This window comes from Camellia sinensis, chromosome 13 (genome assembly GCF_055761805.1).
Source record: "Camellia sinensis isolate YWXY chromosome 13, ASM5576180v1, whole genome shotgun sequence".
NCBI lineage: Eukaryota > Viridiplantae > Streptophyta > Magnoliopsida > Ericales > Theaceae > Camellia > Camellia sinensis.
In genome coordinates, this window is record NC_138973.1 from 120,814,951 (window position 1) to 120,875,898 (window position 60,948).

General features: G+C 39.7%; 2 protein-coding genes and 1 pseudogene across 7 annotated transcripts; 2 read left to right on the forward strand and 1 right to left on the reverse strand.

Moving 5' to 3' along the window:
• Nucleotides 1-29,676: 29,676 nt before the first annotated feature.
• Nucleotides 29,677-36,971, reverse strand: LOC114292011 (26S proteasome non-ATPase regulatory subunit 8 homolog A-like). The gene is made up of 6 exons (XM_082900850.1): nt 36,959-36,971; nt 33,847-33,953; nt 32,586-32,682; nt 31,318-31,411; nt 30,958-31,069; nt 29,677-29,817 (listed from the first exon to the last, which is right to left on the reverse strand). The coding sequence occupies exons 1-6, from the start codon at nt 36,969-36,971 to the stop codon at nt 29,677-29,679; spliced, it is 564 nt and encodes a 187-aa protein (XP_082756976.1).
• LOC145789028 (uncharacterized) lies at nt 35,205-40,528 on the forward strand. 5 transcript variants are annotated; one of them, XR_014349503.1, is made up of 7 exons: nt 35,205-35,584; nt 35,697-35,755; nt 37,586-37,646; nt 38,591-38,917; nt 39,745-39,834; nt 39,910-40,150; nt 40,390-40,523. XR_014349503.1 is itself a non-coding variant. In XM_082903288.1 (7 exons), exons 3-7 carry the CDS (start codon nt 37,620-37,622, stop codon nt 40,401-40,403), a joined length of 537 nt encoding a protein of 178 aa, XP_082759414.1. In that variant the 5' UTR covers nt 35,205-35,584; nt 35,697-35,755; nt 37,586-37,619; the 3' UTR covers nt 40,404-40,528. The 5 variants fall into 5 exon arrangements, 3 of the variants coding, with proteins under 3 accessions (XP_082759414.1, XP_082759413.1, XP_082759412.1); XR_014349502.1 differs by having other exon boundaries at nt 40,330-40,468; XM_082903288.1 differs by having other exon boundaries at nt 39,910-39,988; nt 40,390-40,528.
• A 130-nt stretch (nt 40,529-40,658) lies between these two features.
• On the forward strand, nt 40,659-54,336 carry LOC114292002 (urea-proton symporter DUR3-like; annotated as a pseudogene). Its single transcript, XR_014349504.1, has 13 exons — nt 40,659-40,764; nt 40,836-40,883; nt 41,120-41,181; nt 46,554-46,948; nt 47,451-47,558; nt 47,646-47,741; nt 47,857-47,898; nt 50,508-50,555; nt 50,664-50,868; nt 50,954-51,215; nt 51,287-51,523; nt 52,137-52,787; nt 53,800-54,336. The product of XR_014349504.1 is annotated as an urea-proton symporter DUR3-like (transcript).
• The last annotated feature ends 6,612 nt before the right edge of the window (nt 54,337-60,948 follow it).

Here is a 60,948-nt window from a genome sequence, read left to right on the forward strand (position 1 = left end):
ATTCTCCCATAGTTGCCGTTTAGATAATCAGGCCGTTTTAACAAGCCAAAAATTAGTGCATGAAGTGGCTGTGGCACATATCAATCGGCATGGGGCCAAGATGCTCGGCCGGTTAGATTAATAAATCTGCCATTGCCCCAACCAGTGCATGGACTTCAAGGCATTCTCCCATAGTTGCCGCTTAGATAATCAGGCCGTTTTAACAAGCCAAAAATTAGTGCATGAAGTGGCTGTGGCACATATCAATCGGCATGGGGCCAAGATGCTCGGCTGGTTAGATTAATAAATCTGCCCTTGCCCCAGCCAGTGCATGGACTTCAGGGCATTCTCCCATAGTTACCGTTTAGATAATCAGGCCGTTTTAGCAAGCCAAAAATTAGTGCATGAAGTGGTTGTGGCACATATCAATCGACATAAGGCCAAGATACTCGGCCGGTTAGATTAATAAATCTGCCCTTGCCCCAGCCAGTGCATGGATTTCAGGGCATTCTCCCATAGCTGTCGTTTAGATAATCAAGCCGTTTTAGCAAGCCAAAAATTAGTGCATGAAGTGGCTGTGGCACATATTAATCGGCATCCATCGTTTGGAGAGTAGCGTTAATGAGATTGCCTCGGGGTCGCTGCAGGCATTAGAAATAAATGGGATGGGCTCTTCACGCCAGTAACTTCGCTTGCTGTGTTCAGACATAATTCAGGAGAACTTGTCGCGAATATCGAATAGAGTTTTCTTCAACAGTAGAGGCGAAGGTCGAACTTTGGCTGAGCTTGATACTGCAATGAATCGCGGCAGAGAAACTACCCGTGCGGGAAGTGGGGCGTCCAATGAACGGGCAAAACGTCAACCTCCAAGTTGTCGAAGTAGATCACCCCAAAAGGAGAAACAGCAACACGGAAGCTTCCCGCGACCGTTGAGTTTTGTTGTGTTCATGGGGAATAAACTGATGACGCAGGCAGACTCCATTATCAAGGACCCAGGGGTGGCGGTCGAGTTTGCTCGACAGATTTTTTCACCGGAGGTCCAGCAGTCGATGGTTGGACGACAGGATTTCGATGTATTTCGAGAGGGCATCCATGGGGCGGTGAAGGGGCTGTACACCACCTACGAAGTCGACATGCGCCTGCGCGCCGCGCGACGGGAGATAGAGAGGATAGACCAACGGATCTGCAGTTCGGAGGCTCGGGCGGAGAAGGCCGAACACGAGCTTAGGGAGCTTAGGACGGCTAAATCCACCGAGCTGCATGTGGCGGGTCAATCTAACCCGATCGTGGACGAGAGGGTGACCCAATGCTTATTGAGTCATGCCATCGCCGACCGAGATACGGCAAGCATGTTTGCCGTAGAAAATACGAGGTCGATGGGTTATGAGCATGGCTTTCATGCGAGCCGGAAGGTTGGGATCGACAAAACGAAAGAGAAACTTGCAGAGGAGGTTTGCCACTGCGAGAATCGGGGCTTTAAGCACGGTTGGATCACGGCACTTCAGGCCGCAGAGGTCCTTCGAGCAAAGGGTATCGATTCGGCGTTGCCGCGGTACCGACGTAATCATTTGCCCTTTTCTACCTTTGATGTTGAAAAGAGCGACGATGAGGGGGATGCCGCATAAAAATATTCATTTTAATGTTCGAGTGCGGATTGTGTCAAGAATTATGTAATTACTTGTCGAATGAATAAAATGCTCCATTTTTAATATTCCTGTTGCTTTATAATTTTTTTCCTTGGCGTACTTAAAATGTTCCGCATGCATGTTACACTGCTCGAAGACGTTGTGTTGATAAGGCTCCGAATTCGGAGACTTCGGCCAATCGTGATATCTACGATGGGCGCTCCGAATCCGAAGGCTGTATCGACCCAAAGACGTCATGCGCCGATTGGGCTCCGAATCCGGAGACTTATTGGCCAATCGTGATATCTACGAAGGGCGCTCCAAATCCGGAGACTTTATCGGCCCAACGACGTCATGCGCCGAAGGGGCTCCGAATCCAGAGACTTTTATTGGTCCAACGACGTCATGCGCCGAAGGGGCTCCGAATCCGAAGACTTATTGGCCAATCGTGACATCCATGAAGGGCACTCCGAATCCGAAAGCTTTATCGGCCTAATGACGTCATGCGCCGAAGGGGCTCCAAATCCAAAGACTTTTATTGGCCCAACGACGTCATGCGCCGAAGGGGCTCCGAATCCGGAGACTTATTGGCCAATCGAGACATCCACGAAAGGCGCTCTGAATTCGGAGGCTTTATCGACCCAGCGACGTCATACGCCGAAGGGGCTTTGAATCCGGAGACTTTTACTGGCCAATCGTGACATCCACGAAGGGCGCTCCGAATCCGGAGGCTTTATCAGAATGCTTTATCAGAACACTTTTCAACAAGAATCCTCGTATTTACAAAAGTGGAATTTGTACATGGCGAATCGTTTTAAAACTGAAATCATTCCCCACAGGTCGGGTTTAATGATAAAATTTTCGCAAGTGCGTCGAGTTCCAAGGCCGTGGAAGACTCCTTCCTGACATATCTTTCAGCCGATACGCCCCTACTCCTGCGATAGAATCTATTTGATAGGGGCCATCCCAGTTTGGACCAAGTTTTCCATCAGCCGACTTTCTCTTAGCTGGAAGCACCTTCTTCAGGACCAATTCTCCTAGTGTGTAGCGGCGGAACTAAACTCGTTGATTGTACGACTTTGCCAGCTGTTGCTTGTACCGTGCCATGGACGTAAGGGCACGGTCTCTTCGTTCCTCGATTAGAATCAAATCCAAAGCCAGCATCATGTCATTTCGGCCCGTATCAAAAACTTGTGACTTGAGAGTCGGGTGGCCGATCTCCAGGGGTAAGATCGCCTGGTTTCCAAAGCATAAAGCAAATGGCGTTTCTCCGGTTGATCTCCTCGACGTTGTCCGATGGGCCCACAATACACTCGGCAATTCCTCGACCTATTTGCCCTTGGCTTTCTCCAGTCTCTTCTTGATGCCGTCCAAGATGGATTTGTTAGAGGCTTTGGCTTGACCATTGCTTTGGGGATAAGCCAGCGTAGAAAAATACGGCCGGATACCATACTTGTCACACAGCTCTCGGTAAACACCACAATCAAACTGGGTGTCGTTGTCTGAGATAAGGGCTCTTGGAATGCCGAATCATGTTATGATGTTCCTCCATATGAAGCGCTTAACATCAACATCTCGAATGTGTGTTAATGCCTCTCTTTCGACCCATTTTGTGAAGTAATCTATTGTGACGATCAAGTATCGCTTGTTCCCTGGGGCCCTCGGCAGTGGTTCTACAATATCAAGCCCCCACTGGGCGAATGGCCAGGGACTGGTGATGGAGTTCAGCTCTTCTGCAGGAAAATGGGTTAATGGGGAGGACTTCTGGCACTGTTCACAATTTTTCGCATAACACTCGGCGTCCGCTCTCATTGTCGGCCAATAATACCCCTGCATTATAGCTCGACGGGCCAAAGAGCGCACGCCTGAGTGGGCACCACAACTACCTTCGTGCATCTCAGTCAGAAGCTCCTCGACTTTGTCTGGGGCACGCATTCTAAATATGGACCAGAGAGGGATTTTTTATAGAGCCTTCCTTGCGGATCCAAGTAGTATCGCATGGCTTTTGTTTCGCAGCTTGTGCGCTTCTTTCTTGTCCTCTGGGAGTTGCTCAGAAGACAGGAATGCAGCAATAGGATCCATCCAACTCGGGGCTGATTCTATAACGTTGATCTGGACTTCCTCCGAAGGGCCAATGCTTGGCTCCAGGATGAAACCTACTTCTATGGTCCGTTCAATCTTTGAGTTGATGGCGGAGGCTAAGCAAGCCAAGGCATCTGCATGGGTGTTTTGATCATGTGTTATCTGGTTCAAGTCATGATGGTCAAATTTTGCCAACAAGGAGTTGGTCATTTTTATGTAGGCCGCCATGCAGTCATTCCTTGCTGCGTACTTCCCCTTTAACTGATTGATCACCAGTTTCGAATCACAAAACACACACAAGCGCCGGGCGCTAAGAACGTGCGCGTTCCGCAAACGGACTAGTAGGGCTTCATATTTGGCTTCGTTATTTGATGCTTCGAAGCCGAGCTTGACGGCCTGTTCAATTATTGCGCCATCGGGAGACATGATTACAACTTTGGCTCCACTGCCTCGCTGATTGGATGATCTATCGCAATACAATTACCAAATATCCCCAACATAAATCCTCCAGTTCGGCTTCGGTCGAATTTCATCAGTCTTGAAGTCGGCCAGGCCTCCAGTAAATTTGGCGACAAAGTCGGCAAGCACCTGTCCCTTGATTGAGGTTTTGGGTAGAAACTGAATATCGTACTGGCCGAGTTCCAGAGCCCACTTTGATACAGATCCGGAAGCTTCCGCACTGCGCAGTACTGACTGGAGGGGATAGTCTGTTAGCACCCCAATGTTATGCCCCTGGAAATAATGCATCAGCTTCCTCACCGCCATGACTAAGGCTAGGATGAGCTTTTCCAGTGGAATGTAGCGTGTTTCAGCGTCAACCATTGCCTTGCTTACGTAGTACACTAGCCGTTGCTCTCCCAGCTCTTCCTTTACCAGTACGGCGCTGACGGCCCGGTCGGAAACTACCAGATACAAAATGAGCGGGTCACCAGGAGAGGGCGTTGCCAAGAGTGGTACTGAGCGGAGGTAAGTCTTAAGGCCGTTGAAAGCGGCTTCGCATTCGGCAGACCATTCAAAAGCCTTGCCCTGCCATAGTGTATGAAAGAATTGTCGGCAGCGATCTGTGGACCGGCTGATGAACCTGTTGAGCTCGGCGGCCATCCCCATTAACTTTTGAACCTCTTTTACTGATCAAGGGGAGCTGAGCTCCAGGATTGCTGTGATTTGCCTTGGGTTAGCTTTGATTCCACGGTGGTTGACAATATATCCCAAGAATTTTCCAGAGCCAATTCCAAAAGCACATTTGGAAGCGTTCAACTTCATTCTATATTCGCATAGGATGTCGAATGTTTCTTCAAGATCGGCTATATGATTCTGCTTTACCTTGGACTTGACCACCATATCGTCAATGTACACTTTCATTGTGCGGCCGAGTTGCTTTTTGAACATGGTGGTGACTAGTCTCTGGTAGGTTGCCCCTGCATTCTTCAGCCCAAACGGCATAACCTTGTAGCAATAGGTTCCTCTTGGGGTGAGGAATGCAGTTTTGTCCTGGTCCTCCGGATGCATGACAATTTGATGGTAGCCTCTGTAGGCATCAAGGAAACTCATGCACTGATGACATGCTGTTGCATCTACCAGTTGGTCTATCCTTAGGAGAGGAAAATAGTCTTTAGGGCAGGCTTTGTTTAGGTCCGTGAAATCAACGCAGACTCGCCAGGTCCCATTCTTCTTCTTCACAACCACAGTATTAGAGAGCCATGTAGGGTAGGTCACTTCCCTGATTGCCCCTGCATCAAGCAGCCGGTCAACCTCTTCAACAACGGCGGCTGTGTGCTCTGCGGCTGATCGCCGGCTTTTCTGAACGACCGGCTTGCACTTAGGGTCAACATTCAAACAGTGCTCTAAAACAGATGGGTCTACACCCGGCATTTCATATGGAGTCCACGCAAATACATCAAGATTGTCGAGCAGGAAGGATACTAGCTGCTGTCTGTCGACTTGACTTAGGGAGGCACCGACCATGAAGAACCTCTCTGGGTTGCCGTCAATCTCAACTTGGTCTAGATCTTCCGTGGCTCTCTCATTTGGGGGCCGCTCGACATCATCGAGGCTACCTCGATCTGACACCTCAATGGAATTAACGTGCAACTCATTTGGCATCTTTCCGGAGAGGAAATAACATGCTTGTGCAGATTGTTGGGAGCCACGGATCTACTCAATGCCGTGTTCTGTCGAGAAGCGTAGAAGCTAATGATAGGTGCTTGGGACGGCCCGCATAGTATGCAACCAAGTTCGCCCCATGATGAGATTGTACGGTGAAGGAAACTTGACGATTAAGAATTCCACATCCACTGTTTGGGAGCCCGCTCGGACGGGTAGTGTGAGTTTTCCCAATGGATATTCTGGATTTGCGTTGAAGCCGAATAATGGATAAGGAGCCGAAGACAGGTTTGATTCGTTGAAGCCAAGTTTGATGAAGGTCTAGTAATACATAACCTCTGAAGTACTTCCCTGGTCTATGAGAATGCGCTCGATGGTAAATCAGTTTACGCGTAGTTCAATGACCAGTGGATCAGTGTGGGGGACTGTTATGCCGATAAGATCAGAATCGTCGAAGGTGATACTCGGAGCTTCACGTGGCCGTTTCGCCGACGGGAGTTGCTTCTGGGATACTGGGTATGATTGAATTGTATGCACGGCTAGGGGCGTTGGCAGGCTGTATATCATATGAACGACACCAAGTGGAGGTGAATCCTGCCGAAGTACATTTGTTTTGGTTGCGTTTTTTTGGACATGTTGCTGGGGCTGACCATCTCGGACCGACTCCTCAAGGTGATCTTTCAAAGTATAGCTACTGTTAATGTCACAACCGTGATCTTTGCGATATGCACACCGCCTATCTCGTCTTCTCGTGTCGGGGGGTCCCACCATTTTTTACGGCCATTTGAAGAGTGAGGGGGCCCACCTTATATGCGGACTCTTTTCGAATGAACTAGAAACTTCAAATCGTCATTTCTTCTTGGTCGACCATCTTCTTTCATAAGTCGTTTCAGGGCTTGGCGTACAGCTCGTTTGGACTTTTCCACCTCCGAGGCCAAATCCTGACGGAGACGTTCGTTTTCAGCGATCATGTTCGCCAATCTCTGTTCGTTTTGCTTTGCTTTTTCCACAATCGCTTGTGTTGCCTTGTGCTCCAGAGTTGAAGGTGAGGCGCGGTGCAAAGCGCGTCTGGCAGGGATAATCTCCGGTCCATGCATGTTTGTTGGAATGAGGTCGTATCTCTGCGTGGTATCAGCAATGACCATTGGAGGGTCCTCTGTCATGCCCGCCATGGATATGCTTGAGTATTCCCATAGACGGCGCCAGTTGTGGAGAAATGGTTTTGGAAATACTCTTCTGATCCTGGGGGTTGCTCTTGATCCTCTTCTAGTCACCTGAAAAAGAATGAACGCTCCGGTCGGGGGTGCCGGAATTAGCACTCCAACGGGTAAGTCAGTTTTACACTCAAGATTGCTTGTATTCTAAGTTAAGCACCATAATTTTCACATACCTCTTTCTGGCTGATGACTTCTCTATTTATATCCTTTCCTCTTTGGGCCTCAGGATTAGATCCATTTCCAACCTCCTATTCGGCACACATTTTATAATTGACCGATCTTCACTCAGCCCTTGCTTAATCGGCTATTTGGCCGAGTAGGGTTGGATTTGAGTTTTCGAGCCGATCGCCGGGTGCTTCGAATCTTGACTCCCAAATTCGACTATCCGGAATCAGTACGACTCCCAATACCCGACCCCCACAATATATGTATATATGAATAATTCTGTACACTATTATATGAGACAAATATATAAATTTTGATTGATTGAGCTGAATTTCTATATTACGAATTGTATAACTTGGAAGATGAAGCTCAAAAACATATATCTACAATTGATTCTCTTGTTTTTTTATTTCTCCTTTCCAACTAAGTTTTCTGTTTTTGTATTAAGCAGACCATCTCCATGGCAGAGCAAACAACATCAATTTTTATTTTTTTTAAAGAAAAGAAATTAAATGATTAAACATGGGTCTGTGATGCTTTGATGGTCTCCAACATAATTAAATCTAGGATGCTAGTATGTATCAAGAACTTAAGCCTAACTCATTTGGGAAGAAAAGGAAAGATACCCTTTTCTCTATTACTTTGCCTCTCATTCAAAGAAGATGCAAGTAAGTTCTAAAATTAAGAAAGAAAATTGACTTTTGGATAATGCAAAACAAGTCTCAGGATATTGTCACTTTTTAAGATAGAATTCACTTGTCATAAAATTTCATGAATCTAAAATCTTCTGGTGGTGCTCTTTGTGACAACCAGATGGTTGAATGAAGATTTGAGGACTTTCTTGATCACTCTAAGTTACTTCTTCAGAAGAAATGGCTATTTGGTACACTTGATGACTTCATCACAAAGCAGCTCCCACATAATGTTACTTGGGCTTTGAGCTTATTATATGCTATGGAACACAAGGGGGATCGGGCCTTGACTTCCATTCAAGGTTACTTTAAGTAGATAATATTTTGTTGAACTGGAGCAATATTGTATTTCTTAACAAAATGAAGTTTGCCTGTTTTGTACTTCATTTTTTTTTTAGGTGAACTAGCTCATGCACTGCGTTTCTTAGCATCTGTTGTATCTCAAAGCTTTTTGGCTTTTGGTGACATTCTTGAACTGCATAGGAAGTACCTTGAGCTCTCTGGAGGTATTAATCAACTTTTTTAGCTGGAAGAGTTTCTAGATGTTGCTCAAAAAGGTGCATCTCTCATCTCTTCTATTTTTTAGCATGGATGTTTTCCATATTGTAACTTATTTTTCAAGTTTTGTATTGCAGTTAGATCTCTTTAAATTCTATTTTTATGTTTTATGGCATCTTTTTAGAGTTTCTGGTGAATTTATATTGGACCACAAGTAATATTTCTTCTTATGATCTGGGCAAGTTTGTAGAATTGATCTGCGTAAGGATATCATTGAAGATGCAAGAAATAACAAGGTAGCCTTGCTAGTTTTTCAATTTGTTTATTATGATCATAAGCTACTAATAGTGCAAGTTTACAGAAATTCTTCCTTATTTAACTTTTTGTTATTAGGAACCCTTCCTTATAATCTCAGGGCAGTGAAAATGAAACCACCTTGCTGTTAAACCTTTCTCAATACTCTATGTAAGAAATTTGTGTTAAAATTTCTCTGGTTTGGTTAATTTTCTCTGCATTGTTTAATTTTTTCTGTGGTGTTCAATTTTCTCTGGGTAGATAGAGGGATTTGAATGTTGATCCAAAGAAATTTGATGTTAGTCCGGAGAAATTTGAATATTAGTCCAGAGAAATTTGTGAAACGTTCAAGGGTTTTTTATGTTAGTCTAGAGATCCAGAGAAATTTGAAAAAGGTTTAAAGGTTTTTGATGTTAGTCCAGGGAAATTTGAATGTTCAAGGTCTTGAATCCAGAGAAATTCCAAGGATTTCTTTGTATGTTGAATTCATTATGAATATAGACATAAATATGGTTATTGGATCAAGTCTCTTTTTGTAGTATAAGAATAATGTTGGATCAAATCATTGAAGCCATCAAACTGCAGACAACACAAGTGAATTTCTCTGGTTAAAGGGGATTTTCTCTGGGGTTGAGTAAATTTCTCTGGAGTGGAGTGGGAAATTTCTCTGTGAATATGCATCCAAATCACTGAAGCCATCAAACTGCAGACAACACAAGTGAATTTCTCTGGTTGGAAGGGATTTTCTCTGGGGTTGAGTAAATTTCTCTGGAATGGAGAGGGAAATTTCTCTGGGTTGAATCCAGAGAAATTCTTTGGTGAGATTTTCTCTGTGATGTGTCCAAAGAAATTTGAAATTTTCTCTGTGATTTGTCCAGAGATATTCTCTAGATTGAATTTTCTCTGGATCGAATTTGAGGGACCTTAAACATCATGAAAATATTGAGTGTCATTTATGCTATAAAATCTTAATACAAGGGACCTTAAAAAAATTCCCCATATTTTTTTAAATAAATCATTTACTTTTGATAAACGAACATGATAAAATAAAGTAGTTACGATTATTGGATCGATCTCATTTTTTCTATAGATGATAAACACTGAAAGCCTTACAAAATGAACAATTAAGATTTTTAAAATGAAACACTTGATGAGGCCCCCAGGCCCCTTAAGTTCTCTCAAATTCAAACTAAACTTAAGAAAACTCAATCTTAAATAAAATATTTGGTGAGACCCTTAGTTTTTTTTTTTTTTTTAATGAGAGAGAGCCGTTGATTTTTGGTGGTGGGTGTAGAGTTCTATTTGAAAGTTCTTTAAATTTTTAATGAGATTAAACTATTTAAAATAAAATATTAACAAATAAATAAATAATTAATTAATAGCTTGATGGACATGGGACCCATGAGTCCCCACGGGCGGATTCTTAACGAAAAATACTAAAAGAAATATCAAAAAATATTTATGAATCTTTAAAAATAATTTAATGTGATAGGCAACAAAATAAGGAAAAAAAACTTATCTTATTATAAATATGTTTTAATTTTAAAATCTTAATTTGCAAATGGTCATTGTTAAATAACTCAAAACATTTAAGATTTACACAACCATTGTTGGGCTAGCATTAAATTGATCTAAGTTTATGTGAAGCTAATTTCAATTTATATGGTAATACATACACAAAACGTATGAGTTCTACAATCAAGCCCACTCATTGTTGGTTACACTCCTTGCAACCAAGCATTCTTGGAAAAAATCAATACACAGTTCAGTTCATTTCTAAGTTTTAAACACGAAAACTTAGAATCACGTAATAATCGGTACACAAGAAAGAAATCCCAAGTTGTAAAACATATAATATAAGCTTAATCAAGTGAAGTTGGTTATTACTAAAGCTCAATCACGCAAAAAATTGAAACTGAACTCACAAACATTGCATTACTAACACTACTTTGACAATGTGATATGATGATACTACTAGTCCCTTATGGATGGGCCGGGTTAATCCATGCCTTCCATACCGTTGTCCGATTGCTGGAACTGATGATACCTATACAAAAGTCCAATGGGGAACGGGAGTCCCCCAGCGAACCCTCTGACAAGTAAGTTAAAAGAGAGGGATTAGTGGAAAGTAGAGATAGGATGGTGGTAAAGAACTTAACCTTCTTTCTGTCTGAGAAACCTTCTTATATCCATTGTTCGTCATTTCCTTGTCCATTCCGACCTGTCATGTTGGCCGAAAGTCTATGTTCTAGCTTGCCTTGTTCATGGCGAGGTTGTTCTGTCCCAACATGAGGGGTTATCGCATTAAATGCTGCCGGGAACCTCATTAATGGTTGATGTGTGGTGTAATAACTTTACAAGATCTTTGTTTGCTTATGTGGCTGGTTCTCCTCTTGACAAGTGTTTAGATGACATTGGTTCTTGGTGCCATGTTGGGTTTCAGTAATGTTGGGCCTTAATGTTTAGATCGTGTATTGGGTTCTAAGTGGGAGGCCAGCAGTCCTTATAGGCCCACCTATGTCAGTAGTCCCCCATTCCCAAGTGCAACATCAGTCCAACGAAGGGAACAAGGAAGAAGAAAGGGGATGTGGGTGGTCAAGTGAGAGAGGACTGATTGGGAGGTGGACCGACCGCGAAGGGTGACCAAGTGAAAATGCTGACTGGGAGGTGGACCGACTGCGAAGGGTAACCGAGTGAAAAGGCCGACCGGGAGGAGGGCCGGTGACCGAGTGAAGAAGCCAACTGAGAGGAGGGTTGTGACAACCCTCACCTCTAATTAGTGCTAATCTCTGATTAAGCATGATAAGTAATTGATCAGACTGAAATTCTGAACTGAATGCATGAGTATGTTGTTTAATTGCATTTCTATCTGTTTTTCATTAAATGTTCTGTTCATGTTTTATCTTTGAACTACGAATTGAAGGTCTTATCGGCGACCGAATCAGAAATTGATTGGTATTTTATGCTAATTAGGATTTATGTGATTTTATGGTAGATTTAATTTAAATTTGATTAGGAATGATTAAATTAGATCAAATAATGCTAGTTTAGTTGAATATAGGTTATTACTTGTTTGCCACTTAGTGGGCCACTATTACAAACTTGTTTGGCACTTTCATATATCATTTAAGGCACCATTACTCAGCCATATTCTTAGACCAAACCGTGTGAGAGAGGGAGAGTAGGAGAACAAGGTTGAATTCAATAATTTTTGCTTGAAGTTAGAGGAATTGTAGGAAGATTGCAAAATTGAGCTTTATACCTTGAATTCAAGACCTAAGGTAGAGATTTCATCATCTCATTTGTACATTTAAGTTGTTCTTGCATGATTCATGGGAAAATTAGTGATCTAAGTCATGAATTGATTTAAAGTGTTGAATTGAGACTTAATTCATGCATGCATATACATATTCTTGAATTTTGAGGTTGTTCTTCATGAATTTCTACATGCATGTTCATGTTTTTGTTATAGCCCATGAATTCACCATAGTTTTGAGCTTAATCTTGCATTTGATCAAGTTTTAGAGCACTAGAGTTCATGAGAGTTCTTGCATGTTATGTTTTTACATAACTCATGAAAGTTCTTTGAAATTGTGTTCAATTGACTTACCCTTGGGCTTTGATTTTACAAATTGATCTTCAAAACATGTTATATTATTGATTTTCAAGTGTTTTCCAGAAAATTGGCCCAAAAGGTTGAGTTTTGAGGTGTTGAATGCTTGGTTTGAGCTTGGAAGGCAAATCTGGAAATTCCAGATTTTGGCTTCCACGCTCGAGCGAAGGATTCCATGCTCGAGCGACCATCTTTTGTTCAGAGCTCCGCTCGAGCGAAGGGATACTGGCTCGAGCGTAGATTGCAAGCTCTCAGGTTTTAGGTGCACGCAGACGCACGCTCTAGCGACGAGACCTATGCTCGAGCGAAGAGCTAAGTCTCACGCTCGAGCGAGCATCGAGCGGGGATTTTCAACATCCAGCACTTTTTGCATTTTTACAGACCGCTCGAGCGAAGAAGTCCACGCTCGAGCGACCCCACTGTTTTGACAAGCTCGCTCAAGCGAAGAAAGCCACACTCGAGTGAGACCCCTGTTTTCTGAAAATTTTGAAAAGTGTTTTAAAGTGCATCTTTGCATCCTCGTTCCATCCTAGGCATTCTTAGGCCTAGTTCAAGGCATCTTAATGAGGATAATGTTATAGAACCATACCAAGTCAAGTTAAGGGGCTAAGTTATTAATCCCTAGTGTGTAATTTAGTGTGTGTTCGTTCTGTTACTATGTAGGGTTGGCATCCGAGGACGCTCATTAGCTTGCCTATAGCCCAGTACTCTGTGAGTAACGATGTTGTAAAGATATGTTCAATGATGATTATTTTCTGAACAATTAACTGTACTGTTTTCTGAAGTGATACTGTTTACTGAATGAATGCTATCCTATTTATGAACTGTACTCGTGGCATCCATAGCAACTTACTGTTACTGCTACTGTCACAGAGATCTCTGTCGGTTCCAATACTTGGAACCAATACTGTATACTGTTATGATGACCATCAACTGACTGCTTGGTCTGTTAAAACCTACTGTACTGTTTGTTATTGGATGTACCACATATAACTGATATGACTGATTTATTACTGAAAGGACATTCATTCTTAACCTCTTTACGCATTTGTTATTCACTGGGCTTTAGCTCACTGTTTATATTTATATGTAGGTGTCCAGGCACCAGACCGATGCTAGGAGCGTCACGTTAAGCTCTTGTTTTGTCAAGCCAACCACCGTGCCTCACCTCAAGGTTTCGAGTCCATTCAAGCCACAACTGTTTTGGGGTGTCTCAGTTTCACCCTTTTGTCTCTGACCTGTAATAAATGTTTAAGACTCAACTGTACAGTTATGGCATAGGGATTTGGTCCCTAACCTGAATGTTTGTGTATATGATGAATGTATATATGTTTTGATTATGAATGTGACTTGTCCATAAAAGTCTTTTTGTATTCAGATTGTCACAGCTCATTGGACATCTTTTAACTACTGTTTTGGCTTCCGCCAGCCCCTTACTCTGTATTACTGTCCTTACTGTTAAGCAGGCCTTTGGTAATCACGGATTACTGGCCGGTTACGATACTAAACCCATAGGGACGAGTTTGGGTCGTGACAAGGGTCGACCGCAAAGGGTAACCGAGTGAAGAGGCCGATTGGGAGGAGGGCCAACCGCGAAGGGTGACCGAGTGAGGAGGCCGACTGGGAGGAGAGCCAACAGCGAAGGGTGACCGAATGAGGAGGCCGACTGGGAGGAGAGCCGATCGCGAAGGGTGATCGAGTGACAAGGCTGATTGGGAGGAGGGCCGACCGCGAAGGGTGACCGAGTGAAGAGGCCAACTGGGAGGAAGGCTGACCGCGAAGGGTGACCGAGTGAGGAGGCCGACTGGGAGGAGAGCCGACCGCGAAGGGTGACCAAGTGACAAGGCTAATTGGGAGGAGGGCCGACCGCGAAGGGTGACCGAGTGAAGAGGCCGACTGGGAGGAAGGCCGACCGCGAAGGGTGACCGAGTAAGGAGGCTGACTGGGAGGAGGGCCGACCGTGAAGGGTGACCGAGTGAAGAGGCCGACTGGGAGAAGGATCGACCGCAAAGGGTGATCGAGTGAAGAGGCCGATTGGGAGGAAGGCCGACTGCGAAGGGTGGCCGAGTGAGGAGGCCGACTGGGAGGAGGGCCAACCGCGAAGGGTGACCGAGTGAGGAGGCCGACTGAGAGGAGGGCCGACCGCGAAGGGTGACCGAGTGAAGAGGCCGACTGGGAGGAGGGCCGACCGCGAAGGGTGACCGAGTGAGGAGACCGACTGGGAAGAGGTCCGACCGCGAAGGGTGACCGAGTGAAGACGTCGACTAAGAGGAGAGCCGACTTCGAAGGGTGACCGAGTGAAGAGGGAATGGCGGCGCGCGGGGCTCAAGGAGCGGCGGGGTACGTGGTGATGTGAAGTGGAATAGATAGGGTAGGGAAAGAGGGTAGTGGATCGTGGTCGTACATGTGGCGTAATCCCGTAACGGGGAAAGTGATGCGTTAACAAGAAGCGAAATTTAATATAGGGCGTTGAAAAGGCGGAGGCGGAAATTTTCGAAATTTTTCAAACTGGCGACATTTAATCTTGGCCCTTGGAATATAGGCAAACCATGGGCATTTGGAGTTATTCGCTTTACTTACCTTATCGCAAAAAACCAACACATCCCAGAAGTGAACTCATTCGTTTCCTGCGACACACCTCTGCAACACTTTATGAAATTCCTTGTGCCAGCATCCGAAGCGATACGTAGACACGTAGGATGAATGGCTCGAGATGAAGTGCCAACTACAAGGCTAGACTCATTGGGGGAAGACGACGTAGTGGATTTGGCGAAACAGTACTGAGCAGAGCGGAGGGAGAAAGGGGTCTGGGCAAACAGTGCGAGCTCGTCCAGCGGCGATGATTGTGGCAGCTAGGCCGATTAGCCAAGTAGAACCAGACCACTGGCATACCAAGGCCGACAAATCTACGTTCACTGCGGAAGAGTTGGAGGAGGTGCAAAGGAAGTATCAAATTCCAGCGGAGATAGAGCTGAGGTTGCCCACGTCTAAGGAGAGGGCATCGGACACACGACCGATGGAATTCACGTTATATGAAGAGGCATTGCAGGGGGGCTGAGGTTACCATTCCCCCAAATAGTAATGGACATACTTAACAAGCTAGAAGTGGCGCCAAGGCAGCTGATGCCCAACGTATGGAAGATACTGATGGCTTACGCGACTTCATGGCCACGGCAACCGGGGGGGCGGCCATGACGGTGGAAGAATTCTTCTCCTGTTACAAGGCCTTCGGTCAGCAAAAGACATGGGTGACCTTGTAGAGGCGGTGGCGGCTCGGGGGCTAGTGGCAGGCTTGCCATCTTCGGTGAAGGGGTGGAGGCCGAGATGGTTCTATGTATCAGTGAACGGTTGGAGAGGAGTTCGCACCACATGGAAGGTCCCCACAAAATCGGTGGAGCCATAGCTAGATGTGGAGGCTGAGAACAAGGTGAAAAGGGTGAAGAAGTGGAGGGAGAAGGGAGGGGTGAAATGGGATGATCTGATCCTTCCTTCGACTCTATTTAACCTGAGCTTGGGGCCACAACCGACGAAGGAGGATCCAGCGAGGGAGGAGCTGGAGGCGCGGAGGAAGGCGGAGGAGGTAGAAGAGAGGAGAGTGTTCGCTAAAGTGGACAAGTATAAGGAAAGACAGTTGGGGCCCGCGCCAAAACTGGTAATGAAGGAGCAGGTCCAACTGCGTCTCAAACCGTTGGGGGACAAAAACCTGACTGACTTTGCCCCACTGCCGCCCCCAGTAGACCGCTGAAGGAGAGGAGCAAACAGGAGGTGGAAGTGGTGCTAAAGAAAAGGAAGAAAAAGAGAGCGGCGGCAGAGGGTAGTAAGGACGCCCCTGCTCCAACGAAGATGAAGGAGGGTAGCGCAGAGGAGGCGGAAGAAAGGGAAATTGCCCAAGTGGCGAAGAAAAGGATGAGCCCAAGAGCCCAAGTTCCAAAAGAAGACATGGGTCCAAGCGCCCAAGTGCCAAAGGAAGACATGGGTCCGAGCACCCAAGTGGTGAGGAAAGATGTGGGGCCAAGTGCCCAGGCGGGGGCGACAGAGGGGCCTGTGGTAGGAATATCACCCAGTCCTGGCGAAGGGAAAACTAGGAGTAGCAGACCAGAGACAAGCGCCGCGCTAAAGGCCACCATGTACCACCCGCGCACGTTGGCAGGTCGGTCGGCAGAACAAGGGAGGAAGCCAGGGTAGCGGCCGACCGACTCGTTGGAGTGTTGGAGGATGCAGCCGTGCGGTCAATGGCACAGTTAACGGAGGCCGACCTTCTGAGAAGGGTCTGCTCGGCCCAGATGAAGGCAGCGACCTTGGTGGCTGCCCTATTGAATAAAGCAGCGCGCGCGAAGATGGAGGTAGAGCCCCTGAGGGCCCAGTTAGAAGGGGTGAAGGCACAGCTGCAGAAATTAAAGGAGGACACAGTAGGCTGGAAGAAAGCCGCTCGAAGTGCATGCGCCAAGGGACTGGAGTGTGCGCAGAGAGCAAAGAATATGGCAATATTGGCGGTGGTGCAGAGCTTTGCAGCAGAACGTGCTAGTGCTGTGCTCCTCGTGACCAAGTTAGAGGTGGAAGCGGAACGTCGCAAGGCAGTATCACTGAAGTTCGAGTTGGCAGGCCAGAAGAGACAGCTAGAGCTGGTCCAACAAGCCTGCACCATCGCCAATAAGAGGTGGGAAGAGTTCCTCGCCAACAACGAGGACCTACGCGACCAGTCGATCAAAGACAAAGAAGAGGCGGATCGACAGATTGCAGAGTTGGAGAAGGCTCTGGCAGAAGAAAGGGCCAAGTTGGTATTTGAGAGGACGGCGTACCCCGACTTATGCATGGTGGCCGTGGAGCAGTTCTAGGGGTCCGCCGAATTCCAGATGGCCATTGATGCTGCTGTCGTGAGTAGTTTGGCAAAGGAGAGGAATGGGGGGGCTGGGCTGTCGGGAGCGGCCGCTGGAGTTAGGAGTGAAGAGGAAGTGATCCAAAACTTCTAGCGGTCTGACTTCTACAAGCACGAGATGAGCGAGTTCTGGGACAGCGGCTGGATGACCTTCAAGCATAAGGCGGAAGAGTTGTTCCCGGATGTGGACTTCAGCCTTATGAAGGTAGGAGCAGACGACGTCGCCCAGACCCCCCTAGACAAGGGGATTGAAGAAGAAGATCTGGCCTTCAGTGAAAAAGAGTGATCTTTGTAATTAAGTGTAAAAACTTGGTTTTTGTTTGTTGTTTTGTGTTTTGTGTTTTTTTTTTTTTTTTTTTTTTATATATGTAACTTTTGTAACAAATTGTATGAAAGCGTAAGTTTGTTAATAAAACAACAAGTTTTCTTATGTATTGTTGTTGTTTTCATGCTTTTGATTTGTAAATTTGGAATATTGAAAATGGCGGGGGCAGAATTCAATAAAAAGTAGGTGTAAAAATGAAACTTGTGCGTAAATTGTGAAACCTGTTCGTAAATTGTGATGTAAAAATTGGTCAAAATAGGCAATCAGGCTAACTTGTATGGATAACTAGTGAAAATGTTAAAAATGGGCAAACCATGATGTAGTATGAAATTTCATAACAGCTAATATGCAATTTTGTATGACTAGTGAAAATGGATGATCATGACCTTGGATTTTAATTAAGTATGGTAACAGTTGAGACTAGTTTTGATTCGGACCGGCCGAATTCTTCATGCGAGTTCTAACTAAGACTTGGAGGGCTCTGCCGCGCTGAGGCTTAAGTTAACTCAGTCTGGCTAAGCTCTCCGTGCTCAGTCTGGCTGAGGCTTAAGCTAACTTAGTCTGGCTGAGCTCTTCGTGCTCAGTCTGGTTGAGGCTTTAGTTAACAAGTTGTTATTTAAGGCGCAGTCTATTGATCACAAGTTTGCACCATGTATGGAAAGGACAAAAACGAACAAGTGTGTAGATCGTCAAAAAGAACAGACAACAATCGATCAATACAAAAATAGAAGATACCATTTTACTGGAAATAACGCTTTAGGTGCTCGGCGTTCCATGGATGGGAGAGGTCTCTGCCTTCCATGTCTTGGAATTGGTAAGTGCCTGGGCGAGGTCTGGCATTAACAACGTAAGGTCCTTCCCATTTGGTTGCTAGCTTGCCCTCTGCGGGATTTTTGGTAGTAAGAGTTACTTCGCGCAAGACTAGGTCCCCTTGTCACGACCCAAACCCGCCCCTATGGATTTAGCACCATAATCGGCCAGTAATCCGTGATTACCACAGGCCTTTTTAACAGTAATGACAGTAATACAGAGTAAAAGGGCTGACGGAAGTCAAAACAATAAATAAAGATGTCCAATGAACTGTGACAATCTGAATGCGAAAAGACTTTTTATAAACATGCCACATGATAATCAAAACATATGTACATCATATACACAAACATTTAGGTTAGGGACCAAATCCCTTCACCATAACTGTACAGTACAAGTCTAAAACATTTATTACAAACGGAGACAGAAGGATGAAACTGGGACACCCCAAAATAGCCTTAACTTGAAACGACTTGGAACCTCGCAGTGAGGCACAACGGTTGGCTTGACAAAACGAGAGCTAACCCAACGCTCCTAGCTTCGGTCCAGTGCCTGGACACCTATATATATATATATAAATAGTGAGCTAAAGCCCAGTGAATAACAGTTGTGTAAAGAGGTTAAGAATGAATGTCCTTTCAGTAATAAATCAGTCATATCAGTTATATGTGGTACATCCAATAACAAACAGTACAGTAGGTCTTAACAGACCAAGCAGTCAGTTGATGGCCATCATAACAGTGTACAGTATTGGTTCCAAGTATTGGAACCGACAGAGATCTCTGTGACAGTAGCAGTAACAGTAAGTAACAGTAAGTTGCTATGGATGCCACGAGTACAATTCATAAATAGGACATCATTCATTCAGTAAACAGTATCACTTCAGAAAACAGTACAGTTAATTGTTCAGAAAATAATCATCATTGAACATATCTTTACAACATTGTTGCTCACAGAGCACTAGGCTATAGGCAAGCGAATGAGCGTCCTCGGATGCCAACCCTACACAGTAACAGAACGAACACACACTAAATTATACACTAGGGATTAATAACTTAGCCCCTTAACTTGACTTGGTGTGGTTCTTTAACATTATCCTCATTAAGATGCCTTAAACTAGGCCTAGGAATGCCTAGGATGGAATGAGGATGCAAAGATGCATTTTAAAACACTTTTCAAAATTTCAGAAAACAGGGGTCTCGCTCGAGCGTGGCTTTCTACGCTCGAGCGAGATTTCCAAAACAGAGGGGTCGCTCGAGCGTGGACTTCCTCGCTCGAGCGGTCTGTAAAAATGAAAAAAGTGCTAGATGTTGAAAATCCTCGCTCGATGCTCGCTCAACACTCGCTCGAGCGTGAGACACAGTCCTCGCTCGAGCATAGGTTCCCTCGCTCGAGCGTGCATCTGCGTGCACCAAAAACCTGAGAGCTTGCAATTCACGCTCGAGCCAACATTCCATCGCTCGAGCGGACCTCTTAACAAAGGACCTTCGCTCGAGCGTGGAAGCCAAAATCTGGAATTTCCATATTTGCCTCCCAAGCTCAAACCAAGCATTCAACACCTCAAAACTCAACCTTTTGGGCCAATTTTCTGGAAAACACTTGAAAACTCATACTACAACATATTTTGAAGATCAATTTTGTAAAATCAAGCCCAAAGGTAAGCCAATTGAACACAAATTTCAAATAAACTTCAAGAACAAGATGTACATTTAATATGCATGTATTCAGTTGAATTCAAAGCTTCTAACACATGATCAAATGAGTCAATCCTTCCAAAAACATGATGAATTCATGAACTACAACTAGAAAATGGACATGCGTGTGAGGATTTAATGAAAACAACCTCAAATGCCAAGAACATGTACATGCATGCATGAATTAGCTACTCAAATCAACTCTTTAAACCAATTCTTGACTTAGATCACCAATTTACCATGGACCATGCAAGATACAACTCAAATTCACAAATGAGAGGATGAAATCTCTATCTTAGGTCTTGAATTCAAGGTGTGGAAGCTCAAATATGTAAATTCCCTTCAATTCCTCTAAGTTTCAAGTCAATCTAGGTGAACTCAACTTCTTTCCTCTCACTTTCCTCTCACCCACGGTTTGGTCTTCAAAGATGAGCAAATGATATGAAACTAAGCTCTAAACAATGTTTAACAAAGTGGCCCACTATAATGGCAAGAAGGTAATAAACTCAAACTATTGTAATTTAACCTTATTTAATCTAATTTAATCATTCCAAATCAAATTTCAATCAAATCTACCATAAAATCACATAAATCCTAATTAGCACATAACACTAATCAATTTCTGATTCGGCCGCCTATAAGGCCTTCAATTTGCAGTTCGAAATTAAAACATGAACAGATTCATTCAGAAATCAAACAGATAGAAATGCATTTAAAGCAATACACTCATGCAATCAGTTCAGAATTTTAGTATGATCCATTACTTATCATGCTTAATCACAATTTTATCACTAATCAGAGGTGAGGGTTGTCACACCCCCACTGCGAACTCTCTCGGTCGGACTTTGCAGTTGTAGTGTGTTCTTATTTTTTGCTGATATGAGGCCCGTCTGAAAACAGTGGTCTCTCGAAGCTCTTCAATCAGGTCTAAGTCAGCCTGACGCAATTCTTCGATTAGTTCTGGATCCGGGTGCAAAACCCTCGGAGTCGGCAGGCCGATTTCCACTGGAATGACCGCCTCAGCGCCGTATGTTAAGCGAAATGGGGTCTTTCCAGTAGGGGTTCGGGCGGTAGTTCGATAAGTCCAGAGTACGTTTGGTAGCTTCTCAGCCCAGAGTCACTTAGCGGCTTCCAATTTTGTTTTGACTTCGACTTGCCTATTGGCTTGGGGATGACCTGGGGAAGAGAAACATGGCTTAATATGGAGCTCTGCACAGAATTTTCTGTACTTGGCATTGTCGAATTGTTTGCCGTTGTCTAAGACGATGGCTTAAGGGATTCCAAACCGACATACGATCGATTGCCAAATGAATCTGGTTGTGTTCCATTCAGTGATTGTGGCGAGGGGTTTCGCTTCTACCCATTTAGTGAAGTAGTCAATGGCAACTACAGCGAACTTGGTTTGGCCCCTACCGGTGGGCAATGGACCAACTAAGTCGATGCCCCACTTGGCGAATGGGTAAGGACTAGGGCTGCAAATGAACCGAGCCGAGCCGAGCCGAGCTTTGCTGAGCTCAAGCTCAGCTCGTTTACTTATCGAACTCGTTTATTAAGCTCGAGCTCGGCTCAATAAGAAACTAGGCTTGAGCTCGGCTCGGCTCGGCTCGATAATTTTTTTTTAATATTATTTAATATATATATATATAATTTAAATATAAATAAACGAGCCGAGCTCGTGCGAGCTCGAGCTTGGCTCGTTTACTAAACGAGCCTAATATTCGAGCTCAAGCTTGGCTCGTTTACTAAATGAGTCGAGCCGAGCTTGTTCATGAACAGCTCAGTTCATTTGCAGTCCTAGTAGGGACTGCAGAGTGTAATCAGTTCTGTAGGTGGAGCATGGAGGATGTCGGCAAAGTGTTGGCATTTATCACACTTAAGCACAAATTCGGTGGCATCTTGGTTGAGAATAGGCCAGAAGTAGTCAGTACGAAGGATTTTATGGGCCAGTGACCTTGTACCCGAATGATTACCACATACGCCTTCGTGGACTTCCCTTATCACATAGGTCGCTTGAGCGAGACTAAGGCACCTGAGGTATGGGCGTGAAAATCCATATTTGTACAGTAGGCCGCTAATGAGGATGTAGTTGGACGACCGGGCTCTGACTTTGGCGGGCATCTATTTATCTTCTGGTAACTCCCCACTTGTCAAAAATAGAAGGATGCCTATAGCCCATGGGATAGGTTCGTTTTGGAGGAAGTGGACCTCCTACTAGTTTGGCGAGGTAGCCGGGTGGGCCAGGTAGTCAATACGGACGCCATAGCTGAGGTCTGACTGGTCGGCCAAGGCTAATTGGGCCATTTCATCTGCCTTAGAGTTCTCTGACCGAGGGATGTGTTTGATATGAAAAGTATTGAAGAGGCGAATAAGAAGGAGTGCAATATCCCTATAGGCTCGCATCATGTCTTCCTTCGTGTCGAATTCCCCCATAATCTGCCCGACAATCAATTGGGAATCACTGAACACTTGGATATGGCTTGCACCAATGTCTCTAGCTAGGCAAAGACCTGCTATCAAGGCCTCATATTCAGCTTCATTATTGCTTGCGTCGAATAGGAAACGGAGGGCACACTTGAAATAACTGCCCTCGAAAGTGGTGAGGATGAGACCAGCCCCACTGCTTTCTTTGCAGGATGACCCATCGACATTGAGGATCCAGGAATGGGGGTCTTCTTTGCAGGATGACCTATCGACGTTGAGGATCCAGGAATGGGGTCTTCTTTGCAGGATGACCCATCGACGTTGAGCGCGGCGACTTTGCCGATAAGTCGTTGAACCTCTTTGACCATTCTGGGAGACCGCATTTCTACCAGGGCCTTGATCTTTTCAGGGTTAGCCTCGATGCCCCACTGGTTGAGCATGAAGCCCAAGAACTTCCCAGATCCTACGCCGAATACGCACTTCTCCGGATTCAGCTTCATTTGATACTTGCGTAGGGTTTCGAAGGTTTCTCGCAGGTTTGCCAGATGATCAGAGGAGAGTTTGCTCTTAACTAGCATGTCATCGACGTAGACCTCCATGTTCCGGCCTATCTGGTAATGAAAGACAGCGTTGACCAAACATTGGTAAGTTGCTCCGGTATTTTTCAATCTGAACGGCATGACACGATAGTGGTAAGTTCTTCTATCTGTGATGAAGGAGGTGTGTTCCTGGTCGGCCGGGTGCATTAGAATTTGATTGTAGCTAGAGAAGGCATCCATAAAACTAAGCATATGATGTCCGGCAGTGGCATCGACCAGCAAATCTATCCTGGGGAGGGGATAACTATCTTTGGGGCAAGCTCGATTAAGGTCGGAGTAGTCAACGCAGAGTCGCCATTTACTATTGTTTTTACGGACCAGAACTACATTGGACAGCCATCTAAGATAATCTACATTCTGGATGAACTGTGCGTTCAATAGTTTATCGACCTCAGAGGCAATGAGAACATTACGTTTCGGGTGGAAGATACGTTGCTTCTAGCAAAACGGTTGAAAGTGGGGCTCGATACTGAGACGATGAGTGATGAAAGAGGGATTGATGCCTGGCATGTCAAAATGAGTCCAGGAAAATACATCATTGTGCTCAGTTAGGAGGGCTGTAAGGTCGACCTTGGCCTGGGAGGATAGTTGGCTACCGATCCTGGCTGTTTTTGTTGAGTTGGTACGGTCGAAAGGGACTTCGACAAGTTCTTCCACTGGTTCCCCTCTAACTAACTCGTCTTCGTCTCTAACATCGAGTCCTTCGATGATCATAGCCTCCTTTATCTTGACCTCTTTGAGTGAGGCGACGTAGCATTCTCTGGCCACCGTCTGCTCTCCCCTGACGGTGTCGACCCCGAGGTCGGTGAGAAATTTTATGGCTAGATGGTATGTGGATATAATAGCTTAGAAAGCGTTAAGGGTCGTGCGACCGAGGATTATGTTATAAGCAGACGGGCAATCGACGAGGAGGAAAGTGAGTAATTTGGTGGTCTGGAGTGGATACTCTCCAATGGTGATGGGAAGATCGATAGAGCCTATGGAGGTCACTCGATCCCCTGTGAAGCCGACCAGCGGGGTCTGGAGAGGGGATAATTTTCTTCTCCGCCTTTGAGCTGGCGATAGGCGTTCAGGAAGATGATGTCTGAAGAGCTGCCATTGTCGACTAGCACCTGTCTGACTTTGTAATTGGACAGGAGAGCGGAGACGACGAGGGGATCGTCGTGGGAATAACGGACGCCTGTGCAGTCGGCCTCCGTAAAGGTGATGGGTTCAATCCACTGTTTGGGGTGTTTGAAGGGGTGACCCAATGTCGCAATTTCTTTGTCGGAGCCGTGTCTGATTTTTCTGAGTTCGGCTCGCTGGGCCGAACGGAATGGTCCTCCGTATGCAAGCCCGCCAACGATAACTCTAATTTCTCCGACCTGGGGAGCAAGGTTGCTTTGTGCTCGGGGTGGTAGTGGGGGCCGATCATTGTCTCAGTTAGGTTGTGCGGGTTGTCGGGAAGGGGTGCGTCGGCGGTTGCCTCCGGTAGGTTCGGTCCGTAGCTGTTGCTGGGGATGGGCTATCGTGAACCGACTGAGACGCCCCTGGTGTATCAAACTCTCTACCTGGTCTTTAAGGTTAACACATTCCTCAGTGTTGTGGCCGTGGTCTTGATGGAAACGGCAGTATTTGGATTGGTCTCGCCGGTTGGAAGGAGACCGTGATGGTTGGGGCCACTTCAGGTTATAATCTCGCTGGATTTGGTTTAAGACTTGCTCCATGGGGGAATTGAGAAGAGTGTACCGCTCGAACCAACCAGGTGGTTGGGTAGTTGCCGGTCGGTCTGCACAAACGGGTCGGCCGATATACTGAGGAGTGTGTTGTGTATATTGGGATGGTCTGGTTTTAGATTCCTTCCTCTTCTCCCTTGGGGTTGAGTTTTTGGTTGGGGTATCTTGGCGGGCTGCCATAGAATCTTCAGTATTCATATATTTTTAGGCTTTGGTAAAAAGGGTGGCCATGGAGGTTAGAGGGTTTTTGGAGAGGGAGAACAGGAAGTCGGATGATCGTAAACCAGCCATGAAAGTGGTGAGGATGACCTTGTCGTCATTTTCTGCCACCTGTAAGGCTTCGGTGTTGAAACGGGTAACGAAGCTACGCAGCGACTCCCCCTCCGTCTGGCAGATGTTGAGGAGTTGAGTCGCCGGGCGCCGCTGGTGCTGAGCACCGATGAAGTGGCTAAGAAAGGAATCACTTAGGTGTTGGAAAGTAGAGACGGAGTCCGTCGACAGCTAACTAAACCACAGTTGAGCCGACCCCTTAAGCGTTATGGGCAAAGCTCGACACATGATCTCGTCGGGGAAAGCATGGAGGATCATTAGGGTCCTGTAAGTCTCCAAGTGGTCAACTGGGTCCATCGTGCCGTCAAAAGAGTCGATCGAGGGCATTTTGAACTTGGGAGGTAGGAGTTTGTCCCTGATGGAGGCAACAAACGGGGAATTGGCTGTTGTGGAAGGTTTATTCTGTATGTTCTGCATGACTCCTTGAAGCTGGAGTTTCATGGCTCGGAGTTCCGCATCCCAGATAGGAACATTGTCACCACCAGAATGCAATGGGGGTTGGACACTGCTAGCCTCGCCTTCGAGAGCAGGTGCTTGACCTGATGGATGTAGACCTCGAGGTGGTGGGTTCATGTCTTGAGGTGGGGGTCGCAAACCCTCCAGGTTGGAGAGGTGGGCTTGTTGGAAAGGATGGCTCGGGGTTCGTTCTTGGTTAGGTGGAATATCTTGTGGTGGTGGAGGAGGCACAGGGAGGTCTCGCTGAAGCAAAGCATTGATCAAGGTGTAACAACCCACATTTTTGTCCTAGTCATGTTTGCATACATTTATATGTTTTGCCATGTTAAGATTGCTGTAACAACCCATATTCGTGTCAATAGTCATATCCAAGTTCATTTACATAGCTTGTCTTGTTAAGTTTGCATCCATGAATCTCGTCTTGCTTTGTGTTTATGTGATTTGTCTAAGTGTTTGTGTGCATGCTTTGTTCCTCCCTTGTTGTCTCAAGCCTAGGACATGTTAAGCCTAGGTTATGCCAAGCCTAGGATACGTTATGCCTAGATCATTCCAAGCCGAGGTCATCCTCAGTCTAGAAGTATCTTGGAATCCCTTCGTTTGACCTCCACCTTTGCTTTGACATATTGGCCGAGATGTGTATTATCTAGGCCGAGATGTTACCTTTGCACCTGCGTGATCTTGTCCTGGAGTGGTATGACCTAGACCGAGGTGTGGCACATCTAGGCCAAGGTGTGGCACAGCTTAGTCAAGTGTTGTCCTTCCTAGCCGAGGTCATCGTCACCTTAGTTGCCGAAGCCTTGTCCTTAGCCGATGTCATCACTTGCCGGAGTGCCATTCCGAGTAGCTTGTTAGATACGCTTTGTCATTGTCTTGTCTTGTCTTGTCAATCTATCACCTTTTTGAAGAGAACCAACCAGCCGTTGCCACGTGTCCGAGCTGAGAGTTAAGTCAGCCGATAGAGAGAGAGAACCCATCATTTTGTTGTATACTTGTTTTGAAGAGGAGAGAGAAGCTCTAGGAGAGGAAGAAGAGTTCTTGAGAGAGTGGATTTCTAAGCTTGATTTCTAGAGATAGAACCGTTAGATCCGCGTTCTAAGGTTAGATTCTTAATCTACTCTCGTCGTTCTTTATGTTCATGTTATTGTATTGCATGATTGAATATGATTTGTGAGCCATGCATTGCTTTGAAATTCGGTTTTAGAAAGAGAAAATGGCATTCATGTGTTCTTCAAGAAAAGTCATGTTTTGATCCGAAAGCTCATGCCAAGATCCTTGTTTTTGTGTTGGTTTTCACATGATTTTCAAGTATGGGTACCCAGGTCCATGTTTTTGAACTCATAGCATGAAATCCCAGATTTTGTAAATAAAGAAGTTATGATTTTGGCATTCATGTTCCTCATGTTCTTCATGTTCATGTTCTTCCTGTTCTTCACGGGTGGAAGCCCAGATCTCCAGACCTCACTTCTCGAAGTGTAGTCGCCGAGATCACTCTCACCTAGACCTCACACTTAGGCCAAGCATCGTATCTCACCTTGGCCTACCTTTGCATGATCACTTACACTTTCAGTTTGTCTTGTGCGCACCTCGGCGTGCGGCCGCATGCCGAAGCCTAGGTAGCCACACCCCGGCCAGGAGGTGTGGGACCTCGGCAAAGACCTGGTTGGTACCCAGCATGTCTTCCTAACATGTAAAACAGTGTTTTGACTTCTAGCATGTTTTCCCAAGATCGTTGCATGCATGTTAGGCTTGTTTTGAGAAGTATGTTCAGTATGCTTTGCCATGTGTTGTAGGACTTGGACCTTTGCCTTGATCCCAACGTCCCAAGAACTAATGTGAGTGGTATTTTGAATAAAGTTATGTTCTTAAAGTTTTGATAAAGCCTTGCCTTGTTTGATAAAAGTATTTGTTAAGCATGAATGATATCCTTGTTTTATGTATCAAGTATAAGCTTTGTTTTGAATGGCAATGTATCGAGTAAGCTTTGTTTGACGACATTCACCAAGTGTTAAAAGGCTATGGGCTCTTGTAACATAGGTCCCTTGTGCTGGAGGACTCTAAACTTGAGCAGCACCCAAGTGTCAAAGGGCTTCGGGCTCTTGTAACATAGGTCCCTTGTGCTAGAGGACTCTAAACTTGAGCAGCACCCAAGTGTTAAAGGACTACGGGCTCTTGTAACATAGGTCCTTTGTGCTGGAGGACTCTAAACTTGAGCAGCACCCAAGTGTTAAAGGGCTACGGGCTCTTGTAACATAAGTCCCTTGTGCTGGAGGACTCTAAACTTAAGCAGCACCCAAGTGTTAAAGGGCTACGGGCTCTTACTTGGTCTTGTTTTGCCACTGGCGGTTTACCGCGTGGGTCTATGTAAGTAAGTAAGTAAGTGTTGAAGGACCAAGGTTATGTCGAGGTTATGTTATAAGACTTGACGTATGTAAGTAAGTTTTGTAAGATCAAGTTTGATGAACAAGATTTATCTCAAGCTTTGTACAAGCTATGATAAGTATGGTTTTGACAAAGATATATATGTATTGTTTTGACAAGGACCTCGGGAATCATTCATTTAACCCCTTTATTACTTATACCATTCACTGAGTATCTAAGCTCACCCTCCCTATGTATATATGTAGGTAACAAGCAAGAAGTTGACTACGCCGAGATGTGTGTTTTGTATGCATGTTATGTCGGCTGTGAGGATGTCGGCAATCTTGAGGCTTATGTATTTTGAACATGTCGGCTTAAGAAGCCTTTTACCAAGATGTAATATGTATTTTTGTACTTCATTTCTATTTGTATTCAAGTTGTAAAGCTATGTAAAGTTGTATGCCATTTCATTTGACTTACGCACTGCTCTTATGGACCATTGTATTTTAGATTATTGCTTCCGCACTTGTGAGCCCCCTATATCTATACTCTGATTGTGTGTGAATTTTGGAAGTTGGCCTTTGGTAATCATGGATTACTGACCATCACGGCACCAAACTACTAGGGGCGGTTTGGGGTCGTGACACAAGGCTTGGTTTTGTTCAGCTAAATGGTTGATGCTGTTGGTGAGTTCTGTGAAGTACTGAGGTGGTTTGTTTGGGTTAGGAGGGTCGGCTTGGGGGTCGACAACGTTGTGGTGGGAAGCCATGGATCTCGTCGTGACCATCCACCTTGATGGCCGGAGGCGAAGGATTATCGAGAATGGGTCCCCGATAACAATGAGCACAACTGTTATGCGGAGTAGTAGCTTTCCATAGACAGTGCCAGCTGATGATACTACTAGTCCCTTATGGATGGGTCAGGTTAATTCATGCCTTTCACACCGTTGTCCGGTTGCTGGAACTGATGATACCTGCACAAAAGTCCAACGGGGAATGGGAGTCCCCCAGCGAACCCTCCGATGAGCAAGTTAGAAGAAAGGGATTAGTGGAACGTAGAGATAGAATGGTGGTAAAGAACTTAACCTTCTTTTTGTCCGAGAAACTTTCTTATATCCTTTGTTCATCATTTCCTTGTCCACTCCGACCTGTCATGTTGGCCGACAGTCTATATTCAAGCTTGCCTTGTTCATGGTGAGGCTGTTCTGTCCCAACGTGAGGGGTTATCGCATTAAATGCTGCCAGGAACCTCATTAATGGCTGATGTGTGGTGCAATTGGTGCAATAACTTTACAAGATCTTTGTCTGCTTATATGGCTGGTTCTCCTCTTGACAAGTGTTTAGATGCCATTGGTTCTTGGTGCCATATTGGGTTTCAATAATGTTGGGCCTTAATGTTTGGATCGTGTATTGGGTTCTAAATGGGAGGCCAGTAGTCCTTATGGGCCCACCTATGTCATGCTACATACGTAGTAAGAGTTGTGTTGTGTGTGCACGTGTGCGCGCAAGAGAGGGAGAGAGAGAGAGAGAAAGGATTCTTAATCCAATAAGCCATCCAGTTTAATTTTCTTGTTCTCCTTACACAGAGATTGCAATTAAAATAAACAGTGTTCCGTAAATGATAAGAAAGAAAAAGAAATCAAGTATTCAATTAAGGGGAAACCAAAACAAAATGCTCTGAATGCACATTTGCGAATAGTGAACAAATTTAACTACATTAAGTGATCCTAGCGTCAAGAAAAAAATTCAACAAAACACAAGTTCAGCATCAGGAAGTTGGACCATAGAATGGTAGTAGCATTGACAACATCGAGCAACATATCTTTCACATTATTCTCTCCAACTCCCTTGCATAACTGAGTGTCTGATTGATGAGTTGCAGAGATGGTATCTCCTTGCGAGGTGCAGATTCTTTTGCCTTTTGGAAAATCACAAACCCGTTCTTTATCTCGAACTCAGGATGTTCCTGCAAATTGCATATAAAACGAAGCATATCAAAGAACCCTTGCATTGGACACCAAATCAAGAACAAGGCTTCCATGTTGGTGGATTTTGGTATTATCATTAATACAAGGTTAATATACTATCACTTAAGTATAGAATGATAAACCATAAATAATGCATATATTGCAACTCCACAAAGCCCTTGCATCTACGCTCTATTTGATTCATTGATTTGGTGATTAAAAAAAAAAGGAACAGGAAAATAGAAAGGAAGTCATTTTTCTTCATTTGGTTACCTTGGAAAATAGTGCAGAAAAGAAAGCATGGTGAATAAAGGGAGAGAAATGTCGAGTGTGTTTGATTTGTGTTTCGAGATAAATTTTCAAAAAAAAAAATTGGGAAGAGAGTTTAGAAATTTTTTTGATTTGTTTGGTTGAATTTTTTGAAAATAGTTTTGGAGTTTAGGATGATTTGATATTTTATTGTAATTGAGTAGATGTGTGTGAAAGAAAAAGTGATTGAGAAGGAGAGATGAGACAGAAAAAGTGATTAATTGATGTGCAGAGAGAAAGTGATTTTGGAAAAAAAAAATTCAAAATATTTGAACCAAACAAAATTTTGAATTTTTTTTTTCAAAAATTATATCTTAAGATACAAACCAAACAAACTCGTCAACTTTTAATATCATTTTTTTCCCTTTTATTTTTAATTTCTTACCATTTCTTATGATTTTTTTTTAAATTTAATATTTATTTATGTACTACAAAATAAGGAAGAAAATTTTTAAAAACTTTTCTTTCTCATTTATTTTTACTTTCTTTCTGCTTTGCTCACCATTTCCAAGCACCAGACTAGGACCTAATAGACTATTGAGAAGCAAATAGAGGAACAACAAATATTAAAACAGGACGTAGAATCCAATTTTTATTGTGTAGACACTGTAATATTCCATATCATATTACCCAACAAAATTTTGCTCAATATAGCTCTTGGCCTAGAGGGGGCAAGTAAAAATGATGGGTAATAAAGAAAAACAGAAAACAAGAAAAATAAATGGTTAGCACTTCCCTTTAACTATAGACCGCCAAAGTAGATCCAGCCATTAATGTATTCCATTGGTTAACAATAAGAATGAAAATGAGCTTAGCAGCAAGAATTTTACCTCTTTGACATATTCAAAAAGTTCTTTGTCGGAAGAGAACAACAATATTTTCCGGGCATCATTAATTGAAAGTGAATCGTAGGCCTTTTTGCAGCATCCAGCTATTTCATCTCTGCGAAAGACAATGAACTACTAAAGGCACAAAACTAATGTAACGCCCCTCTTTTTGTTACTCAGATTCTATTACCAAACCATTATTATAGATTTAATTTCAGGGATAACATGCGAAAGCTTTTTACAATAACAAGAACACATGAATAAAGATTCTCTCATCCGAACACAATATGAATGCAACAAGAGTTATAATTAAATAAATTATCCATAGGCTTACATCTTTTAAATTAAAGGAAAGAGTTTAACCCCTTTACATCAATGGCATTCTGCCCACAAATAAAAGGCCCCATGACCAACAGATAACGAGATCCTCGATCTTGAAACACCTCTCGACGTTCACCTAAAAAATGATTAGCAACGTGAGATGAACATAAAGTCCAGTAAGGATCCCAACATGATCCTAAACAATAACATATATATAGCTATGATCATGAATGCTTTATATCATATCATATACATAATGTGACGGTTTATACTGAAAATATACTTACATAGGTACCTTTCTCAAAATCATTCAATTTTCCCAACAATACAAACAATTCACTTTTCTTTCTTATTTCCCATTTATAAATAACGCATCACAACTGGTTGTTTTTTAAAAAAAAATACTTTCACAAAACCCGATTACTTCTCATTATTTATGCCCAATACGAAACATATGTTCACTTCTGATACATTCATCACATTCCCTTGGCCCTAAATCCATGGTCAAGAAACACTTTCAACAACTCATCCAATACGCCTATGTACATACATATATGTCCTAACACGAATACGAAATCAATACATGTACAATGATTACTACAGTATCGCATAAAACAATCCGACCTCACCTAACTATAACCATCACCTACTCATGATATACAAGGATACATCGAAACAAAATGAGAAACGAAACAATGTTCTACCTGCCTTAAGCATAGTAAGCCAAAGATACACCTTTCCATAACAAAATGCCAATTTACCAGACACAAGCTGGAAGATAATGGTACCTCTGCCAATTTACCAAACACCAGCTGGAAGGTAACCACCTTGCTTGGTTTCCAATTTTCCAAAACACTTTTCAGAAAATTCTACTTTCTTATTTTCCGTGTTTTTTTGTTTTTATTGAATTTTTTAATATTTTAAGCAATTTTTTTACTTTTTAGACACACCTAACATAAATACACCTAAAAAGTAAAAAAATTGTAAAAAAAATCTTTTAAAAATTCACTAAATACCAAAAATACAAAAAAATACAAGAATTCAGTACATTTTTTGTATTTTTATGTATTTATTAATTTTTTAACATATTTTTTCACAAATTTTTTATTTTTGTAGATACATCTAAGTAAGGTGCATCTAAAAAAGTAAAAAAAAAATGTTTAAAATTTAAAAAATATTCACTAAAAACAAAAAAACACAAAAACCAAAAAAGTCAATTTTCAAAAAACTTAATCCAGAAAACTCAAACCAAACACAGTGAATGGTACTTCTGCCAAGTTCTCTAGGCGCTAGCTGGAAGGTACTGGTACCTCTCATTCTAAGCGCGACCAATTCTCCAAGCGCTGGCTGGAAGGTAATGGTACCTTTCATTCTCAATGCGTGAATATTTCCAACCATTTCAACATACTAGAATGCATAATAACACAAGTGTACTGCATACACAATATTATTCAACACAACAATGCCATAATCCACCGATAACCAAGGACAAAACTTTCAAGCATATGTATTAAATACACGTAAGACAACAATCCAATTTTCACGAGACTTTAAGTCCAATAACAAGAAGAATATGTAAAGGTTTCAAAATCCGACCTCAAATTCATTATTAATTTACGAAGGGTTATGATTTCATTTTCTTTCCAAAAACCAATTTTCCTTATTTTTCAATCCACACTACTCCAATCATTTTCTAAAAATTCATTCTCTTCATTTAAATAAAAAAAACCACATCCTTGATGCCAAAGCCACAACCCAACCCCACTCAACATGATTAATCCAAACAATTCCAATACCATTATTACTTCTTCAATTTAGATATTAACACAATTACACAATCCATATTAACAAAATACAAAAGATTATTCAACTTCCTTCCTTTTAAATCCATTAAGTCAATAATATTAAATGAGGGCTTTCCTCCCTCTCAACATAAACATGTTAAACTACTTTCCAATTAACCCAAATAATAACTAACTTAACAACTTCAATCAAAAATATCAAACCCTAGATCCCTTTTCATGACTTTCAAGAAAATCCATAATGAATATGGTTTTTATGCAATAAAATCTACCACATGTTTATCTATAGACAAGGTATTGCAAAGGAGCAAAGAAATCCCTACCTCTTGAAGCGAAGAGGAGACAACCCAAAAATCACCAGTGATGAAACCACAAATTACTTGGATCAAAAGGAAGCCCTTGACCAGATCTACAATCTTTCTCAAAGGACCAAGGTGAAAAGAAAGGTGAAAAGATAGCTCTAAGTGAGTAGATCTAAAGATGTAAGTGAAAAAGTTGAGTTTAGAAAGAGAAAGAAGAGAGAATCACGGTGTTGAGATGAAAAAGAGAAAGAGAGAGAAAAGAAATAATGAGAAAAGTGTGTTTGGAGCCTATTTATAGTAGTAGAATAATAGCCCCAAAGTCAATGAAAAGAATAGGTCAAAACCCCCCAAAAGTAAGGCCCAAACCGTACCCAAAAATCTAAAATTTACTCACAGAGGTCGACCCTCAAGACAGTAGTGTCGACCTTCAAGAAGAAAATACTGAGACACTAATGTGTGCAGCAGACAAAATTGAAAATGGAAATTGAAATTATCCCCTGCAAATTGAAATTATCAAAGGCATCCTGATCCTCAATCTTCACACTTAAAACAATTGCATGCTCATAGATATCCCCTGCAAATTGAAAGTCAGAAACATCATTAGTGAAACAGCTTAGGACTTGAAAATGGAAGTAATTTGACAAAATTTGGTACACATAATATTCAAATTTCCTTAGAATGTAATTGTAGAACTTATACATAAGTCATGACCAGCATGCCACGTTAACCAAATCAGGTATTCTAGTCAAAATGCTAGGACTTGAAATAGTTAATATCTTTTTTAAAAACAAACTCAGTCATCAGTGATTTCCATCTTTTAATTTTCCTGATCCAATTTGCAATCTTCACTTTTGATCAACTTTTCCAAAGTGGTCATCACTTTTCATACCTCAGTGCATATTGTTATTATTATCGTACCTCAACTGAAGATAGAGCTAACAGTGCTCTTACATGTCACAATACTTGGCAAACTTATGTTGCATGAATGCACACAGGGACATGTTGGATCTTGTGAACCTTGATAAGTATTGTACACTAAGCCCTGGGCCCAATGGCGGGTTTGGGGGGGCTCCCCCAAGGGAAGAGGGGTCCAAATATTTTGGGTACTTTGATAATTTCTTGTTACTTCTGCATCGTCCTAATTTTTATACTTATAAATAGATGAAGGGGGCACCTCTTGTACTGTAAAGAGTCAAAGTTGAATTGTTTTCTGATCATAGTGAAAATCGTAGTAGCCGTGAACATAACCCTATTTTAGGGTGAATCACGTAAATCTTTGTATTCTTGTGTGTGTGATTTCTTCAATTCTTTTTATCTTTCTTGTGCTATTTTGTGTCTCACTGATCCTTGTTAGGAAGAGATGATTTCCTAACATGACAAACACAAGAATCTAACTTTGGTGGGGCAAAACCACACGACTCCTAAAAGTAAATAATCAGTGGGTTCAGGCCATTTGTCAAAACTTTGCTAGTTTTTTTAATTTAAAATTAAATTCCAGCCTCTTGTCAAAACCCGTCACTGAATCACCTAATTTTCAAGGCATGATAACGTTTATGTTTATAAATAATTTAAAAACTGTATACAAAAACTCATTTGGTGCCTAATTTTGTTTCTAAAAATTATAGACAAACTACACTAAATTTTTTATAAAAAACAAAAAGTTTATTTTACTCATTGCAAAAATAAGTTTTCATTCTTTCATCACTACAGGAAAATGGGGATATGGCAACGTTTTTTTTATGACGTTTATGAAAACGCCACTATTTTTCAATTAAAACAACGTTTTTAAAGCGATGTGTTGTATTTCATTTAAACAGTGTCTTCGAGTGTTAGTTGGCTGACGCCTTTACCATATCCTAAAGCCCTAAAGCTGCCATTTCTCTCTCTCTCTCTCTCTATCGAGCTCAAATTCTAAGCAAAATCAAAAGACGCACTCTCTCGCTCCAGATTTGCGATTTGCTAGTGATTGTCGAAGATTTGAAGATTTGGAGATTTGAATCTGAGTGATTAAAGTTCTCAGTCTACTCCTCCAGATTTGCGGCTCTCAGTCTCTAGATTTGCGCCCTCCAGATTTGTGGTTCAAATTCAAACAACACACTCTCTCACTCGACTTCGAAAACTCTCCCTCTTGCTTGATTGCAGATCTGGCGATGATTTGAAGGCCACCACTTGGATTGCAGATTTTGAAGTTTGGTTCTCGATTTTGTGAGTTTCAATTTGTTTAGCTGTTTCTTTTCTTCTTTTTTTTTCTTTTTTTTGGGTTGAAGAGTGTATACATTCATACTCATATCTTGCATCTCTATTATGTTTTTATTAGATCTCGCATCTCAATCGATTGCTTCTTTCTGTCTTGCCAAACTACTCGAACTCAGATCTGTAAGTTTTTATTATATATGCATTTGTTTTGTATGAACTCAGATCTCTAATTTTTCAAATCTATTTGAGATCTATATGCTTTCTCGGATATTGATGTTCATTCTTTGTGTTGGTTGTTTGGATAAGCACGAAGTGTAAAATGTTGTCTATATAACATGGAACAAATGAATAAAGATCACATGTAACACGAAGAACAGTCTTTCCATTATTTGTGGGTGGGTTTAATATTGTGTGGGAGTATTTAAAACAGAAAAGAACAGAAGGAAAAGAAAAAAAAATTAAAGAAAAGTTTGATAATTATATTTATCATTATTCAATATTCGTAACTGTTATTCGTCATTGATCATTTATTCGAACAACCTGTAAGAAAAAGTACAGAGGGTTCAATGGGTGTTTGTTTTGGGTTTTTTGAGAGAGAGAGAGAGAGAGAGACTTTCCTTGTTAAACATTTGACCAAAATTCTTTTTAGGTAAAACAGCTTTGGGGTCAAAATCTAGGATGTTTTTTGATATTTTTTTGCTCTCCTGAAATTTTTTACCTTGTTAAATTTTTGGAACTTATGCTCTATTGGGTTGATTGGAATGGGATGGAATGATTATTCCTTAGGCTCTCTTGTAGAATGATCATTATTTTACAATGGTGAATGACGATTCCAATTTGATGAAATGATCATTCCATTCAACTTCATTCCATTGAACCAAACATTAACCAGGAGAAAAACAATCAAACCAAAATCTGGCTTTTTCTTGGAATTTATTTTCCCCAATCTACTGAATCAAATGGAAGCATAAGGAAAGCCTATTTACAACCGGCTTGATGTTCCTTTTATGTAATCCCCATTTGCAAATATGCATGTGTTCACAAAATTATACAAATATGCAATGAAGGCAATTCAACTATCCTTAACATGTAAATGTGTTCTCAAGCTACCATTACATGGTCTAGGTAGCCTGAGAGTTTCTCTTTCATAAGTTCCCATTTTTTTGAACTTCATGAATATATATATATATATATATATATTTGGGATAAAGGGAATGCAGAGCCTATCACACACACAAAAAGGAAAATAATAACAATTATAATTTTAATAATGTAAATACACTTAAAAATTGAGAAGTTTATAAAGGAATGAAAAATTATACCATCTCTGAACTTACGACCCTTGTCCTACGAATTTTTCCATTTATTTTTTTCTGTGTTTACCTTCAGTTGTCATTTTACGTCATCCAGAATGGATTTACTCTATTATAATGTCTTATGTTTAGTGGAAGGTGATTTCTTTATTATCTTCACACTACTGAACTCTGAAGTGTTTGAATACTTGTTTCATATTAATTCTTTTTCATTGTCGTATGATTTTTCTTAGAGTTTTTGATTGAATTTTTTTGTAACAATATTTTACCACAAAACCACTTGCCTGTGATCCTTCATGTCTGCCAAAATATCCTCCCAACAAAGAAATTGATCAATGATTGACTTTTCTTTTTAGAAGTTATTTAAGAGTAAGTTGTTGTTGGTGCTACTGAAAACTGCTTTATCCTCCTAAATAGGAAAATATAAATTCCAAAAGAATATGATGGGTAATTATTTTTATGCTTTAGTGTGAGCAGATGGTTGATAATCCATTACCTTCTTGGACCATTGCTTAATTCGAATTATTATTTTTTGAAGGCATTATAACTCACAAAATCACATTTGATTTTGTTGCAGTTAATTATGACAGTGCGCTTATGTATCTTGAATTTCTTTCTTTCTTGGTGGTTTTTCTTGGTTTATACACTTTTGACCTTTGATTTATTGTCCTCTTTTCCTCTTTTCCCTTGACCCCAGGGAATTACGCGAGAGTAACCTCATCTTGGCTAGAATGCTTAGCACATGCTTTAATGTTGTGGTTTGTATTTGGTTTTATCTTCTTTATCCATTTGGTCATTTTTTCTGATGTACTACTATTCTGTAACATTGCAAGTGCAATTGAATGTCGTTTTCTAGTTTGATAGATTGGTGGAAGAATATGGTTTTATTTATGTTAATCCTTATGGTAAAGTTTGTGCCATTTAGATTCATGGCTTCAATTTGGATTTAAATCAGTATGCTTGAAACTAATATTCTGAAAACACTTTTTTGACTCTTCTTAGTTACTAAAATTTGATTATTTCTTTATTGGTTAATTCTTTTTATTTAGCTACCTCAGATATCAAGTATATGTGCTTCAAATTGTGTAGTGGATATATTTATTTGAATTGAAAGTTTTATGTGGCAGGCTTTAAGATGTCTTAAAGAGAGTTGTGTTCTTTCAGTGGATATAATCAAATTTCAACAAACATAAGGAATCCAAAATGAACAAAATTTGAAGTTATTATATGGGGTAGCTAATTTGTTCTTACTGCATCATCTAATCAACTTGGCTAATATTTGAGGGGAAAATTTTTCACAAAAAAGTTATTTAAAAAAATTTCATCATCCTCAATGGTTATGATGTTCATTGTGTAATCATTTTTGAGGTTCATATATAAATCTCCAGTTCAACTACCCTTAAAACAAATACCTAATATGTTATTTTTAGTGCCAATCTGGGCTGGTAATTGGTAGCTGATATAGTTTGTTAGAGTGTTTTTGTTATGAGACTTGAACCAGGGGATGCATTTGTTCATAAAAAATACTGTATGCACTTTGCCTTGTTTAATAACCAATTGTGCATTACTATTTTATTTCACTAACATTTTTGGTGTAATATATTGTTCCTATGTTTTTGCTGGATATTGGTCTAGATTGAAGGTTACAATACCATTTCTTATTTCTTTGCATTTTATTTATATATTTTGATTGTAATGTCAGAGGCTCCTGACTGATGAATCACCACGTCTAAGGAGTGCTTTACGCTGTGCAATATATGGAAAATCTGGAGTTTTTGATGCTGAAAGACTCATAGATGTTATGCAAGCCTTTGAGAATTTTAGAACTGCAGCCAAAAGTGGAGGTGGTGAGGATCCGAACGGGGATATGGTTGAGCTTGGTTTTCTGCAAATTCAAAGAAGCAATGTCCCCATATTTCCATTTCCATTTAGTTCATCTCAATCAGAGCAGCCAATTCAAACAAGAGCAGCCTTGGCATTTCTATTGTCAGAGAAGGGGAACTTCTTTCGAGAATTTCTTTTGGATGAGGTATTTTTTAAAATAACTTGTGTTTACATCTTACTTGTAGTAGCTTCATTTTCCATTTAGCATAGACTCTACATGTTTCACAGCACTATGTTCAATCTTACATATCATTGTAAGAATTGTTTTGATATAAAAAATGAGAGAATGAAGTTACTAAACATATCCAGCTTGTGGTTGAAGAACAAAAAACTTCCAATGATTCATTTGCACAAGGTATCATTCAAAGCATGCCTTTTTTATATCCGTTCAACTGATAGTTCAGTCATATGTTTCTTGGGCGAAAAGGTCAATTTTAAAATTGCTATTTGAAGAAGATGTGCACATTTTGAGTCATCAATTTTTTAGGTTTTTGAATTGATGGTGATATGCATGTTACGGTGATGCCTCCAATAGAGATTGTATCTGAGTAATTTGATATCAATTGAGTGATGAACAGTGTGCTACTGGAATAACTGGACTTAATGGTTTTACATGAGTGTCATGATGCTTGAGATTTTCAGATAGACTAAAATGTAAAAACCTGAAGTAAACCTTTGGTTTGTATTCAGCCAAGTTGTCCCAGAATGGGTATCATAGATTTTGTTTAGTAATCTTTACCGTGGTGCTGGGAATGTTAGTGTGGTTGAATGGGTATCATTCGACAATAATGCTGATAGGTTAACTCATCGACCCGAAAGAGTGCATGAGCATCAATGGCGAAGCTTAGTCTATTATTGGGGCACTCGGAAGGCACAGGTATCATTTAAATTGTTTATTGATCTTTATCGTAATCTCATAAGATGAGTTTGTTAATTAATAAATTATCTTGTGTTTGTGTTCATATGTAATAGAAAAAAAGTACAAAAAACAAAGAAATTCGGAAGAAGAAGACATTAAATCACATAACTGGCAGAAAACCATTCTCAGTTGTCCAAGTAGAGGTATATAGTTTCTTTATATTTCAAATTGAAATTGTATATTTTGATTTTGTTACTTAATTTTAAGTGTAATTGTAGGAAACTAATAAGAAGAATGGAGTTCCTGCAACTCGCTTAGAGGTGTGGATGGCTGGGTACTCGAAGGATAACAAACCAAGTAATGATAAAGTTGATGCGGTCATGGTATATAGCACCATAATTATAATAATGCATTTTGCAGAACACTGACAGCTATGATTACTTTGAGAAATCATTTCAAGTGCTCACTCTAGAGACTAAGTGGAGCACTGGCTTCAAGATGTTTATGATATCAACCCAAGTAATTTTGAACTCTTATTGAATTAAAGACATAAATCTACTACAAACATATATATAAGGTAGTCAGTAATTATATATAACCTTTAACAGTGCCTGCAAATTGGAAGTGAGAATTAACTAATTATGGCTTGCTCATAGGCTGAATTTTATTGGTGGCTAATTACTAATTAACAATTGTAGACACAAATGAAGGATCTTGGGGCGCAATCCAATGTTACAGATGAAGAAATTATCATGCAGGTTCTAGGGCCTGAGCGACCTAGTCGTGTTCGAACATATGGATTGGGTCCTTCTCCGACAGATGTCTTTAGAGGCGGATATACGCAATCGCAAGAACAAACTTGTATCATCCAAATGCAAGTCCAAGAGCAACTTAACCAATATAAAGCACAAATGGAGATGCAAATAAAAGAGATGATAGATGCTATGCTTAATCAACAAAAAGTACAAATGGAGATGCAAGGCACAATCCAAGATCAACAAGAACGAATAGAGCAATGGGAGTCTCAATAGGCCATGGGTGGGCCTGTTGCACCAGCTGCTACACATGTGCATTCACAACAACAATCCCATGCATACACCTCATCGTTTAATTGCCATCGTTCGTCTGAGAAAGTGAGTAAATAGTTAATTATGAAATTTTCATATGACATTTTATTCATGTTATTTGTTCTTATCAAACGCAGGTTCACATATCAAAGAAAGAAAAGAAGAAGAAGTAGATATAAACTCAGGTTCATTCTTAACCATTCTAGTTGGATTGCTTTCTCCATCTCACTTATTTGTTGATTGGCTTCAGGTTCAGTCTAGTTAGTTGAGTTCTATGATGTGCATGGTCATAAACATTTTAAGTCTTTGATTGACTTGGCTATTGCATATGGATTTAGATCATCATCAATTTATATTAAAATATTCAGCATTGGGAAGGTGTTCACCTGATATTTTGTTGCATTTATTTGCTTTCCCTTAGGTGGAATGGTGAGAGATGCTTTGTGGAGAGTGCTTTTGTCGGTGATATTTTCAATATAATTGGTGAGAAATGCAATTAACTTGGAGTTTTCAGACTACAAGAGGTTGATAAACAATAGCATTGTGCTACAAAACATTAGATTTTGCAAAAATGTTTTTGCTGCTCATGGCTTTCGGCTTAATAGCAAGTGACGAATATAGTGCACAGTGCACAACAGAATTGGGAGACGCAGAATCTGAAAATTGCTGCTCTTACCAAAGATATGATTTGCTTGCTCCCTAAGTCCGGAGCGATTTAGAAAACACAGACGATACTTTTTTTCATTTTTTTGTAAATCACAACTGTTTTGTTTTCCAAGTTAGTTTGTAATTAGCTAGAAATGAACTGCATGTTTTGGATAATAGAGTCGATGATACTGTGTTGTTATGGGGCATGACTTGAATTGCAGAGATCTAGATATACTTTGTTGTTGGGTATAATCACTGATGTTGAATAAGGGGTGAACAACCCATAGAGATCAAGAGATTGATGAATTGCTGGTTTTAAAATGTAGAACATTACTTGATTTGCAGGTTTTAAAATGCTACACACTTGGAAAAAATGACAGAAAATAAAATGTGTAGAACATATTCATTCTAGGTATACTTGCAACTGCACTAATTTAGAATCCCCCCCCCCCCCAAAAAAAAAAAAAAAAAAAAGTGGCGTTTTTTGAAAAAACACCACAAAATGACGTCATTGTAGGGCGCAGCACAAATTAAAAAAATAAAAAAAACAGTGGCATTTTTTGAAAAAACGCCACTAAATGACGTCATTGTGACGTCACACGTTAATTTGGGGCGGAGGGTGAGACGGTCGTCAAAGATTTTGTGGCGTTTTAAGAAACGCCGTCTAATATTTTTAGCGACGTTTTTTAAATGTTGGGTAGCTATTGCGGCGGCCCTGTCAGCAACGAAAATTTTACACATCACTATAAGATATTACGGCGTTTTTCAAGCTACGCCGCTAAAAAACGAATTTCCTGTAGTGCCTCTTTCTCCTACCCCCTTTGGTCACCACCACCAACAATCATATTTAGCCAACACACGACCCAAAAATAAAAAGTAATAGCCAAACCTTGTGTATGTGTGATAGAGATATGATATGAATGACGATCTTGTACTATTGTTAGAAGAGAAATGACAGAGAATTTTTTTTATTACGATGTATCTTCATACAGTGAAATAGAATGAGTTTATAATTACAGCATAAAACACAATTAGCTCTCAAAATGGGAGAGACATCCCAAACAAATACAATAATTACAACATAAAACACAATTATAAGGTAGTGTTTGGCAACATTTACGTTTTTGGTTTATCTTTACCAAAATTTTATAAATTGGTTTTTGTTTATTTTTTGAAAAACATAAACTACAAACGCGTTTGGTTTGAATAAAATGTTTGAAAAATTTTAAAAACATAAACTAAAAAATATGTTTGTTCAGGCCTAAAATATTTATATATATATTTTATTATTTATGACAATGGGATCATACACATTATAATTGAGAAAAAAATTAATTGGGAAAAAAATTATTTGAAAAAAATTAATTGAAAAAAAAAATTTATTAGTCAAATTTTTAAATTTCTATTTAAAAACCAACATAAACTCATTTTTTGAGTTTATGTTTTTTCCTCAAATTTACAAACTGAAACAACCATTTATAAACCAAAAAAAGTATCAAACAAGTTTTTATAACAATTTTTAAAATTTTTGTAAATATAAACTGAAAACTAAAAATGAAATGGTTACCAAACAGGTAAACTCCCAAAATGGGAGTGACATCTCAAAAAAGTACGACGGGAATAAATTTCACATGAAGGTGTGAAAATTTAAACTCTTAGAGCATGTTTGATTAGTAGGATTATAGCATAGATTGAGATTGTTACTCCATGGACTCACAATCTCATGTTTGATTGCAAATTTTATTAACTGGATTACATGTACGGCGTACATTCAATCCGACAAAATTGGTGAATTTTTAATATTGAGAGGGGTTAGGGATCATAATTTCAAGTATGAAAGGGAAAAAAAATACATAATAAATGGTTATCTCAATAATTTAATTGGATAACTAATCCTACACTAATTCATGAAATTATTAATCATGTTAATCACACAAGGCCTTAACCTTCTAATAAGGTGTAAGAGCTCTAACCAACATACTAGTCTCTATGAAGAGAGTAGCTTGTGTAACACCCTCAAAAATATACCCATTATATATATCATTAACATGCATTATTTAAAGAAAACACTTTAATAATTCATTATAATATCCATCAGAGTCTTACTAAACAAAAGCATTACATGTAACATCAAAATAAATGCCCTACCGGCTTACATCTTTCCAAGCTAACTCTAACTCAAATATAAATAAAGCCCTAGGCTTGAGTGTTTACATGTACTAACAATGAAAAACAAATAACTAAAGGTAGTCTTCGAAATCCAAGTCCATCCAAGCTAAGTCCTTGGAGGTAGCTTATCACCTGAACCTAAAAATGATGTTCCCATAAAGGGTGAGCCACAGCCTAATAGAAATATACTAAACCACATATAAGCAATGAATAAAGCAATAGCATTCAACAGATGGTTAACCAGGATAATTAATTACTTCATTTTACATCCTTATGACACTATTGTCTAAGATACATTTTACTTTCCAACTTTATCAACACGGCTCAGAACCTGGCCAAACTTACAACAGTGAATTATATATATATATATATAAATATATCAAATTCACATTCTTCCAATATCAATAAACAAATGAGACTCAAGCTCAAATCAAAACACTTCATACTTCCAGATTGATACACATTTTGGTGCTGTATCATCAAAACACTTCAATATAAATAAGCACACATAAAAGTGATGCTAATGGAGTCCATCCCCTATCTCCTCCCAAACAAAATCCGGTTTAGAGGTCCATCCCCTATCTTCCCCTAAACCGTGGAGTACATCCCCTATCTCCTCCCACACAAAACAAAGTATGTAAACACATAACATACACACCACACAATCAATACACATTAGGTCTGTATTAATTCAACAATCAAATTAATGATTCAATAAATGTGATTAGTTTCAGTTATACCTAATTCACATGCATTGTCTACAACAATCCCAACTATCCTCCACCGATAGCCCAAAACAGTTATTTCTAAACTGGAAATAAATATATCAACAATTCAATAGACAAATTATCCAACTACGCCATTTAATCAATGAATTCCCCAATTCCATGAATTTAACCATCTTTTTCCAATTCCAAGAATTTATTATACAACTAGGATTTTTCCCAAAATTTACCAAAGTATCCCCAACATATCAAAATACCAAAACTTAGAACAAAACCTATAAAATGGAGTAGGAAATCCCTACCTCGAAGAAATAGCCCCAAAAGAGAAGATGGAGATGAAGACCCAAACTCCAAAGTGCTCCAAACTAACAACAATTCAGATTAAATGGAAGCCCTCGACCCAATCTATCTTTTTAATAAAGGATCTAAGGTAGAAACTCACTCTAAGTAGATCAATCCTAGGTGAGAAGGTGTGTAGAGGGAGAGAAAACTCGTACCTAGGGTTTTGGAATCTGAAAGGGAATGAAAAACTGATCTGAAACACGTTGCTGTCTATTTAAACCTGACAGGCTCGCTCGAGCGAAGACTTGGTCGCTCGAGCAACCAGACACAGAGAAGCTACGCTCGAGCCAAGGAAGCCTTGCTCGAGCCAACAACCCAAAAGCTCGCTCGAGCGAAAGAAAACTCGATCGAGCAAAGAACTCAAACCCTCAGATCTGTAACCAGACACACGCTCGAGCGAAGGAACTATCGCTCGAGCGAAGAACGAACTAACTCGCTCGAGCGAAGAAAAGCTCGCTCGAGCCAAGAATGCAAAGCTACAGGTCCATATTGGACGCCACCTCTCGCTCGAGCGATCAACTCCTCGCTCGAGCGAAGAACCAAAAACCTGGACAGCAACACTTGGTTTCTAAACCCAACCAACCTGTAACAAACCTACCCAACACGTCCATTAAGTCCAAATGAGAAAATAAGGGACAACAACAACAATTAAACAATGACAAAATCTACGGAACCTAAGCCCGGATACAATAAACAAATGGGAAAAGACCGGGGTCGCTATAGCTTGAAAGGTATAACTGTAAATAAATATTATACTATAGTATTGTAAAAATATAATTGCATAATGTTTTTGTTGGAACCAGATGCAAGTAAAGAGTCTTCAAGTCCAAGTACGAGGGTTTAGTAAAAAATCAAAGGATTCAATGAACCTATAATTAATTTGAGCAAGTAAAATTCATTTGTTCAAATAAATAAACAACTTTAAGTTGATTCAACTGAACCCTCTCAATTAAGTGTAGTGTCGCCCATAAGCACACTCCATTGATTGTCATGCAACATTACTAGTTTTCTTTTTTCAACCCTCAAAAGAGCTCCTATTACTGTCCCTTCAAAATGTCCATAGAACACCGAACACTGCAATCTACTGCACCTTTTTTTCCGAGTTCTTGGGAAAAAAGAACTCCAAGAAGTTAGAAGCCCACCTATTGAGAATGGCATCACCCACTCAACCCCAAAAACTGAGAAGATCAAACTTCATAGCTTGTTAGCGACAAGGCAATGAATAAGAAGGGTGATTGGCATTCTCCCCACCTCATGTATATCAATATAACTAATTAATCTCTTCTATATATCTTCATAGTTTGGCAAAAATGACGTTGTTCCATGCATTGTGTAAACATAATAAAAATAGAAATAAATCGTAATGAATTGTAAATTGAATTGTACTATTAAATCAATTTTTTATTCAACAACACGATTCAAATCATTTTTGTTGAAACTCATATCGAATCGTATGAATCGAATCGTGAATCGTAAAATTCTAACGATCATGAACACGGTATCACCTCCACATCACAAATCATGGCAAAAAGAACAAACTAAAAACACTCCCGCCTTATTTACAAGAAAACGCTAATACCCCAACGAATTACATATTGATACACATGTTCCGAAACATGGTACACTTCCGTTTCAAAATAGTAAATTTAGTGATCCAAAGCGATCTCAAAAGTTCTTTTTTTCAATAAATGTCCTTAAATGTTACCCTAGATAAGGATAAAGCTCAAGAAGAGTTTATCTCTATCTAGCTGAGGGTCTAAGATAAGCATTGAGCCTGAATCCACTAAAGTTAGGCTTCTAAAGGGATCAAATCATAGCTGATTATAAAAACATGGCACCCTTATGGGTCTAAGGTATGTGCTTTCTTGTGAGTTTAGGTACAATTTGCTATCTTTGAGAGATATTGATTACTGATTTGATCGTCGAAGTGCCCCCGGGTGGACTAATCGGTTTCTCATTTTCTTGTTACAGGTTGTTGGGCTTAATCTATTCTGTCAGTGCTCGCCAGCTGAGTTCCCCTTTTGGTTATGTGGGTTCCCCTTTTGGTTATGTGGTCAGAAATCTACACCCACATTGTGTATACCATCACAATAAAGCAGTTCAGTTCCTCTATGTGTATATAAATCTCACACAAACAGAGTGCCAGACTCTGATAGTTGAAGTTGGAGAAGAGCAGTGGCTTCATGGCTTCTTCTCTGCCAAATTGTCCGCCATTTGAGTTTGCCACCAAGTATTACTCCGGCATGGGGGACAGTTGTGTGACACAGAGCAGTTTCTTTGGAGGAAAAGTAGTTTTAAATCAAGGTGTTTGGTACTCTGTTATTCTTGGATTTGGGGCCTTCTTTGCTATCTTCACCTCCTTCCTGGTATTACCCTATTCCTATCTTTATACTGTAATATTATTCATAGGGTTCACACTTGTAATTAGTGGCAATATTGAATAAACTCAGTATTTGGGGAATTATGTCTCATAAAATGGGTGTATTGAGAAATTTTATGGGTGTATTTAGAATTATCCAAAATCTTGTTGAAACATATTAGCCATTGGAATCCTAAAAAATCCCCCCATAAAATCATAAAATCTTCTCCTACCTCATGGAGTTGCACTTATTTTTCACTGAAGGATAAGCTTAGTGGAAGTGTAGATGCTAATGACCAAGACCCTTATGTGACCTTTACATGAATAATAATTTGTGAGTGCCCCTTCCACATAGAATCATTAACAATTATTTGAATTCCCAAGCAAGCATGATCATTAACGAGTAACAATTATTTGAAACTCCCAACTAGTGTGAATTATCTTTTGTTTCATTACCATTATTGCTGCTTGTTTAAATTGAAACAACAAACTATGAATTAATTTGCCAGGTTTGGCTAGAGAAGCGATATGTTGGATTGCACCACACATCAGAATAGTTCAACACTGCAGGTAGGAATGTTAAATCACGACTCATTGCTAGTGTGATTGTATCTCAGGTACTGTGCTTAGTTCACCCACTTCTGCAAATCTGGAATACCTTTATGTTCACCTAGCAAATGGCTTCGAAATATTGATTTCTAAAGTGGACTTGGGCTGCTACAATTTTAAAAAGCTCAAATGTTGTGTGGGAATATAGAGCTAATGGTCCTTTCTGGTATGCCAATGGGGCTACCATCCAGGCATGTCAACTCTACTTTTTCCTCCATTGTTTTTGTTCTTAAGTTCTTTGTGTCCACACAAGAAGGAAATCAGATACTTTTCAATAAATAATTTTGGTAATTCTAAATTGAACAGGTACTCTTGTTTAGCGTAATGGCGATAGAGATCAAAAGAAAGGCTATAGCGATCCCGGTTTTCCCCTTTCTTTTTTTTATTCCGGACTCGGTTCCGTGGTTGATGGTTGTTGTCTGTGTTGCGTTTCCATCCTTTAACTCTTAGTAAGTGAGTTTAGAATTGTTTTGGGCAGAGTTGTTACAGGTTGGTTGAGCTTTGGTCCCATTCCTCGTTGCCTAGAAATTTTTTTGGTGGTACGCTCGAGCGAGTACTTTTGCGCTCGAGCGGAGTTTGATTTTTGGGTGTCCGCTCGAGCGGGTATCTTTGCGCTCAAGCGGAGTTTGCACACTTCTAGTATATGTGCCTCTGCAAAAGTACTGCAGGGTTATTTTTCACGCTCGAGCGGGCCTCTTTGTGCTCGAGCGGGTGTTCTGTGTCTGTGAAAGTACTGGAGGTGGTGAATCTACGCTTGAGCGGACCTTCTTTCACGCTCGAGCAGGTGTGTTTTGCAGTTGTGTCTTGGAGCTCGAGCGGGTATTCTTGCGCTCGAGCGTGTCCAGTTTTTTGTTCTTGACGCTCGAGCGTCCTATTTTCCGCTCGAGCGGACCTGTTTGTATATCACTTCGGGACTTCACCTTTTGGATCACTTTTTGATTTCCCTTCTCTCTCTTACTTTTTCAAAACTCCATTGGAGAGTCTCTGTCTCTATAATACCAACTTCTCTCTAGGGTTTGATCTAGTAGGAGTGATCCCCCTATCCTTGGGCCTTTGTAAAAAGTGTTGATCTCGTTATGGGCTACGTTTTGATCCAAAAATCTTGAGGTTTGGAGCATTTCGAAATTCTTCATCTTCTCCATTTGAGCTCCGAGTTTGAGGTAGGGATTTCCTTGTTCTTTTACAATGCTTCGTCTATAGATAGACATGTGGTAGTTTTGTATTGCATGAAAATCATATCCATGTTGGGTTTGTTTGAAAATCATGAGGGTGAACCTAGGGTTGGTTGCTTAAAAGTGGGTTTGTTGTCATGTATGGTACTTTGGACTAATTGGGTTGTAAATTTGTATATTATTGTTGAAAGGAGATAAAGTCCTAATTTACTATTATGAATTAATTTGCATAATCGATTTGGAAATTTATGAGAAGAACGGTATTGGTTTTTATGAAATGAAAATGGGGTTTTGGAATTGGAAAATCCTGGAAGTCGATCTTGGAAATGGGAAGTGAAGTGTTAACTCTATGTGAGTTTTAGAAAATGAATATGAGAATTGAGTTGTTGTATCTTGAGTGTTGAATACGCACATTTTGGGAGAATTGTTGTTAGATTAAGATCTCATGAGAAGTTGAGTCTTTATAATGGATGTACTAAAATCATGCATCTAGAGGTTTTGTCCTTGGTCATCGGTGGAGGATGACATGGTTATGTTGAGTTATCGTGTATGCATTACAGCTGTGTTGATTGATCATTGTACGTAATGAAGTGCTTGTGTACATTATATATATATATAAATTGTCAGGGAGGAGAAAGGTGTACTCCAGTGTGTGGGAGGAGATAGGGTATGTACTCCACACACCTATGTGTTCATATATTTTTAACACATTGATTATGTATCTTGATAGTTTATGTGCATGTATTGCAGTTATTGGTTATACCTTAATATGTTGAGTTGGTTGATGCTGTATACCGCGCTTATAATGAGGGGTACCATTACCTTCCAGCTAGCGCCTGGAGAATGTGGACGGGGTACCATTACCTTCCAGCTTGTGTCTGGAGAATGTGGCTAGTCATTTGTCGGGAGACATATCCTTGGCTTACTGTGCTTGTAGCCGATAAAGCAGAGTTTTTTTGTTAATACTTCAGTGTATCTGAGTAGTTTCGGTTGTGATGGTTACAGTTTTGAAAGGCCGAGTTGCCTCATTTGATAATTATATACGTGTTGATGATTTGTTATCTCCTTTCTATTAAAGGCATGCATGTATCGATATGAATGTATTGGAAACAAACCAAAATGCCATTGTGAGATTTTGGGAAAATGTAAGGGAAAATCTATTGTAAGTATGGGAAAATAGGAGAAAGATAATGGGCTTAGAGAAATTGATTTCCTAAGAAGTTGTTATTGTTTTGAAAGTTTGGGAACAAGGGTCAATGAAATGAATTGAAAGATGAATCGCTTATAACGCTGATTGGATAGACTGTTTGAGAAAAGCTTATACTTCTGTATACTTTTATATAAACTGCCACATTATTATTCTAGTACGAGATTGAGCATTCATGATCATAGCTATCTGTAAGTTGTTATTGTTGAGGATCATGTAGAGATCCCTACTGGACTATATGTTCATCCCACGTTGTTGAATCTTTTTCAGGTGTTAAGCAGAATGTGTTACAAGATATGGATCTTCTTACTTGTTGGCCACGGGGCCTCTTTTGTGTTGGCGGAATGCCATATATGTAAAAGGGTTACACCCTTCTTTTGATTCTTTGATGATGTAAGCCTTCGGGCATTTTATTCAGTATGCTCATGTTGTATTTAATTTGCATTCGGATGAGAGAATTGTTATTTACTTCAATTTATGGGACTAAAGAGTTTATTTCCGCATGTTATCTCTGAACTTGAATTAAGCTAATGAATTTGGTAATGACTTTGAGTAATAAAAAGTGGGGCGTGACAAAGGCCCCCTATGCTCATACTGTATGTGAAATTGTGAAAGCTCACATCGTTGTCATGATTCCAATCAAAACACAAAACGTGCCATAGCTACTTTAATCATTTTACTCATTGAAAAGCTTCATTTCCTTGAATTTGATGGCTATCTTTCTGTTACTTTAGATGGGGAACTGCTGCTCATCTTGTTTCTTGACAAACATCATTGTCATGGCCATGCTTCTTCTTGGTGGCTCTGCTGTCAATGAATGCACTCACTGGAGTGAACATCTACGCTGCAAGTTTTTTAATCCCACTTGGCGTAATTGTCTACACACTTGCAGGGGGCTAAAAGCCACCTTCTTGGCAAGCTACATACATTCAGTAATAGGTATTTTCGCTCTTTATATTGTAATCTTGTTTTCCAACACATTTGGTGCTTATATGAGCTCTATTATTTTTGTCTTTGGTTTCAGTGCACGTTGTTTTAGTTGTGTTTGTATACTTAGTTTACACATCAAGCAGTAAGCTTGGTAGCCCAAGTATTGTATACCATTGTCTGCTTGAGGTTCCAAGCAAATCAAGAGTCTGCCAAGAGCCACTCACCCACAATGGCCAGTCTTGTGGGCCAGTGAGCGGGAATTACAAGGGCTCTTACCTTACGATGTTGAGTTCTGGAGCGCTCGTCTTTGGGATAATTAACATTGTTGGCAACTTTGTACCCTTTTTGTTGACAATGTAAGTGAGCACTGGCCCTATATCTACCTTATCCAATGGTTAAGTAACGAAGAATTAATTTGGATGTGCAGGGATATTGGGTAAGTGCTGTTGCTGCAAGGCCTTCATCAACTCATAAGGGATATTTGTTAGGCGGGCTGGTCAGGTTTGTTGTACTGTTCTCTCTAGCCACGTCACTTGGACTAGAAGCACTAGCCCTTGATCTACCTATAACGGCAAGTGAGGCCAGTCATGGACTTGTTCCTCCTACAACAGCTATTGCTTTGATGGGAAAAGGATGATCTATTCTTCTACTTACTATGCTTTTTATGTAAGTTTCAAGCAATGCTAGATAAAAATTTCAAATCTATAGATGACATGAATTGAGCATTATATAGATCACGATCTTGCTAATATCAGTATAGTAAGACTACATTTTTAGTTCAAAAAGTACATCAATACTCTTATGAAGCTTGGTAGAGCTTTTGTAAGTTTCAAAACTTTGTGGGTCATATGTCAAAGTGTCATACCCAATATCAGTTGAAAGCCCTCAAAATTAAATGAGCTAAGCCAATTGGTGATCCTATTACAATCGCATTTGAGTTCCAGCATTCCGTTTTTTTTCTCTTTTTTCATTCTTAGTTGTTTCAGAATTTTGGACATTTACATTTACTACTTCGGACAATTTCACTACTCAAATTTAATAGTCCCATAATTTCAAATTTTGAGACGTTTGGGGCTTCTAAAATGTGCAATACTAAACTTTTACCTTATTCAAATATCATTTGAAGTTTTGTTTAGTGAAGTTTCAACAGTTTAATTTTCAGGACCCCAAATTCTGGCCAATTCACCTCTTTCTTTGTTCAAATATGTACTAAATCTGTAAACTCCAATATTTCAGTATTCTTTTATGAACTCTGAATTTTATGCCACATGAAAAACATTGTTGTGACATCTGCCGGTTCATCAGAACTAATAGCAGTCTCCTCCTTATGCACTTATGACATCCACCGCACTCACATAAACCCTGATGCAACTGGAAAGCAAATCTTCAGTGTGTCAAGGGGAGTCGTTCTAGGCTTTGGATGTTTCATGGGACTTTTAGTAGTAATACTAAACAAGGCTAGAGTTTCATTAGGATGGATGTACCTCGCCATGGGAGTCTTCATTGGCTCAGCCGTTCTTCCCATAGCTTTCATGCTTCTATGTGAAAAGTAAATGCAATCGGTGCCATCCTTGGGACGACTATTGGTTGCATTCTTGGTATTATCACTTGGTTATCAGTTGTGAGCGTTGAGTATGGTAGAGTCAATCTTGACACAACTGGAAGGAATGCACTGATGCTTGCTGGAAACCTTGTATCTATTCTTACTTGTGGAGCGATTCATGCTGTGTGTAGTTTTTTGTGGCCTCAAAACTATGATTGGGATACTACTAAGTAGATAACTATGGTTGGGAAGGAAAAGAGTGAATTGCCAGCTGAGGAGTTCAAGGAGGAAAAGCTGATAAGAGCGAAAGTGTGGATTGTGAAATGGGGTGTTGGTTTCGCTGTTATGATTGTTTTGTTGTGGCCTCTACTCTCTCTTCCTGCAGGTAAATTCTATAACCAGTGTTTTGACACTATATTCACATTTTTGCTTTGATTTCCGTAGCACATGAATGCTTATCCCATCTATTTTGTAGCCATTACCCAAAATTAAAATGAAAAATCCATCACGAAGACAAAAACTCAATTCCCATAAATTAGAAGGCCAAAATTTCTTTTACAGATAACCTTGTTGAAATTGTATCAATTGCACAAGCAGTCAATTTGTTTGAATAATAAGTTACACCAGTTTAATATTGGCTTTTCATTTGAGCATCTTTAAAGCTGGAGAATTGCATGATTAGCCTCATTGAGCATCTTTAAAGCAGTCAATTTCATGAATTGCATGATTGAATATATGCCACATGCCCCCCTCACGCCCTCCCTCCCTCCCTCCCTCCTTTCCTTTTTTTTTTTTTTTTACTGCTAAACAAGTAAAAAATCCTTCAATTTTTCAGTCTAAATAACTGGTATTGTTCCTTCATTTGGATTCTTCTTATTTTTTAAACCATGGAAACTAAATCACATTAAGATTAGTCCATTTTCTTTGGTAGCACAAGGCAATTATTCAGAATTTGATTCAATGAAAAATGGAAAAGGAAAGATGTGAACTGGTTGCTGAAATATTCACTTTGCAAGAATTTTTTTTTAATTGTATATATGTTAGAAAATTGGTTTTGTACATGGCTTTTGGTCATCTTTGAGCCAAAATAAAAGTGTGACAGACAAATTCTGTTTTAAGGACATAATGTTAAACACTAGCCTTGATCGTTTATGATTTTGTTCATAACAGTCTGTGGGTTCTTTCTGTTCTCTGTTTAATACATACGGTTACTGTTTCAATGTTGTATTTTTATTATTCACAGAATCACAAAACTGATTCTGTTTTCCTGTTTGATAACAGATCATGTTATACTTCAATTGTTTCAATTCTCTTACTGTTTGACATTTATAGTATCACACAAAATACTGTTTTTCTAACATATACTCTTTCTTTTGTTTTTTGGGGGGTTAATGCAGAGCGATTCAGTGAAGGGTACTTCACATTCTGGGCAATCATAGCAATAGCATGGGGTACAATTGGATCAGTTGTAATTATAGTTTTGCCATTGACAGAAAGCTAGCAAACTATCCAAAGTGTCATTCTTGGCATGTTTACAAATGATAGGTTTATGGAAAAGGTCGAAGAATTGAATTTGAAGCTGCATACGATCATGTTGGCGATACCTGAAGCATAAAAAATTTACTTGCTTGAGAAAGGGAAGGCCAAGAAAAATGAAGCGTCAGAGCCAGATGCTCACATAGTCCCTCCCTAAAACATTTCTCACCCAGTTCAGCATGAATGAGTGGCACAAAATTCTGCTTGGATTTTGAATTGATGAGGTCAAAAAGGGATAAAATTTGGTCTTGTAAATGAATAGTGTAACACAATTGGTTTCAACCTTACGATTGGTAGCAGGGTGTTTTTTGCACTTTGGTTTTCAATTTTTTTTTTTTTAAAAAATGATTTGTTCTTGAGCCTTGCTTATTTTTGCAAATCATGTTTGCGTTCTTGGTGGTATGAGTTTGAGTTAAGGAAACATCCATCTCTTGAAATAGGGATTAGAATTTTGACTCTGACACAGCTACCCTCCCTTTTTGAGGTACTATAAATGATGTTTACACATACATTGGAAAAAAAAATGTTATGATATTATTATCGAGAAAAAAAATAGTGATTAATGAACATAATTAAGGAGTAAATCATCTTACTATCCGAAAAGCAAAACATGAAATAAACAAATAAATAAAAAGTTGCATTTGGGAAGAAGACTAGTGTGAAAATAATTATTATTTGTTAGGAAAAGGGAAACAAATAGGAAAAGAGATTGCAAAACTCGAATCAATGACTTGAGTGTTAAAAGTCTATATTCATTGAAGCACTGTCCCTCAACTAGTCAATGATTGTTAGTGTTTATTTGGATGGACTGGATAAGAGAGGATTGTAATCTATTGGACTGTTAGTCGATATATTGTCCCCGAACTATTTGGTTGGACTAGATTTGCATTCTATGTTTATTTAGTCATAGGATTAGATGTCTGGATTGAACTATTTTTAGTGAATCAATATTTGGTTGAACGGATTGGATAATGATAAATGTTCAAAAGACTATTTTACTCTTATAATTTATAATTTTTATTTAATATATAATTTTAAATTTGTAATCTATAATTTATAATTTAACAACACTAAAAATTTTTAATTTATTATTTTCAATTAAATTAAATTTATAATTTATATTTTTTATTTAATATATAATTTTAAATTAACACCACTAAAAAAATAATTTTATGTAATATATAAATTTAATTTTTTAACAACACTAAAAAAATTTAATTTATATTTCCATAATTTTTAATTTATTTTTTTAATTAAATTTAATTTATAATTTATAATTTTTATTTTTTATTAAATATATAATTTTAAATTAACAACACTAAAAAAATAATTTTATTTAATATATAAATTTAATTTTTTAACAACGCTAAAAAAAATTATAAGGCCATAATTTTTAATTTATTATTTTTAATTAAATTTAATTTATAATTTTTATTTTTTATTTAATATATAATTTTAAATTAACAGCACTACAAAATAATTTATAAATGTTCAAAAGACTATTTTACCGTTTTCCAATTGTTTATTAAGTAATAGTATGAGAGTAAAATGGACATTTCACACATTAGTCCCACGAGATACCAATCCCATGGAAATAATCCTCCCCTCCTCCTAGGATACAATAATCCCTCATATGAGGGACTAATAGTCCGGAGTAAAAAAATTGAAGCAAACAATGAACTATTAGTCCGGATGGACTAATAGTCCAATCCCATAAAATAATCTCTCAAAACAAACGCACTATGCCACATAGACAATTCATTTAGGAAAAATAGACAATTCATTTAGGAAAACTACTAGACATTTAATAAATTTTGCATTTTGTTCTATTTTATTTTATTTTTGTACTAAATGATGTATTGTGAGATAAAAAAAAAATTACAATGTGAAGCAAGATTCACTTTCATAAATATGATAGGCTTAACTGATATATTATATAATAAAAAAAATTTATAATTTAAAACATAATTCACTTTAATAATGTGATAAATGTCAATAGATAAAAATTCTATGATTTGTTGGGGAAGTATATTTTTTAGTGGCTTTTTTCTTTGTCAAAATATGACTTGAAAAAGAATTAAAGCGTTTCGAAATAATTTTTTGATTTTTTACGAAAAGCATTAAAATATATAGATAACGGAAATGAATTTTTAACTTTTTTTATATACTTTTTTTTTTTTTTTGTCTTTTTCAATACCAAAATTGACTCTTAATAGTTTGTATAATATTACTCTATTTAGTTTGTGCAATATTGAAAAGAATATGTCCAATTTGGGAAAGGTTGTGATATACACATCTAAGGTAGGAATGGCAACAGGCCGGGATCGGGGATCACACTCCCCATTCCCGATCCTTGTAGCTACAAAATTCTCCGTCCCCACCTCCGATCCCCGGTGGGAAACCCATCACCCCCCCATCTGCCCTTGCCTCCGCTCGGGTTTTCCCGACCCTAAAAAATCCCCGTAGCTCTCTCCCTCTCTCTGTGTCTGTGTTTAGTTTTCTCTCCCAATAATAAATCATCAACAACAACATCATTTTCATCAACTACAACATCATCAACGGCAACATCACCAACCAAAAAAAAAAGTGGAGACAGATAAAGACACACACACATGCATGTATACATACATACATACATGAGATCTGAGTGGTGGGATCTTCTCAAATCTGAGATGTGAGAAAAAGGGAATCGATGGTGGCGGGATCTGCTCAGATTTGCCGTAGCAGAGGGAACAGATGCCCGAGTATGAAGGTTTGGAGGTAGCACGAAAGAGGAGGAGGCGACGGAGGAGGAGGAAGAGGCGAGGGTGATTATGTACTGCAGCGGAGGAGGAGACGACGTCGTCGCCAACTGCGGAGAGAAGAGAGAGAGAGAGAGAGAGAGAGAGAGAGAGAGAGAGATAAACAGACAGACAGATCAAAGGGGTATAATAAAGGGAGGGTTATACATATGAATGGATATAGGGGTATTATGGTAATTTTATTTTTGGGAGAAACGGGGATGGGGATGGGGATAGGGACGGGGCTGTAAAAGCTATCCCCATCCCCGTCCCCGGCCCGAAACTGATCGAGGATTCAATTTCAAATACCATCCCCGGCCCGTCAGGGGTATTTTTCGGAGAAACACCGCTCTTATTGGGGATGGGGGGTCGGGTCCCTGTCGAGCCAGGTTCAAATTGCCATCCATACTCTAAAGGCAAATCCCTTTCGATCCAAAATCTGGAATGGAAGGTGCTATTTGTTCTCGTGAGACTTATTACAGGTCTTGTTTCGATTTGAACTATTCATTTTGTTGGACACTTCGTGTATTTCATCCACAAAAAATTAAATTGATCCGATAACTGTAACTTGTTCAATTTATTGCATTTTTTACCAAAAAAAGGGTGACAATTGTGTTTTTAAAAATAAATAATATATTTTGTTTATAACAATTTTTTAAAAATAAAATACACAAAGTGCTCGATAAAATGACGATTTCGATCATTGTAATAGGACCCGTAGTGGGCCCCATGGGCCCAAACAGCACTCTCCAGTCCAGATTTTGAATTTGAGGGGAATCCTCCTCCTTATAAAAAATAGGTAATACTATGATACGACAGGCAAGTTATATCATTTGTGAGTTTAATTATTACAAATAGCATATCTCAATACTATAGGAGATCATAATTAAAAAAAAAATTGAGTTATAAACAAATATCGCATTAAGTATAACTGAATAACTCTGTAATCATAATTAAAATAATATTATAAATAAAATCATAATATATCATAACTAATAATTAAAAATATAATAAGTCTTAAAATAATGTTATAAATAATATATCATAACTAATAATTAATAATATGGTAGGTCACAACCAAAAGTGTATATTTACATACCCGGAATAGAATTTCCCTTTAATATAGTAGTCACAACTAGGGATGGCAATTTGAAACCGGCCCGACAGGGACCCGACCCCCCGACCCCGATTGGAACGGTTTTTCCTCAAAAAATACCCCCGACGGGCCGGGGATGGTATTTAAAAATAAATCCCCAACCATTTTCGGGCCGGGGACGGTGATATGTTTTACAACCCCGGACCCGGCCCCGTAGCCACTTCCCCGATGTGAAATTACCATTCTACCACTGTGTATATATATATGTTTTCTCACTCTCCTTTCTTATTTCAGGGTTAGAGACACTGTCTGAGACAAACATCTCACACTCGCACTCTCTCGCCTCTTTCTCTACGTCGCTCGGTCGCCTCTTCTACTCCGGCGCTCGGTCGTCGCTCCCTGCTCCGTCACCTTCTTCTTACCGTTGTCGCCTCCTCCTTCTCCTCATCCTCCGTTGCCTCCTCATCCAGCAAATCTGAATAGATCCTCATCGCCTCCTCCTCCTTCTCCGTCGTTTCCTCCTCCGGTAGATCTGAGCAGATCCCGTCGCCTCCTCCTCCTCCTCCGTCGCCTCCTCTTCTGATAAATCTGAGCAGATCCCCACTATTCGATGTTGATGATGTTGATATATATATAGTTGATTTTTTTATTCTTGTTGTTGATATATACATATATATATTCGATGATGTCTATATATCTAGCAGATCTGATGATGTTGATATATATATATATATATTTTTGATTCTTGATATATAGACTATAGTTGTTGAAATAATCTGTTTGTTGTTGTTGATGTTAATGGTGATGAGATGAAATAGATTTCTCGATCTCAATCTGTTTTTTTTTTTTTTTTGGCCGGGGAATTTTTTGGTTCGGGGAAACTCGATCCCCGTTAGGGGACGGGGATGGGGTTGGTGATAGGTTTCCCGTCGGGGATCGGGGCCGGGGAAGGGGAAATTTTCACCATTGGGGATCGGGGACGGGAAGTATGATCCCCGGCCCCACCCCGGCCCGTTGCCATTCTTAGTCACAACCAGGCATATAAGAGGAACACGTTTGGCAGCTGGTGTTGGGAAGTACACAGAGAGAGAGGGGGGCGATGGCCGAGATTGATAATATGATCAGTGGGTTTCCTCACCATTTCAAATCATATGTGAAGAACCACCAATTGCTCTACCAGCGAGGAAAGTGCAAGTATAGCTGGGTTTTTTGGAGTGGAGAAGACAACCCTCGTGAACTTCCTCCCCCTCCACCTCGCTTGTCCGGTTAGTTTATCTCTCATCTCGTATCATATGTTCCTATTACTTATTGGTTGGCTTTCACTCCAATTATTCTCTCTCTTTTTTTTTTTTTTTTTTGCTGGGTCAATTATTCTCTATTTAACCAGTGTAAATAACCCTTCAACTTTTTCACTCCGGGTTTGGGTGGGAGATTTAGGAAGTGATTTAGAAAAAGAAAAGGAAATGATTTAGAAAAAGAAAAGGAAAAAGCGTGTAAAATTATATAAAATATAGATATATTTTATTCAAATTTCTCCTATTTTTTCTTTTTCTTGTTCCTTCTAAATCCCTCCCCAACCAAACACAGAGGAGCTCTTTGGCCCCTGGAACCATAGATAGATAGATAGAGAGAGAGGGATAGATAGTTGATGGCCGAAAATCGTAGGGATGATAATATGATGAGTGATTTCCTTCAAGATTTCAAATCATATCTGAAGAATAACCAACTGCTCTGCGAGCGAGGAAACTTTAACAACAGTTGGCTTTTTTCGTGTCGAGAAGATGACCGCTGCGAATTTAATATTACTGGAGTGTTTGGCTTTGACTCCAATTATCCTCCATTTAATTAACCAGGGTCTCAAAACACTTTCTGAAATCCTTTAGATTCAAGAGCTTTTCTCCAAATCTTTAACTTTGTATTAACTCTTTCTATAGTTTCGTCTACTAACACGGTATTATCTGCAAAAAAACATATATCATGACATATCATCCTGAATATTTCTCGTCAATTCATCCATAACTAAAGCAAAAAAATAAAGACTTAAGATAGATCCTTGATGTAACCCTACAATAATTGGAAATTCATTTGTCTCTCCAGCAGGTGATCTAATAGCGGTCACCACCGCTTCATACATGTCCCTAATCACATCAATGTAACATTCTGTTTTCTCTTTCTTCTCTAACACCCACCAGATTATATCCCGATGTACTCTATCATATGCTTTCTCAAAATCGATAAATACCATATGAATGTCTCTCTCTTCTTCTTTTTTTTCTCTATACTTTTCTATTACTCTCCTCAACAGATAGATCGCTTCCATTGTTGACCTACCAGACATAATTGATTCTCTGACACCTCTGTTATATTTCGCAATCAACGTTCCATCACCCTCTCCCACACTTTCATTATATGACACATTGTTGCGCTTATTTTTCATTCAAGGATAAGTTTGTGGAAGTGTAGATGCTATGAAGCATGTCGTACTTGTATCGAATATTTATTGGTGTATAATATTTTATATGATATTTTTATATATGTATTAAGTATACAAAACATATATCTATTTTTTTTTTCTTATTAATTTTTAGCGTGCTTAGTATATATTCAAACCGTACCGTACCTCAGTCAAAATAATATTTTTTAAACTATAGAGATAAAATTCATCTCACTATTTATTTTTAATTTTATACTTAGTATGATTTTAAAATTAAGTTATGATTTGCAAGTTATTTAATATAATAACATTTAATTTTGATTTATACCTTTATTTTTGGTATTAAATATTAATTTTAGGTTGGACCTTAACAAATTAATTCATTTAATCAAATTTTGCATTACTCCAAATTAAAAATAAATATTTTTTACAATGTACCAAAGCCATATTTATATCCTACTTTTTTTTGAATTTTACCATATTAACGTACCCGTATCATACCATACCCGTGCTTCATAGGTAGATGGTAATGACCAAGACCATTATATGACCTTTACATGTATAATAATTTGAGTGCCCCTTCCACATAGAATCATTAACAATTATTCAAATTCCCAAACAAGTATGATCATTAGCAAGTAACAACTATTTGAAACTCCAAACTAGTGTGAATTATCTTTTTGTTTCTTTACCATTATTG

Coding starts and splice junctions, on each gene's coding strand:
- LOC114292011 (XM_082900850.1), bottom strand. Junction 32,683..33,846: donor CAATTTCCATTTTCAATTTT/GTCTGCTGCACA, acceptor TATGCATTCTAG/TATGTTGAAATGGTTGGAAA. Junction 31,070..31,317: donor AATGCCATTGATGTAAAGGG/GTTAAACTCTTT, acceptor TGTCTTTCGCAG/AGATGAAATAGCTGGATGCT.
- LOC145789028 (XM_082903286.1), top strand. CDS start 37,620: ATGCTTAGCACATGCTTTAATGTTGTG. Junction 37,647..38,590: donor GCACATGCTTTAATGTTGTG/GTTTGTATTTGG, acceptor TTGTAATGTCAG/AGGCTCCTGACTGATGAATC. Junction 38,918..39,744: donor GAGAATTTCTTTTGGATGAG/GTATTTTTTAAA, acceptor CATATGTAATAG/AAAAAAAGTACAAAAAACAA.